The sequence below is a fragment of the Anser cygnoides genome, chromosome 4, assembly GCF_040182565.1.
Source record: "Anser cygnoides isolate HZ-2024a breed goose chromosome 4, Taihu_goose_T2T_genome, whole genome shotgun sequence".
Taxonomy (NCBI): domain Eukaryota; kingdom Metazoa; phylum Chordata; class Aves; order Anseriformes; family Anatidae; genus Anser; species Anser cygnoides.
In genome coordinates this window covers 55,320,071-55,381,018 of record NC_089876.1, presented here as the reverse complement: position 1 = coordinate 55,381,018, position 60,948 = coordinate 55,320,071, and the positions used below count along the sequence as shown (strand labels likewise).

The following is a 60,948-nucleotide window of genomic DNA, read 5'->3' as shown; positions in this document are numbered from 1 at the left end:
ATTTACAAGGTCTGTTTTCAAAAAGGGCAAAACTAGTTCACATCATCTAACTTTTATTTATTTATTTATTGGAAGCAACTACAGTGAAGAAAGTTCTAGTGCAAAATTCCAAACAAAATCTAATGTTCCAGTTTATAGAGCATAATGGATCCACATATGTTGCTCTTTGTATGTAAAATAGTCAACTTAAATTCCATATGTTTATAGAAAAGAATCGTAATTACTGTTAAAACACATTTTTACATCATAATGTCAAACAGCTGCTTTTGCCTTCATCTATAAACTCTGCCAAAAAAAATCCAATTTTTATATCAAACTCCAAAAATCTTTTACACGAAGTGGGTATTATAGCCCAAAGAAATCCTGATATGATAGGCCACCCATTTACAAAGGGTAATAAATCTTATCATACCCCACGCATCTTTGGTTTGATTATATAATGTTTATGGAAGTCTTACATCTACTTATATCTCTAAAGGGAAATTTTAATACGGCTTCAAATCATAAAAGTGTTTTGTATCTTTGTATACTGGATGGTCTCCATCTGTGCTGCTGGTCTTAAAATATGTTGGGTAAGAGTACTAAAACACTCAACACATCTCTCGCAGTCAAAATCTACAGACTGACTTGCACATTTCAGTGCTTAGGATCAAACTGACCCTCACTTTGTCAGTGTTAATGAAATCCATAATGTGTTGGTGTGCTCCAGCTAGGCATGAAAATTTGTATTAAACAAAGCAGTCAAAAAGGTGCATATTTAAAATCGCGTATTTAAGTTTTCATTAAGACTTACTTAACAGTACAGATGGTAAGATGGTATGTAAGAAAGCCTCTTGGGTACAATATGCAAGTCCCAGCTGGAGTGTTTCCAACAGGATGTAAACCATGGTCCTCAAGCTCACGCTTTAAAAAAACATATTACTTAGCACACTTTTAACAAATGTCAACACAAAAATACACTGCTCTAATGACTTCACAAAAGGACTGGGGTGGGGTGGAAGTTATTTGAACAGTTTTTAAAACCAAAAGTCAGGGAGGGAAAAAAAAAAATACACAGATGCATTAGAAGATATTTATTCAAAGGAGTATAAGCACCAGTGATCATTACAAATTCAATATATTAAAAATTTAATGCTGTACAAACATACATATTAGTTTTGATATCCGTAAGTCTACAGAGACCAGGTCTGAAGACCTGTTCTTTCAAGTTTTCTCAGAGGTGTTACTTGAGGTTTTCAACAATTCTGAGGTTTCTTCTATTCTGAAAATTAAAAAAAAAATTGTTTATATACTCATGCATACTTATTAAAATACAGTAAAAGGCAAATCAATTATTTCTTACTTTCCAATGAATCCAAAATACCAATAAGCAGCATTAAACTAAGAGGGCTGTCATCCCCCTTTTCTTCTGTAATTGGTTTGCAGACTAAAATGCCTACCAAATATCAATAAAACCTAAGTATACACAGAAAGAAGTAGCCCACTCAAAATTAGAGGAAGTTAAATCACAAAAAAAAAAAAAACTACAGTTTATTCAGGGCTGGCATTTGTATAATGTACAAATTTCTTGCTAAGAAAATCTTATACAGCAATTCCTCAAGTGTAATAAAAATATTTCTTACAAAAAAATTTCTTTACCAATCTCAGCACTAGCATGAAACACACCTTAATACAGTTAATGCAATGCTTAGCCTAAAGTTGGTTTTACCTTATTTTTTCCTTAAATAATAATAAAGCAGAGTGGAAATGTCATAATTTTCAGGAATAAAAAGTTGCTCATTCCAGAAACTTCTATCAAAAGATACTAATATTCCTATTCCTTGTCAATCAAACTCTAAACACTCTTTAATCTCCAGTTAATACTATTAACAATGCTTTGTATTACTTTTTAGAAACCAAAACAGTGACTCATTCCAAAAATACAGAACTGTAAGTGGATTTATTATCCAGTGGAGTCATAAGGAAATGCCACACCTGATGTAGAGACCTTTGAGGTTTGGAACACATATGTACGTTCTCCATAAGCCTTAGTCCAGTACAACTCCCTCCTGGGAAATGAATTCCTGCCGCCCTTTCCTATTACTTACATTTTACTTATCCGTTCCATTCTTTGTCTTGTTGTCTCCTGCAATTTAAAAGCAACAAGTTTAGTGAACTCTTCAAAGCTAACATTCCTCAGATGGACTTTCAACCTGAAAAATTCATTGAGAAAATGTAACTTTAAGCACTGTTTACATATCGAAAGGATTTTTATGAGACAGACCTAGACATAGTTTTGCATAGTTTCCTTGTTTTTCACTAGTAGTATATACAACTAAAACGAATGCTTACTTGTTCTCTTGACCCCAGAAAGGAAATCAACTAAGCACTTGCCAGTTTTACTTACCTTTGAAATGTCTGTCAGACCATGAGAATTAATGGTCATGGCTTTGGGAGATGGGTCTGTGGATAATAGTGAACTGTATCCAGACGACTGATGAAGACTCTCTGGCATCTCCTCCTTCCTTTCTGTATCTATTGAGAAAGACTCATTTTTATGTCACCTTTGCCTTTTTGCTCCCTTACTGCAAGGTCAGCTATCAAATAGCTTGATTTACAGTATGTAATAACAGAAGAGAATGCATTGTTTAGAGAGGAAAAAAAGCTACTGGTGAGGGTCCAAACTAGTTTTTTTCATTTCTTAAGACAAGGGTAGGTAGAGTATATTATATATAATGCAAGACAAATTCCAAAAAGATCATTTAGGAAAGCTACCTTTTATCCTGACTACAGTAAAATCAGCAATTAAACTTTAATTACTGGATCAAATATTAAAGAGTAATTTCAGAATGTTCACAGTATTTGCACTGTGAATCACCTGTTCAAACGTGGTTTTTAATTTGTGCAAGGTAACCTGTCTTTTAAGCAGCAAAAATATAAAGTCATCACTTATTTAGCTAAAAATAAGTTTTTTGTCTCCCTAGCTCTGCTCCCACTGGACTAGTTTTAGGTCTGTTTCTGCTGAATGGATGCTGCATGCTATCTTTTACTTTGGGAAGGCTTTGATATTCTTCAATTCAGAATAGTGTTGTCAGGGAAAATAACATTTTAGTACTTAAAACAAGTGTTTGTGTCCTTATTTTTAATCATGCAATCATCTACAGATAAAAACTCTGGAACATGTTCAGCTACGCTATTCTGTACTTGAAACGTATTATTTTAATCAATTAAAATTAAAAAGTGTTCCTTCAATACAGTAGTGATTCATGAAGAGCACTACAAGCAAAAAATGCATTCTGAGTACTGCATATCCTCAATACAAGAGTTACGACTGGCTGCACAGCCTTTAAGCCTACAGTTTTCTGGATCATATTTTGGAAAATCCAGATGAATTCTCTAAGTCTGAAAACATAAAGGTTGCCTTTTAAAGACCATCAGCCTACTTGCTGACTATGAAGTCCTCAAGTGTCAATAATATATCATTGAACATACAAAAGCAAGTAAACAAGTGGCAAGGTTTTTTGCTTTTAAGTCTCTAAAAAGGTCTATTAAGAGGCCTTCCTAATTTCCATAGAACTGGATTATTCAGATTAACAGAAGTAGGTTCCTAGTTACCCTTCCAGTTTCTATCCAATATCCCAAAAGGGGACAAAAAGGCCTAATAAATGAGAATACGAAATGCAATACTCTCCTAACTAATGGTGATAGGGATAATAGCCGCCATAGAGGAGACAGACCAAATTAATGTGATGAAACATATAGGCTAAGAAGCTACCACTGAGAAAGAAATAAGAATTACTTAGGAACTAGAGAATATTTTTAGTTTTCTTCCCACTTAATGCTGTTTCATTGACTACTTGTGTCTTCCAAAATTCAGCTGGAGACTGGAAAAAGCTTCTGCTGTGGTCTTCAAGATAAGAAAGCTCAGTGAAAAAGCTAGTGAGGATAGCCATTGTTTCAAAAGGAATGAAACTATAGAGAACGTTCAGCACAGATTATGAACAAAAAACTTCAGTTTTCCCTTTATAAGTAAAGAAAACTTAAAATGTGCAATTATTTTAAATATAATAGACCTGTGGCAGCAAATTTATTTTGTACTTGAAAATTTTATTTTTTAAAACATTGTAACTGCTTTGAAGTGCATCCAACATTATTACTTTTCACAGCTTTAACTACAGCACCTTAAATTTGCATCTGAGACTTTTGGTAGAGTGTTACTTTCAGCTTAATTAATATGCCATGCATTTGCATTAATACATTTAAAACAATTAGAGTAAATACAGCTTCTAAAGAATAAATTACAAACATGAAATTGCTAGCAGATTCATTTCTGATCTGAAGCATGCATTTAAATTAAAAGGTCTCTAAATCACAATTGACTCTCTAGTTAAAAAACCACTGTTTTAGCCAAGGTCAGCAGAAGTGCTTAGCATATGACTTAATTAAAAAAAAAAAAAACATTAATACTCACCAGGAGAAACTGGAATCGTATTAGAAGCACATTCTTGACTTACACTGCTGAACGCTGATGACAAGTCTCTCTGAAATACAAGTTTACTGCATTTTAGCCTTATATCCTGTTTTAAGATATCTTTTGACTGAACAAAGTTATACATAAGTACCAAATATGCATGCATTTGCTACACCAATCCAAGTATGTTAGCACTGCACAGATATTTTCACAGAACTGCTCTTCGGCTTAAAAAAAAAAAATCTTAAATTTCACACTCACATTGTGTTTAAGAATCCCCTATTTTATGTAGGATTTATTAATATTGCTGTTGATAAACAGGTCAAAAGCAAGTCCAAATATAGTGCATATAACTCAGCAGAATGAACAGTTACACTGTACTTTGCCTGTGCTAACAATTACATCTTGATGGTGGCTGCTGTGAAGTTTAAAGTAAGCAAACCTTCCACTTACAGTTGATAATCAGAAATGCAGCTCCTCAGTCCTAGAAATTAGTGTAAAGATGAACTGAAATTCATTCCATCTAAATGGTTAGAACTCAAAAGTCTAGTTTAAGCTAGTTTTTCAGGCTTCTAAATGAGACCGTTTTTTCAAGAAAGGTTCTCAGTTTCACTCAATCTAGCTTAGAAAAGGTTGTTCATAAACAAGGAATCAAAACTGATGTTCTACTCACAACAAATGTGTGCAATTTCCTAATTTCAAAGTTTAAAAAAAACTCAAAAACAGACTTTTTTTTAAAACCAATAACTATTATTATAATTTCAAATCTCACCCTGCAGGAAAATATATCACTTTACATAATGGACTAACTATATCAGTTAACAGGGAATTATATCCAAGTAAATGAGGAAGAATTAGTAGGTGTTGTATGGGAAGAAGCTGAAGACAACTGCAATTATAAGTCATTAAAAGAAGGCAGAGGAAAAAAAAAAAATTATCTACACTGACTGCTTCTGCCCAATTCCTTTCATTGAACAGGTTTGGCAGCTTTCAGATTTTCCCAGAGTTAAATGCACAGCTGCTGCTACTTTGGCAGCAGTGCAATACAAATCTTAGAGTGGTCCTGCTGTGTTGGCTAGATGCCAGAAGTTGCCTGAAAAATGCAAGAGTAAGAAGAAAACCGTAGATACAGAAGCAATTCAGAATTACTAAGAACAACTTGGATGGAATTTCATAAAAACAAAGGAGAAGCAATTCTCTGACCCAAAGGGTTATTTCTTGGCAGTTTTCAAAAGTCTGTTGCAAAAAAAAAAAGTTACAGTTTAAGACTTTCTTTTTTAATGTAAAAAACTGCTTCTTTTGCTTTGAAAGAAATAACAATACCACACACAAACTAAACTCAAAATTATTTCTGCAGATAATTTCTTACAGTAACATCTAGTAGAGACATACAATTATCTTACTGGAAATTTTTGAGTGGTATTAGTATTAGTATATTTTCACAGCAAGTATTCCAGACATCTGAACTACTTCAATACATATGATACCAGAGTAATAATAAACCAAATTTACAGAAATGAAGGAAAAAGCCTAGTTTGAATCACAAGCCTTCCCATTCTGCTGTCAAAAGTAGCCGTTGAAACTGGCTACTTGAAACTGTTAAGCAAAAAAAAAGTAATTGATAATGTCAGTCATTATTGTCTGAACTACACCCTTCAGAAATATCCCAGCACTTAGTCTGAACACTTATCCATTTCACGACTTTGCGTAACTAGCACACTTTCAATGAACACAGGAAAAAAATATACTAAAATGTCTTGTATACAAGTATTAGCAACATTTTCATATTGCAGGGCCAGAAATACACTCTGAGGTCCTGATTACAAGTAAGTTCAACATTCTTATAACTACAGAAAAATGAAACACTGATAAACTATTTTTCATAAGTTTTCAACTTCTGAAAAGATTCTCCTGGTATCCTTTGGATACACATGCAAATACATTTTGAAATCAAGCATGCAATGACAAAATTGATGCTACAGGTCACTGCAGCTCAAAACACATGTACATGTATGAAATTATGTAACGTACATCTTTATACAAAGGCGTTTCAACCCCATGAGAAATAAGACCGTCTCAATGTAAGAAAACACCTGATTTGCTCTGACATATACGCCAAATACAGCCACATCACAGTTACAGTACCTTTTCACATTTAAAAATACAACGAGCATCACAGGTAAGGCTGAAGGAAAGGGGAGGGAAGAGCAAAAGGGAGAAATATCAGTCAGGTTATAAATTTAAAAGATAACCATAAAATAGTAGTAGGGCTAAAAAGGGAATTAACTTTTCCCACTAACTCTTTATTTTCTGTTGTACCACTTATTTTTGACAATTTTAGGTATATAGAACGAAGACAATCTTTCGGATGTATATGATTAGAGATCAGTCTGGAGAATTAAAAGATATGAATTCAGCTGAATCAGTGGAAAAAGTACTACCTCATAGATTACTGCAACAACAATTGCAGTCTGGTATGAGATAAAATTTGATAATATGGACCAAAAAAAGCAAGCTTAAATGTGTCCCTAACATAATGAAATCCTCCACTACAGAAACGGTAAGTTTTCAAAATATAGTATAATTACAAGTCTACAAAAGCTTCCTTCTAAAAGTTCAGTAACAAATAAAAACCACGCACGGTCATTACTCATGAAAATATGCTGAGCTATACCTTCTGTTCCTGAAAGGAAACCGTTTCCAATGGAGAGCTTTGCTTCAGAGCATGAGAAAGCAACAGAACTTCACAGTTAAAGAAAAAAAATATCACCAACTCCACAAATAGCACTTGTATTCAAGATCACCCCTTTAAAAATAGCAAAGGGCATACATCAGGAGGTGAGAAAAGCATAAACAGGCTGAGAGTGTTGTGTCTGGCAACACTTCTGTTATCTGGTAATGGCTACACAGTACTAAAAAAAATATTTTGATAGTTATATCTGCCTTTTTTTTTAGAGAAGAAAAATGGAAGTTGATATACCTTTCTGGACTGCACCAGCAATTCTGTTTCAAGGAGCAAAACTCGGCTCAACAAATTATTCCAGTCCTTCTCGTCTATAGTAATCTTTCCTTTCAGTCTCTCTTCTAAAGTATGTAGCCTATCTTCAATCCAACCTAGTTTATGAAGCTTTTCCTGGCAATCAGCGAGCTGGCTCCTTAGGAACTCAATCTGAGAATTATCTTCTATGACCTGAAAATATGGATAAGAACACATTCTCTAATTTTGACATAGATATAATTCATAGTTTGATCAAATAAGCTAAGTGGAATTTTCCTCATGTTCAATAACCACATTCTTCTACATTAGAAAGTAACCTTTTAGAATTGTCATTAACAGCATTCACAGAACTAAGCTTTTATAGAAATTTAACAGAATTGTCTCTTGTAAAGACAATAGAATTTGACTTTTTTATCCCTCCCCAATCATTTGTTATATATCTACTAGTTACATTTAAGAAGAATCCAGCTATCTTTTTAAAAACCTCCCCCTTTTAGGAAAGTCCTGTAAGAAATATTAAGAATAAGAATGCACGTGGACATCTTAAATAAAAATTCTTACTTGTTCACATTTAACTTCCACAACGTCATCATCTATGCACAATTCTTCATTACCTCCCTCATCTGGAAGGGGTGGTGGATGAAGCGGTGCTGAACAAAGGGATGCTGGATGAAGGTCATCACTAACTTCACTTCCAGAGTGCCGTTCTACTTGAGGTATCTTTTGAGCATGTCAAAAAAAAAAAAAAAACAGAAAAAAAGAAAAAAACAGAAAAAAAATCTATCACTTAAACAGCCTTTAGCCTAGCTTTTTTTTTTTTTTTTTTTAAATCTAACAAACGTATCCCAGCTGGTTGCAAAACATAGAAAGCAATAGCAGTTTAATTTTTAAAAAGTAATCACATACACATGAAAGAATTGTAAAACAAATATTCACACAATTTACCATAGCTACTGAATACCTTGGTATTCCTTCAACAGTACTGAAATCATTAATGGCCTTTCTTATTGTATAAAAGGACATTAATGATGTCTAAGGTTATTAGATTTCAAAGTATGAAAGGAGGCATGAAACTCACAATACAAATACACAGTTTCAACATTAAAACTACCTCTATACCATTCAGAAAGAAAAAAAAATAACTAGGAAGCTTGGAAGTCTTTTCCTTGGCTACTGCCAAAGTAGCCCAATTAGCTACATATTCCACTTCCTTTGAATACTTTCCTCCAAGAGAGCAAAAGACAAATGTTGCCCTTCTTTCCAGCTGGAGCAAGTCTTATGATCTCTACCTGTCACAACACAAAATACTTTACCTAATATTAAGAATCCATAATTACTAGCTTTATGCAGTATCTAAACACTTGCAGATTACTACGTGTTTTAGTGAAGCTAAAATTCTTCTCTTCAAGGGAATTCTTAATACACTTGCATACATACCCAGAGTAAGAAGTATTTTGAAACCTACACTGAAACCAGCATAATGTCAAGCCAAACACAATTCAATCTCCAAAAAGGATGTATATTGTTTTTCCCAATTGAATCTTCATTTTGATTACTGTTCCTCCTTTTTTGTATAATGCAACTAACAGACAACAGTACTTGATTGGTACTATCAAGACTGAAATCAGCTACTCAGTAAAAGAGAAACAGTTTTCTCTGTAATAGCTTGTTGTGGTTTAACCCAACAGGCAGCTAAGCACCACAAAGCCATTCACTCCCTCCCTCCCAGTGGGATGGGGGAAAAGAATTGGAAAGGTAAAACTCATGGGTTGGGATAAAGACCCATGAAGAGATAATAGATAATAATAGATAATAAAAAGAGAGAAATAATAATCGTAATAAATAATTAAAACCAGTACAAAACAAGTGATGCACAATGCACCTGCTCACTGCTCGTCAACCAATTCTAGCCCCTTCCCAAGCAGCGGCAGCCCCCATCAGCCAACTTCCCCTGTATTAATCATTCAGCATAATGCCAGGAGGTATGGGACATCCCTTTGGCCACTTTGGGTCAGCTGCCCTGGCTGTGTCTCCTCCCAGTTCCTTGTGCACCCCCAGCCCCCTCACTGGCAGGGCAGCATGAGGAGCTGAAGAGTCCTTGGCTCTGTGCAAGCACTGCTCTGCAGCAACTAAAACACCAGTGTGTTATCAGCATTATTCTCATCCTAAATCCAAAACACAACATCATACCAGACACTGTGAAGAAAATTAACTCTATCTCAGCCAAAACCAGGACATAGCTACTATTTCAGTCACCCACATTTTGAAAAAGATACCTACTGTGATCAAACATTAGAACCTAAGTGAAAGCACATACTCTAGAAAGAGCCTGGGAGATTAGATTATAAATCAGATTAACATTTAGACATACAATGTGACAACTACATTCATACCTGTTTGGAATTTAGAGCACTGCCGTTGGGACCAGCAGGGACAGTACCACAATTTGACCATACTTCACACTTCAAAGGTCTAAGTTTCTTCCTTGTTTGGGATTTAACCTTCAAATTGAAAAGGGGGGTGGAGGGTGTGTCATTAACGGGCACAGCACACAAAGACATTTAAACCTCTGCAGTACAACACTGTCTAAATAAATTACATACTAAATTAACAGACAAAATGGATCTTAGAATGAATGCATAATACTTGTAACACCTATGCAAGGCTGCAACAAAGTTGGTCACAAACGTAAATGATGACTTGCAACAAAGTTCATAGAATCACAGAACGGTTTGGAATGGAAGGGACCTTAAATATCACGCAGTTCCACCCCCTGCAGGGGTGATATTCCTAAATATCACCCAGTTCCATCCCCTAGGCAGGGACACCTCCCACCAGACCAGGTTGCCCAATGCCCCATCCAATCTGACCTTGAACACTTCCAGGGATGGGGCACCCACAGCTTCTCTAGACAACCTGTTCCACTGCCTCACCACCCTCAGAGTAAATAATTTTATCCTAATATCTAATCTAAATCTACCCTCTTTCAGTTTAAAACCATTTCTCCTTGTCACACTACACTGTGTGAAAGAGTCCCTCTCCTCCTTTCTTGTAGGTCCCCTCCAGGTACTGGAAGGCCATTCTAAGGTCTCCCCAAAGCCTTCTCTTCTCCAGGCTGAAGAAGTTGAAAGACTTCAACTTCAGGAACAAAAAAAGTATGTAATTATGCCCCCAAAAGTGACAAATGAAATAAATACAAGTTCTGTTTCATATGATTTTATAACATCTTCAAACTCCTGTAAAATACGAAGACTGATTTTTTTTTAAATCAAAATGTCTTTAAATACAGCATAGAATGATAAAATTACCTCAACAATGTCCATCAAATGCGATTAATAATCACATTTAAGATGTGTACCACCAAAACACAAACACAAGTTCATATTTAAATTAAATGTTACCAGAACTTCAACATAGTGGAGGATTTTGCTTTGTTTCTAAACTCTACCTGTAAACTCTGAGTTACATAAACATTCACTATGTTGAGAAATACAGGAAATACACCACCTACTGTAAAGTTAAAATATTTGATTAATCTTTGTTTTAGTAATTCTATTTTTTTAATACTACAAAACATTGTCAGCTTCACATCTTTTGTATACCCAACAGCACTCTAAAAATCTTAGGTGGAACTTGATACTAATTTTCCCCCTACTTTGACTACCAGTAATGCTTCATCTTCAGATAAACTCATCTTCACCTTCTAATTGCAGCACCAAGGATATGTCAGAAGAAACATACCTCATAATAAAGTTATCATTTGATCAGTACCTTATTCAAGTTACTTAATTCCTTATGCTTTTTCACCACACAGTTGATAATGTCGCAAACAATCTGTATTTTTCGCTCTGCAAAGCCAAACTGAAGAAACTGCTGTTTTGTTAAAACCGGTTTATACTGAAATTGATCTCGAAGAAACTGCAACACAATAAAGTTTGCTTTCAAAATCACCATATAATTTATTGTAAAAATAGCATGCTCAGGTTCTTATCTTTCTTTCATTCTGCAATTCTGAACTAATCCTTTTTTCATTTGGTTGTTTCCATACTCTCAGCTGTTTCTTCTAGTTAAATTTTCAATATACCTCTTCCAGAAGTATTTTGTTCACATCACACTTGCAAAATTTATGTCAGTCTAAAACATGAAGTTATTATAGATGTTAATATTTAAAAAATTAAACAAAAACAACCTTTTCACAGTGAATGCACAGTAACAGCTTGCATTGATCTCAGCAAATAGAGTGAGAGGCCTAACTAAGGCTTACACAAAGACTTTGTAAAGGATTCTCTCCTATCCTCAGATGGAAAGCTAGTATGAATAAGCCATTACTAGTTAATACATCCAGACTCCATTTATAAAACATGTTTATGTCTATATTTAAGAATAGTGTAAAATTATTTTGATTCACCTTAAAGAATTTGATTCCAATTTATAAACTCTTAAGAACTAGACTTTTAATATTAATTTGGCCTATGTTTTAAAATAACTGTTTCTTTGTTGTGTCTTTATTACAATTACTGAAGTTTGCCTTTTTTTTTTTTGCTGGTTATGATTTCTTCTGAGGTCACTTCTCGCTATGTAACTTACTGTGCAACAAATGTTTCCGTATTCCTCACACCTAAAATAAGACTTAATTATGTTACTGCTTCTACGATTGCCCTAAAATTAGAATTTGGACAACAATATCCTTTCCTATTTTCAGGAAAATCTAAATAAAAACTTGCCCTAACCACTAGCTGTCTTAAATCTTAACCAAATTGCAGTTCCTATTCACAGCCAAAAACTTTTACTCTCACTAGATGTTTAGTTTTTATGAGCCCATGCACAAAATTGTGTCTCTTCTGCAAAGAATATGAAGACAGATACCTTATAAATAGCTTCAATGAAACGCAAGTCGCTCTTTGCTGTAAGCTCCACATCACACTTTACCAGAAGTTCTGCTATGTGAGTTGAGAAAGATGTAAAAGAATAGCTGATGATAGGTAAAAATGAAGTTGGATCACCCTTCACTAACCTGTTGAGATACAAAAGTATTTTACATATCAGGAGATAACAAAAGCCCTTAATTACATGATTACAAACATTTTACTCGAAAGGTGTTTTAATATTGCCAGCATGTGACACCCAAGTTATACTGTTTCTCCTTAAGTTTTTCCTCTATCTATCTTGATTCATAGCAACTTACCAGGTATCGCATTCAGCAGTCCTTACTATTACCTGTAAAACTCCTGAAACAATGATTTTGTGTGACCTCTCATATCATTCTAACATTGGCAGGTCTAAAGCGCAAGAGCATTTCTATCTCAGCATTGAACACCTTGTTTGTGATTTTCACAGGATGAAAATTCCTGAGGAAAGTTTTGCTAGCAGTTACAAAGAAATAAGGAAGACGACAGATTAATCAAAGAAAATAAAAAAACACCAGAAGAAAGAGCAGCAAGACAGTGGCAGATGTTAGAATTATCTAAGGATTGCTTAGACTAGCAAAATTGCATTACCTCTTCTTAAAGTCCCTATTTATCAAACCTCAACTTTTCATAGACATACCCTTTGTGCTTACTCATCACTGGATGCAAAGCTAATATTTATACATATCTTGTTTACACATCTTGTTGTCATCATGTATTAGCATAGTTTATTCACACTGCTACTTACATTGTATAATCTACATCTCTTGGATAATTTAACAAGCGGAGTCCTTGCTCTATTTTTCTTAAACTTCCTTTTAGGTCTCCTGTTGCCATTATTCCAAATTCTATTCTTCTTTCAGATTATGAGATAGATGTGATATAGAACACTCTTCCCCTTAAAAACAACAAAAAAAGAAAAAAAACATTAAAATTACTAAATGCAATAGAATTGTCATTGAAATTTAACAGGTATCTGCTCATCTTTTCTATAGGCCACTATTTCCAAAGTGTTACAATACAGCACAGAGCTATGGCTCAATACTAATACCACTCATCTTCCTCATTCCTTCAGTATCAGGATCAAGTAGCAATGCCTAATCCCATCAACTATCAGACCTTTAAAGATAGAGATCTGAATGCATATTAAGAATTTAGGACTGGCTAAATCAACTAAAAAGGAGTGAACAAGATTCTTTGCTGTTTCAAATCAGACAATACTTCTCTATTTAGATGATCCATTAAGAACACTTAAAATTGTTCACAGGGAAGTGTGGCAACAGGCTGCCCAGATACTTCAAGATAGGACTAAGCTAACTGGAACTATGAGCAAAAGGTCCAGTTCAACTTCTACGTTGTCACGCTCAAGCTGAGAACCTGCTTTTAATTTATTATGAGCTTTGCTTCACAGAAAAGACTCATCTAATGACACAGAACAAACTACAAAGAGATGCCTCTCTCTGCAGAACTATCCTACAAGGAAATTGAGGACTGCAAGAAGAAAAAAAGACAACAAAATAGAATCAACAATGCAGGAGATCACCAACACCCAGAACAGCTTTTTCAAAGGGATAAAGTACAGAAAATTTATACTTTTAAAGCAAGCAGTACTGACTAGTAAGTTCTCAGATGGAGGTAGGGGAGACTGAAAAAAAAAACCTGTCATGAGAGATCTAAAAAATTGGCAATGGAGAGTTGCTATTTATCCTTCAGGATAATTACCATTACCCTTCATATTTCCCCAAAAGCCTGCATAAAAGTAAAGATTTCAGCTGTAAAGCCTTAGAGCAGAAATTTATCATCTGTTTTTCTGCTAGAATCGGGCAGATGACTGCCTGGCGCTACCTTCATGGAATGTCTTTTCCCGCCAGAAAACCAGTACTTTGTGTTTTACCAGGCAAAGCAGTGAGGAGGTATTGCCAGACAGTACATGCATGAAGATATTACCTCAAGATACAGAATTCTGTGAGGTACTTTGTCTTGCTGACGGGTAGGATTCCGCCACTACAAACCTAAAGACCAAAATAGAATTATAGCATCATTAAGGTTGGAAAAGACCTTCAGGATCATCTGGTCCAACCATCCCCCTACTACCAATGTCACCCACTAAAACACATCCCTAAGCGCCAGGTCCAGCCTTCTCTTGAACCCCCCCAGGGATGGTGACTCCACCACCTCCCTGGGCAACCCATTCCAATTTCTGACTACTCTTTTCTGAGAAGAAATGTCTCCTAATTTCCAACCTAAACTTCCCCTGGTGCAATTTGAGGCCATTCCTTCTTAGTCCTATCACTAGTTATCTGTGAGAAGAGGCCGACCCCCAGCTCCCCACACCTTCCTTTCACGCAGTTGTAGAGAGCAACGAGGTCTCCCCTGAGCCTCCTCTTCTCCAGACTAAACAACCCCAGCTCCCTCTGCCACTCCTCAACCAGCCTAGGCATAGCATTGCCAGAAAGGAACTCAGCCGAGAGCTCCACCTTACAAATTCGTTACCTGATATTACAAAAAGCTGAAGCAAAAAGACACTTTAAAAGGAACTTTAAAAAAAAAAAAAAAAAAGTAAGAGCCTGCAGTCACAACGCACCGTTTATTTTTTTTTATTATTATTATTACTGTGCCTCATGGTGCTTAGCCCAGTAAGCCTGAAGAAGATGCCCCCCCGCGCGCTGTACCGTCCCCACAGCGCTGCCTTCCCGACGGGGCAGGGCCGGGACCCCCGCCCGGAGGCCAGGCCAGGCCCTGCCTCCCCGCCGTGCCCCCGGGTGTCCGCAGGGCGCCTCGCCCCGCCCGGCGCGGCCCCGGCACTCACCACCCGCCTCAGGCGCCCGCCGCAGCGCGGCCCAACGGCCGCTTCCGCTTCCAGCGCGTCCCTCCGCCGTGACGCCACTTCCAGCAACAACAGCCCCAGTCCGGCAGGAGACGCGGCGGCGGCCTCCCTGCGCGCCCGAGGGGCTGCCGGGCTCCCCCCGCCTCCTCCCTCCGCCCAGCCCCGCTCTGCCCGGCGCGGCTCCCGCCCCGGCTGGCAGCGGGCTCGTCGCGGCGGCGGTCGGGAGCCGAGCCCGCACAGGTAAGGGGGCCCCGGCGGGCTGCCCTCAGCGGGGCAGCCGGCGGCAGACGGGCGGGCGGCGCGACCAATCGGAAGCGGCGGATGAACGGGAAGGGCCAATGAGGGCGCGGGGGCGTCGCCTCCCCAGGAGTAGAGGGGACCGGGGGGGCCCCGGGGTGCCCAAGGGGCTGGCACAGGGCTCCCTGCCGGGGGGCTTTGATGGCTGCTACGCGGATCTCGCCGGAGATCTGTGCCCGGCCTCTGCGTTGGGCTTTACCCGGCCGGGTGGCAGCTACCGAGCCCCTCTGGTTTAACCTGGGCTGCGCTCAGCTCTTAGTGCCCTGTCTTCAGGTCTCCAAGAAGGCTTTGGTGAGCTAGGTAAGGGAGTGAGGCGAGTGAGACGCCGTTCGGTGGTGCCCTGGACACCGAAATCGGGCTTGGCAGACGTGGGGCAGGCGCAGCCAGGGAGGTCAGCGCCTTATAAATAAGCTTCATGTTGTTTTCCCTGCCTAGTTCGTGCGATCAAGCCATTAAGAGGTTTCCATTATTAGATAAAGTTATGTAAGTTGGAGGGTTGGAGCCCACATTTGAGCGACTTACTGAACCTGGAGGTTGAAAATGGACGTTCAAAATAATTGAAAAATATACTTCTGGGCACCATTACTCAAAGGGCCACGTAATAGCAGTGAGTCGACTCGTCGTGTGTTACGAGTGAGTTCTCACAGCGTTTATCCTGGATTACTGCAAAGCCAAAAGCAATTGCTTGATGGGGGAAAGGGGACACGATCCAGCAGACGGCATGGCAGCTGCTGGGTAGCTACACACACGTTAAAGCCCGTGAATTTCCAGCAGCCGTTTCTGAGTGGTTTGGGTTGTGTCTCTCTTCCCGTCATCCCTGAAACTTCTTCAGTTGGTACTTAACATAGAGCATCAATCAAAAGTCTGTTTACAATATTTCTGCAGTGGTATCATCTGCCTGAGTACGTGAGTATGTTATAAGAGCTCTAGTTTCTTGACAGTTTTGTTTGTTTGTTTTTGTCTCAGAGCCACTTTTTAGTGTTAAATAATTTAGAAGTGGTTGTGTTGTAAGTGATGTGTCACACTTAGCGTTGCGTAGGGTGATAAACCAGCAACAAGTGTTAGTGCTCTTGTTAGTTCGGTATTGCTCAACAGAGCGTATTCTGTGAACAGGAACTGCTAGCTGGGTATTGCAGTAAAGACAGTAAGCTAGCAACTAAAATTTGGGTATTTGATTTAGGGCTAGGTAGAAAATCTTGATCCCCTGCAACCATGACTGAGTTCTTTACAGGTGCTGCGTACAAAACAGAAAGATAATCTGATCTTGAAGAGGTTTGAAAGCAGTTACAAAATTGCTAGATCCTTACCAAGCACCCTAAAGGTTGCTTGATAACTCACAGGGCACAGCCTTTCTACAGTCTGTTTCAGATACTGCTGTTGTTCTTTCTGTCTTGTCTTTTTGGTATATTACGGTTATGGAATTTGTCACAGTATGATCCCTAATGTACCTCTGAGCCTTAAAAATTTCTTGTTGCTACTTTTTTTTTGCCTTTTATTTAAAGTATGGCTAAATCATTAGTACTTTTGAAAGACTTTTTTTATTGGTTTGCAGTTAACAAACATATATAGAAATGTAGCTTTGTTATAATGATGGAAACTGACGTCAGAGTAGATGTCAAAAATACTAGCAAAATGCATTCCTTAATTTGACTTACAAAAAACTACCTTAATGAGAAGATCTAGCAGAACTTTCCTTTCTCCTTACTTGACATACACAGTTCACATACGTTTTATTTTTTCTTATTATGTAAAATTTCATGTTTCATATTTCAGTACTGTTGTATTTTTTCTTGCTGATTTTCTTGCTCATATACAGTGCCTAGCGAAATGGGAACGTCTTCTTAATTGAATCCTCTAGTTCAGTGATAGTAACCCTTTTTGAAAGGCTGTATTTGCTCAGAAATTTTCTTTATCTGCACTTTTCATCCCCCAGGAAAGTATCCTCCTAGCTCTTGGCTGTTGTGTGGCCTACCCAAACAAACTGGTTTTGAGCTTCGTTCTTTACTGCACAAATATACTCTGCCTGCTCTTTGCAGCAATAGAAGCAGCAGCTGGAGTTGGGAGTGGCAGGAGACTTGTTGGGTTTATGCTTGTAGTCCCAAATACCAATTCTGGCACACCTATCTTTGATTCATTTAATAGCTCTTGATTTTATTGCAACTGCACTGGTGATCCTCCTGTGGGATTAACATTCCTTCTCCTTAGAGAGATTTAGCTGTTCAAAGACATAAAAAGGTGGCACTGAGCAACTGCAACTCTGGGAATATCGCTTTAAGAAAAAAAAAAGCTGCTACATCTTATTTTAATCTAGCTGGGCAATTAAAGATATAGGCAGAGTCCTTTGTCTTGTAGATGTGTTTAATTTACAGCTAGATTTTGCAAACATCAGCATGAATTACTAAGGCCTCTCCATTGCTTATGCTTTTTTTTCTGTATTTTCTGTAATTTCTCCATTTTTATCACTCACCTTATCTGTGGCCTGTTTCTTTCTGCGTATGTAGAACAGTTTCCATCCATTTCCAACTTCTAACAGTTTTAAAGCCCCATTTTTAATTCCCTCTGCTAGTAGAATATAGATAACTTTAAATGCATGTGAGATGCTATCAGACCATATGGGTTTCTTTCTCGAAAGTCAGCATCAGGATCCTGCAGATTCCTAGTATGATTACTTGGAGTGGTCTGTCATTATAGCAAAACCCAGAACATTAGATATATCACCATATACGCACTACTTGTGATGGGATTCAAACATTCCAATAACGAATTAGTGTGATATATTATACTTTAATTTTCCCTCTTAGTAAATGCAGGTTATTACTGAAATTTGAATTGTGGCTTTCATAAATCATCAGACCTGAATAACATAGAGGATCTGTTGTCTTTATTACAATCTGCAGCCAAGTTTGACAAAAATAAATAAATAAATAGATGCAGTGTACAAGTTGTGATAAGTAAATACAGAAGCCAGTGAGTTTTTGTTCTTTGTGTGAGGTGACTTTTAATCTTGTCTCTTACATTCAGTCTTTCTGGGGTACCTCTTAAGGGTTTGGGATATGAGATTGTAATGCAGACATTGAAAAGGCTGTAGAGAGGACAGCAAAGAGAAAGGAATAGACACCACCTTGTGTTCCAGTCAAGACTTCTTCCAGGCTTTCAAAGCAGTGGCCTTACATTTTGGAGAATTGTTCAACACTGTAACTGAATTTACAGTCACAATGATTTCAGAATTCAACCTCAGTGTTGCCTTAAATTTATTTCTTTATTCTTTGTCACAGTGATTTAAAAAAAAAAAAAAGAAAAAGAAAAAAGAAAAACAAAAAAGAAAAATTTAGGTAGGTCACTGTGTTTTCTACAGTTTTCAGGATTTTCAAAAATATTAACTTTTTTTGCTTTACTTTTTTTTCCTTACATTTCTATGTTATCTACCAACCATCTGATGGATCTTTTATAAACCAAAGGTTTTGAGTTCTCACAAACAAGAAAGTGAATCCTTTATATATAATCACTGAAGTAAGTTAGAAATATTGTAGCTAAAAGTCATTCCTAAGTTGTTAAGTGTTGCCTTAACATCAGCATATTTTTATGTGCTTCCCAATCCTGAGGACAATTTCATTTTTCCTTATGTCTTACAGCATTTCAGTATTTCTAAATAAGCTCTTTAAATTACATTTTAAATGAAGTGTGAAAAAAATAATTACAAATGTTCTGATGGTTGAGCCTTCTTAACTTGCATCAGACATAGATAATCAATCTTTGGTACTGTTTGCAGAAGTTTTTTTGTTAACTTTGTAACTCTTCAAGCAAGGAAACATTTGGAAAAAATATTCTAGTTTTTGTTACAATTTTTGTTTTCAGTATTTATTCAGTTGCTCCTTTGGAGACAGGTTAAACTGTCAGCATAACTTTGACAAAAGTCACTTTTTTGTTATTTAGAACAAACCTACAATTTTAATTTTCTAATCTGCCCTGAGTCTGTCTTACAAATATTTTTAAATAGCTGAGGATATTTAACTTGTATTTTTATGTCCAACAGGCTCGCAGATGGGTCAGGGACTCTGGAGAGTTGCTAGGAACCAGCAACTGCAACACCAAGGGTACAGTGGACAAGGTTATCTTACCAGAGAACATGGCAGGAGGATAGCTACTAACAGTGTTTCCAATGCAAGCCACCGGAAACAAGCCCAAGGAGGCATTGATATCTACCACCTGTTAAAGACAAGAAAATCTAAAGAGCAAGAAGGATTCATTAACTTGGAAATGCTGCCACCAGAGCTTAGTTTTACCATTTTGTCATACCTGAATGCAACTGATCTCTGTCTAGCTTCGTGCGTCTGGCAGGATCTTGCTAATGATGAGCTTCTCTGGCAAGGGTAAGCAAAAAAAAAAGTTACCTGGAAATAGTAAAAACAATTATTAAACTTAAATGTTGTCTCAGAATGCACTTTGTATTGTTCAAACCGTAGCAAAGGTTTCCTAAGTTAAAAGGAGAAACTTGAATACAATTTAAAAATGTGTTATTCTGGATTTGTAATTACTATCAAGTATTAGTAGATGTTACTATACACACAAGTGTGCTTGGTGTAAGCATATATGTATTACTGCAAACCTGTTGTTTGATTATGTCGTGGGAAAAAAAAAAGGGCTTGTCTTCCCTTTTGTATTAACACCCAGCTGAACTGTTTGTATTATTACTTCTCTGAACTTCAAATAAATATCTAGCTCAAGCAAGCAAATATATTCAGCTGAAGCTCCAGGTAGAAAGGAATGAGAACTCATGTACTTTACTTATCTTAGAGCAACCTAAACGTTTGTTTTTGGAAGACAGTGACAGAAGGAAGGGGGAAAGAAAAGGTAATTTCTGCAAATATATCATGGAACTTCTGCAGTTGAACAACAGCTGAAATGCATTTATACAACTCGCAGAGGTAATTCTGCTTGTTTATATGTCCAGGAAATAAATAATGGCATGTTCTATCAAATAAAATAGTATAAGATCAAAATTGAATTACAAACACCATCTTTGATATTTGGTGTTTTACAGCACTAGGGAAGAATTCTATGAAAGCATACCTAGCTTAGAGCAGATGGTCAGCAGAATGTGTGTCTTCTTTCACAACATAGTCTTGCCCCATAACTTAACTGACAGTAAGTAGTATTAATATAGTAAATGGGTTATTGTTCCAGGTCCTGTTTATTTTCTTTTCTTTGTGCTCTAGGTTTTTTCCTTCCATCATCTATTTATTTGCCCATCTGCATTTGAAGCAGTTTCCCTTCCTATTATGCTTTATGAACTGCAGTAATAGAATAATGCAATTATGATTTCTTAGTCACAGTTGTTCTGTTGTTGGAGACCGTTGTCTTGACAGAAAATATGAATTCTGGTGAAGGTTCTGCTAAGCTTCTAAGTTTATGCACATCTTAACATTTGAGTAGGTATGCGTTGTACTGTTTTTGATCCTTAGTTTGAAAACCATACAAAATACAAGTAAATTTCCAGTACTAAAGCGTAAGTGTACTATAGCTTCTTAATTAAACAGTTGTATGCAGTGTATGTTCTTAACATGCTGGTAGAAAGTGTATTTCCCTCAGAAATATTTCATCCTGTGACACACCTCATATATATATATAAATAAATATTTAGTGAAATCTTCACAAATATTCCTTCCAAGCATACAGTTTGGTCATGAAAACCTGTCCTTATTTAGCAAATTTATAAAAGTCTCAGTTCACATAATATCTGCAAACATCTTATTTTAATATTCCATTTGTATTGGATGTGTTTGAGTTTAGACTTCAGCAAGTCCTGTGGTTGTAGTTCTGAACTCAGTCCAAATAAGACTCAGGTTCCTGATCTGAAAACCAAGTTTCTTTCACATTCTCAGCAGTTACCTGCTGAATTCTGACTATTGTGGTCAATTATTTACAAAACAGATTCCTTAAAGCGGAACCGCAACTGAAATAAGGAATCTATAACAAACAAGTGCCTAGGAAGTGATAGTTCAAGGGAAGTTCAGATGGTGTCATCAAAGAAACTGAGATGAGGGACAGAAACTGATGAAACTGATACGGAGTCGGGGTGGGATAGAAAGAAAAGAAACTGGGACCTAATGGAAAATATAGATGAAATACACATGGAGGGGTGGGGTTGGATCATATAACCCAGACTGGTCAAGACTGGAAAAAGGACAGGTAGAAAGTAGTGAGTTGCATAATTTGATGCAGATGTGGCATCTCACTCACTGCAAAACAGGAGCACAAGAAAATAAACACAATTTTTTAATCTCTGATACTGCTGCAGGAGAACTTGTATCCGAACAGTGGGTAACAAGTGACTAGAAGTGCCAGAGGTCCCAGCTGTGTGGATGTCATTATGATGCCACCTACTGGGATGCATTTTGAGATTGCATTCAAATACACCAAAACCTGCAAAATAAAAAAAATCATCACATAATTGAAGACTTTAGCAACACACATGCAAAAGGCTTAAGAACTAAGTGCTACAATCAACCTTTTTCTTATTGTTTCAGTGTTTGGCTTTGCAGCAGTGATTACATATTGATTCTTTAAATGTATGAAATACAGAAAAGAATTTTGATAATAGACTAATTCTGTTTTCATAGGTTGTGCAAATCCACTTGGGGTCACTGTTCTATATACAATAAGAATCCACCTCTAGGATTTTCCTTTAGAAAATTGTATATGCAGCTAGATGAGGGCAGTCTCACCTTTAATGCCAACCCTGATGAGGTAAGTGAACTGTTGCTGACAGTAATAAACAGTTTAATTATGACTGTTGTTTTATAGCCATAGACATATTAGAAGCAAAGTTTTAATAGGTATTGTTCTACAATAGGACTGGTTAATACTAAGATACAGCCCTTTCTTGATCTTTTTTGCATATGGTACCTCTGCACATCATTTACATGGCTTGCCTCTTAAATGCTCTGTACAGTAGTCTGACCTATGGATGCCAGAAACTCATAACCATGTATTGGCATGGGAACAAGGGGGAAATCCTAACTGAAGAGGCAGTGAGAATCTTAAAAAGGGTAATAATACGCATACATAAACTAAAATGCTGCTTCACAGTATGGATTTGATCACACTTAGTTGACTTCATGCAAAGCAGGATGAGGTATAAAGTGACAGCAATTACTTCTGTGACAATTGCAATTTCTTGTAAAGCATTTTTAAACTTTCACTGTCAAGGAATGCATCTTGAAATATTATGGAAAAAGATTTACTCCTGAACTACTTGACAGATTGGTTTGATTTCTGTGGACACTTGTTCTGCATAAACCTAATCTTCTTTAAAGTATATAATGCCATATATTTATTTTCAAAAAATACCCCATGTCAAACTAAAAGGTTTCCATTTATTAATTCATGTAACTAACTGGAAAAGTCACTTTCTGCCTTCTCTCTGTCACCTTTCAAAGAAGAAAAGACTTTGAGAGTAGACAGCTTTTGCCTGGGAAATACATAGTTAATGCCAAAGTGACAAAGAGAGTCTTTTGTGTACAAAACCAGACTCCTCCTGCTTCATGTTTCCTAGGAAGAGTTGATATTACTGAACAAAAGGGAATATTAACTTCCTGCATATATTTATACATACACAAGGAAGTGGCAATTGAATAAATCCAAAGTAGGAAAAGAATTAAGAGTCATGAAAAGATATACTTCCAGGAGCCAATAGTTCACTCTGCTGATAAGATGCAGAAAACATGAACTTATGACCGCAGGGTGAAATAAATAAAGCAGTCATATGAATCAGTACAATAATGGGATTTTGTTTAAATTCTTGCTTTATCTCATATTCTGCTTGATAAAGAAACACACTACTTTTATTAGTCACAAATTATAGTATTCTGTAATTTCTCTCGTAGAGCTCTGCCTTGAACTTTGATACACAGTGCTGAGATGTCTTATCAGCACCTTGCTGCTTGAGTGATAAGCATTGATTTTCAGCAGTATTTTAATGAATATAGTAATAAATGTAAAGCTTTGCAAATGAAACACAATGTGTTTTCAAAGATATATGAAGTTTTAATTGGCAACAGCCTTGCCCACCCAAATTTTTATTTGCCTTTCAATTTATTTTAGGATAATTTTTCATTTCATATTTCAGTTTATAATATACTGTTATGTTCCAACCTAATTTAAAGTAATTGTGGTAGGTTTAAAGTATTTGGAGCCATCACAAAATACACTGAATAAAGGTGTTGGTATTTTTCAAGGAAATGAAGATGAGCAAATTAGAGCTACTTTATAGTATACCTAAACTAGGTATTAAATTTGTTATGCTACATTCCTTCTGGTTTCATTATAGTTATATTGTACAGTGGCGATACGAACAGTCTGTGTCAGGCCTAGTGAGAGATTAAAACCTCAGGATATCTCCTAAGGGCTTCTGTTCCTCTCTCCCTGTGGAGCACCATAGCCTGGCAGGAATCACTCAGGGCCTGAGTTTCAGGAGAATTCACAGATACCATTGCTTTTCTTGTTTACAACTGTGATATTGGCAGAATTATTATTATAAGGACAGTGTGACTGGAATATATGATGTGACATTCCACTATGACAAATTGTGTCATGGAATTTCCTGCCAAACTCTGCTTTACATTTGATAACAGACCTGGTCAAAGTACTATAAAAATAGAAATATTTACAGCCACAGGAGCAAGATTCTCCAAAGGACACCGCCCATGTCATGAAAATGGGTAACCAGGCTCCACAGCAACAGCTCCAGAGCTAGCGGTGGCTCACGGGGTAGGGAAGAGCATCTACACACTTTGTGGTAGGATTCTCTGGTTAGCCATTGTTATGTGCATGGTGTTGTGATATCTGCTGTAATTTAATGTATTGGTTGTGTGCATGAGCTTGCATAATTCATAGCAGGTGCTCACATCCTGCTGAAAGGATGTGCGTAATCACATTACACAATCTGAAAACCTTCCAATGCATGTTTGGTTTCTGTTCTTTTGTTTGTTGTTTGGTTTTTCATCATAATGGCAGCATCACTGTAGCCAAGATTTTGGAACTTTTTTTTGTTTTCTTTTGGGAGAAGGGGTGACTTAGTGTTAGTATTAAGACTTGAATATGAGTATTCTGTTGTTTAATCTGCCTACATGGTCTCTGCTGTATTTTATTCTAAAGAGTGTATGACATATGCAAAACGTTTCTCATGCAGTGCTCATTCCATATCATGTATGCTTATGACTCAGAGCTTGTAAGCAACCAGAAGTTATTTCCCACTTTTTTGTATAGTGTTTCTGACTCCCTGCAAAATATACTGTCAAGTTTATTACACGGGGCTATGCTATGGATTTAAGATTGGAAATGAAGGTGGAAACATACTTTGGTCAGGAAAGAAGATCTAATTTTTGTTTCGTTCTTGATGATAGCAGTTCTTACAGATTCTGCTTAAAGCATTTATTTGTATGGATTTATTGGAATCTGGCCAGTACTAAAGCTCTCAGCCTTCATAGAGGTCAGGATATCCTTTATGTAGCATAATAACAGCAAAGTACAGTAAACAGAGACAGTGTTTACACTGTACTTGGCTTTCCAGTTTTATGGAAGTTGGTTCATTCATTACCAACTGCCCTTAGTTTTTACTAGGGAGGTGAGTTTTCTGTTCTTGGTTATAAACGAATTTTTAGTGACGTGCATAAAGCTACCTTACCTGGCTTTTAATTATAGGTAGCCTATAGATAATAGAATATTTACTGTGCTGTATATTTCTAGCCAAATTTTTGGAACACTTATCCCATTTCATAGTGATCTACTAAGCAAGCCAAGGATGAGATCCATTGATTTATTTCTCCTAAGAATATTAAAAGTATGTGCATGTGGCAGGGGCAAGAAGTTCTATGTGATTTCAACTTCCATTCTAACTATGTGAAAAGGTGGAATGGATGAGAGAGTTGAAACCATTTTGAAAACTGTCCTTTTAAGTCAAAGAACTTCAGTCATATAAATTACCAGTTATGGAAGCTGTGTAACATGAAAAATATTTCTACAATTAAAAGATTGCATCACAAGTGTGTATCACTGAGACTGTATTTTAAAGACATACCATGAAAGAGGCTGTTGAAGTGGATGTTTTATATTGTGTCCACATTTGTCACCAAATAAGTAAAACACTGTATGACTTGATAACTTAGGAAAAGAACCTTATAGATACCTATTGGAAAATATAAAATCAGTACTTGTGTTCTGTTCTGGAAGAATCACCACGAAATGTATTAAGATACTGTATTTATGTAGAAAAGAAATGTAAATAATAATACTGTACATTTCTAATTATCATTTACTAATCATGTTAGTGTTACGTGGAAGTCCCAAATAGAAATTGGGGATAGAAAAGGCCAGGGCCCTTTATTTATATACAAAATAAAAGCAGAGTCACTGCCCCCCAGAAAATCATCTGTATAATCAAGCAAGTAGTTAAACTTGAATTCCCATATTTCCTAAGCATTTATTTAAGAATGTTTAAATTTGGTGATCAAAATCCTCCTTTTTTTAAAAAAAATATAGCACAGTCTAGAAAGAAATCTGCATCTCATGTTGATATTTACATAATCCTACCAAAGCCTGAAAAAGTCAACAGAAAATGCTAATGTTGATATGCTACTAGCAATTTCCTTAGTCACCTTTTAAAACTACATCAGCTGAACAAATAGAGTAGTGTACAAATGTTTGTCAGATTTCAAATATTAAGTGAAATTTGTCTCTATTGATAAATGTATTTGTCATATACTTAGCTGTAGTATTTTTAAATGTCCATTAGGTAAAAAGCATTGTGATCTCCTACTTCTGATTTGGCAGACAATCCCATTTAAATCTTAAAAACAGAGAACGTGTATGTGTAGGAGGAGAGGAAATGTGATTTCAAAGAGTTCTGTGTCACCAACGTAGAGTACGGTTGGTTTGCTTTGTATGTGTAACTAAACGGAAAGGTCCAAGGCAACTACAAATGTTTTAATGTTAACTACTTTACTGAAAAACTCTGGGAGTACTATTAGAAGAGAATAAAATCAATGCAGAAATTAAACCAATTTTGTAAAAGAAAACTTTTTGATTTTTAGCTGTCTTGTATGGATATAAATGAATGGAAAGACTCTTGGGAACTAGAGAAAGTAAGCCAGAGGTGTCAGTGCTGTAACAGAATAGATTGGTAATATAAGCATTTTGTGGCTGGAAAAAAGGAAAAAAAAAAGAGCAATTATAGAAAATAAGTTATGGAAATACAAGGAATTGCTTTTCTTGTTACTGTTGGGCTATAGCTGTGATTGCTGTTTCCACATACAATCAAAGTACTCTTTCATCCATGAAGATTTTATCCAGAGCTGGCTTCTTGGCCATGGAAGGCAAGGTGTCTTTAAGGAATCTTTCCTAACTCTATAATGCTGAGAATATCATAGGGACAAACAGGTTCCTCGCAGAAGTTAGAGAACTGCTGGCAATCTAGGCTGTTGTGCTGTTCACCTAATTACTGTTCCTCCAAACCAGCTCATCCTGTTCTATTTCCTAAGTGTTAAAAAGACCTCTTCAGACCTGGTGGATAGTGGCCCAGATCTGCCTAGCTGAATTCAGTCAAATGTTGCCTAGGAGAATCACCAGATGACTGAAAAATAATCTTAGCATAGATTTTACTAGCATGTAGGACTACTTAGTTCAGCTAGTATACCTGCCACAAGCAACCATTTTAGCTTCCTAAAGGGATTTATTTGAAATGTGGATTCTGAGAGGAATTCAAGGCAGCGTTTACAGTGTTACAGAAAGCAGATTTGATGACATGCCTTAAATCTTGAAAATAAATTTAATTTGCTGTGAGCGAAAATTTAAGAACTTTGAAGAGAAATCAGGTTTCTATTGCTGCGAAGTATTTGTGGTTGCTTAGGAAGAAATAAACAGCAACTAAAGATGATGGCTTGTGTTGAAGTGTATTTTATTTATACCCTGTTTATTTGTGAAAGAGATGAGGAAAATAAATAAAGAGACTGCATTCACATAGAGAGAGATTGTCAAGTGTTGTGTGGTGGGGAGAGAGAGGGAATTAAGAGACAGGATAAAAATGTTTTGCAAAGACTCATTAGAGTATCAGATAAGGATCCTACACTGAGTTGTAATCTAGTGCACAAAAGAAATGACTTACGGCATTTACTGACACAGAAAAATCAATCCCATTTGTCTTGTTTTCATGTTGTTTCATCTATGAAGTGCCAGGTATTTTCTGGATATGTTGCAGAAGTGTTCGTTAAATAGCTGCAGCATAAATGCTTTTAAAAGTAGAGCGTTACTGAAACTTCTTTGACAGGGTCCAGTTTATATTGCCGTAAACACGCACTTCTTAGTGAAGCAAATGCTAAAGTGTCATTAAGTCAGGATATAAGTAAAGGAGGCATAGTTAAGCCAAAAGTGTAAAGAATAGTGAAGCCCTGGAGTCCCGCTGTTAGTTACATATACACCGTCAAAATACTAGAGAAATTAATAAGAGGTTCATATTCATTTTGGTCTCCCATTTTTACATTCCCATTTACCTCTAATTCAAGAAAGTACTTAACCATACATTGCCCATCCTTATTTCAAACAGACTTAAATATAATCTAATTTGGACTTAAATGCAGATGTATAATGCAGTACATTTCATTACTGTTGCAAATAATTCTTAAAATCAGGCACTAAAACTACTGGTTTATTTTGTTCTTAACTGTAAAAAAACTTTATATTTGTATTTGTTTTAGAAAACACTCTTTTAAAAATAAAGAATGCTTCTCCGCTGCTATTTTTTGTAAATATATAAGCTAAAATTATGGACTGGTTAAAAAAAAAAGGTTGGATAATGCTACAGGTGTTTATTGGCTTTTCACTTGTCATGGATATCTTAAGTATCTGACTGTATCTCAGGGCGTATATTCTAATTTATTTTTTACTTGATATACGTGAGATTTTGTTTTACTGATCCACTTCATAAAACATCTCTCCAAACCTATGCTCAGTACTTTATTTCTTTTTTAAGCAAAATTGCACAGCACTGGGAAGTTAGTTTATAGACTGAACAGGTTTCCCCTACGTGTTTATAGATGTAATGTATACAATGTAAACTAAAAGGGCAGACTTACAAAAAATAGTGGTCTCATTTCAGAAGATTTCAGAAGTGTTTTAAAGGTGATATAGGTAGTGGCACTACCTTGGTGTATACTGCCTACACAGAGATGCACTCCCCTACACATTTTACATTATTTCAACATTATGGTTTAATAGATACTGTAATTAAGGAATGTAAATTCTGTTTAACCAATTCTCAGAACTGCTCCCACTCCCTGGCAAATGAAATGAAGCTAGTTGGTTAGATTTTTGTTGTTGGAAAATTTGAACATTTTAAAAATCCATCAATGTGGTTTTGATCGAAGGGAAAATAGTTTTCATGCTTTGGGATATTGCAGTGAACATAAAGAATTCAGGATATCGTTGAAATATTTTTTATGAAATATTTTTATTTTTAAATGAAATTTGGCATGTGTATTCTATAAGAAATGTGTGCTTGGCAAAGTGGAAAATTCTGGAAATTATAATATGAATATTAAATATACACAGTAGTTCTATCTTTCTTAAGGTATTTATATATTGATGCAGTGTTCTTATTTATGTGTATGCACATTTATATATGTTTATATTTACCTCTGCTTTGAAATCAGTGTGCTTGTGTTTATTTGCATTATTACACATTTAAACAAATGCATTTAATGCATCTATTTGAATGTGATGCGTCATATACATGTGAGAACATTAATGTTTTAGTCAAAGATTTAAAAGACAAAACACATTATGGCTAAGATTTTCTTCTCTACAAAAGTTATGAAATTAAATGTTATGGTCCCTGTAGCATTTTAAATACAATTTTTAACAGTATTAAAACCAAAATATTAGTCTACACTGTAAATGAGATACTACAGAATTATGGGATTCATAATTTTAAATGTCCTGCTGTCAGTATATGTAAAATCTCAACCATAACAACATATTAAGTTCCTTTTAGATTGTATTGTGCATGTTGAAATGTTATTGAGAGGAAGAGGAATAATTCTGCTTAAAAAAAAATATACACATATATATATATATAAAATTGTATTATGTTCCTACATTGCTAAGGACAGTGCTTGTTCCTAAACATAATATGAAGATTAAACATATTTATATGTACATATCTTTTATCTCAGGGAGTCAACTACTTTATGTCCAAAGGCATACTAGACGATTCGCCAAAGGAAATAGCTAAGTTTATCTTTTGCACAAGAACATTAAATTGGAAGAAGCTGCGAATCTATCTTGATGAAAGGTAACTTGAATTTCTTGTGAGGAGAAAACTGCTATTCTCAGTGTACAGCACCATTCAACAATAAATATTTTGCTTATATTAATATAATTTTATTGCTTTAAAACTACATGAAAACACAGCTAGGTAATGCTGTTGCTAAATCTGAACAGTTTCTTGGTTCTAGAATTTGTGACTATAACACCTTATAAGAACCCTTGAAAATATTACTTATAACCAATGTATCAATCTCACACAGTGTGCTATTTCTCCATTTTTGCAGTTCTTCATATAAATTGTGTGTAAGCTGTAGCGTGCATTCAAACTGCACACAATAGTTTGTGCTGTATGATGTTCAGGACTTGTAGATATTTTGTTGCTTTTTTTGATTTGGTCTTTCTTTTTGGTGTTAAGCATGAAAAACAGTCCTTTTAAGAAGTGGTAGTAGCTTTTTAATTAATGATGGATTATCTAACCACTATTTGACTGTGGTAGGGAACTCTACCCCCTACTGTAGCATGCTTTTCCACCTCCGCAGTGCTTTCTTTTGCCCATCAGGGTACCTTCAGGTTGGGGTGATGCAGTATCAGGAAAGAGGGGCACCAACTACCAGTTCAAACGAAAGTTGTAAGAGGAGGAAAATAACAACTGGACTTATACAGGAAGAGCAGAGGGACAGCAGCATTTACAGCAGGAATCCTCTCCTGCTTCTCATCCTATTCAGCCTGTACTACTAAAGAACTCCTTTTATTAGGAGTCATTTTTTAGTATCATCACCACTGACAGTCTTGTGCTATAAAACTTCAGATTATGAAGTTTTGGTATAATAGAAGAAATACAAAACCATTTATCAGATGAGATTGCAAGTTAATTTTAGCAACACCTACTGCCATTCATCTTCCATTCATGGAGTGTAATCAGGCACTGAAAGTTAAACTGGGTTTCTAGGTATCCCTCTTAGTATTGAACTGTTTAATAGAAAGGACCAATGTAACAGAATATTCTTTGTTTCACTCAAATTTATTTCCAAATTTGCTTCAGATGTCTTCTTCATGTCTGTTTGTTTAGAATAGTCTGAATGATTTCGTTGTTTCTGTGCGCAGTTGAAAACACCTCAGAGCATTGCACTCTGATGGACTTAGACTTTAAAGGGGCTTTGAGAGCAAATTTTATCTAACTTAAGCTGGGTTTTAACAAGATACTGCTATAACAGCTTCTACTTAAGCAACAAAATATGCATGATACACAGAAATGTATTCCCTTTACTGTCTCTTTAAATGACTGTCGGATAGCTTAAAGGAATTGAAGCCTTTATGTGTAGTATAAGTGACTATGCATATAAAGAAACGTAAACTGCTAATTAATGTATATTTTTATGATATTTGGTTACTATTGTAAGTGCCTGAAGAACATTTATATTACTATCTTTGTATCGTTAGTGATAATTTTGTCTTTCAACAAAAATAAAGCTAATAAACTATTCTAAAGCTCAAACTACTCTAAACCTTCCGTATCGATTTTTAAACCTACATTTTCATATGTAAATAGGTAAAAGAAACTTCTCTAATCATGTGGGATTTTATTCTACCAGGCGAGATGTTTTGGATGACCTTGTGACGCTGCACAACTTCAGAAATCAATTCTTACCAAATGCACTGAGAGAGTTCTTCAGACATATTCATGCCCCTGAGGAGCGTGGGGAGTACCTTGAGACTCTTATAACAAAGTTCTCTCACAGATTCTGTGCTTGTAACCCTGATTTGATGAGAGAGCTTGGCCTTAGCCCTGGTAAGCAAAAAGAGCTTTGATTCAGTGAATCACTCTGTATTTCTGTGCATATTTGGTTGATGTTACTGCTCACAATAAATACACAACCAGTACCTAAAATATTTGTCGAAGTACAAACATGGCTTGGGAAGATCTTTCACCTATGTTGAATATTCAGGCATCATCCTGTTTGGGCTGAAAAAAAAAAACAACATAATACATAAGCATTTCTAATCGGTTGCTGGGGAGCCAGTTTTCAGCAATGGGACTGCTTTTAAAGATATTTAAAGATAAGCTTTAGCTGGATGTTGACCTTAGTTTATAAAAACTTCAAGAATCCATTTAAATGAATGTATAGAGACACATCAGTGACTTTTAGATATTGTAGAAATATTAAGAGATTTGTAATTGTTCATCTGGCAATGTGCTGATGTTATTACTTTGAAAATTGATATACTAAATTTTGTGTTGGTGGGATATCCCTTTGTATTTTTATGTACCTATATGTACAGTTATAGGCCCAGATGCTGAAGACTTGGTAAGATTCTTGGACAGGAAATAATATTTGTAATGATCACTGTTTCCTTTTATATTTTTTTCTTGTCTAGATGCAGTTTATGTACTGTGTTACTCTTTGATTCTACTTTCCATTGATCTAACCAGCCCTCATGTGAAGAACAAAATGTCAAAGAGAGAATTCATCCGAAATACACGACGAGCTGCACAGAATATTAGTGAAGATTTTGTAGGGCACCTTTATGACAACATCTACCTTATTGGCCATGTGGCTGCCTAAAAGCACAATTTGCTAGCACTTAAGATTTGTAATTTTCAAAAACTACATCAGTTCAAGAAATTGATTATTTTGTAGAGATGGGGGTTATTTTAGTGCTGGTCATTCTAACCTCTGTATGCAATCAAAGTTCGTGTGTGTAAGTGTGTGTATGTGCAAACTACCTTTTCTAACTATTTACTGTGGGAATGGAAGGATTTGGAGATTTGTTTTTCATAATTTTTTTAGTTTTGCACAAAACAATGCCATTAGTCTGACACAGCTATTTACAAATGTTAAAACTGACATTACAGTCTAAGCTGACAAAGTGGTGGATTTGTGCATTAGATCTGCTTGAAACTTTAATAAGTTCATTCTTTTTAAAATGCCATGTAATGTGTACATATTTAACTAAAGAGGTTTATAATCATAATTATTTTATTGTAAAATATTTTAACTAAAATTTCTCCTTTTATCTCTTAAGAGTGTACTTCTTTCTTTTGCATTAAGCTTTTTCTTTTACAGTGCTAATTACCTCAGATACATATGTTAGAGAAACATTGATTTGAATACTATAAGAAATTTTATTCTAGAAGATGACAGAATACTTGTAAAATATCTAAGTTGATATTTAATGCTATATGACTAACTTGAATAATAGCAATGTGCTATTCACTCAAATTTAACGAAGATTACAACCTCTGTTTTAGATGAACCCTGATGTCAGTTAGGCACAGCCTAGGGAGAATGTGTGTTTTACACATAGCTAACCTATATTGTAGGCACATTGGTGATGTAGGACAACTACATTCAGCTATTCAGCACTGTAAGCAAAGGAAAATTTCAACAGGGAAAGTGGTAGAGAGCAGCTAAACATGTTGCTTCTTTCAACCACCTCCCTCAGTTTAGATGTGTCAATGATGGAAATGCCTAGGCAAATTTATACCAGATGACTCATTGTTAAAGCTGTTAAAAACAGTGACTGTGCACGCTTAGAGTGGTTACTGTGCAAGTCTGGAGCTGTTGCAGACTGTTTGGCCAACTGAGATACTGAAGTATTCTTTCTGAGTCTCTTATGTAGCTAGCTTTTTAAATACTTCTAGATTTATGAAAATACTTGAGAAATGGTTTCAAGTCAGGTCGTATCTTACATTCTCTGAAGCGTGTAGAATATTAGTGCATTTGAAGTGAAAATGAAGGAAGTTAATGAGGATTTTTGCCTGGTTTTAACCCGTAGTGCAGTGCTTTTCTTAAACTGACATCATATGTAGTTGAAAAAGAGTCATTCCTTAATCTTTTCCTGATTGTTTGTTTACATAATCCTCAGCTATCTCTAGCATCTGGTTTCGTTGTGGTAACTAATAGATTTATCATTTTTACCTACCACACCATGAGATGAGGTAGAAAGATCATCTTAGTTCTGTTTTAGAGATTGCTGTGGATTTTTTTATTATTTTTTTTAAATGTAGGAAGCTTATGGCAGAGACAGGAATTGAATGCAGGTCATACTCCTCATAGGCATGCACTTTGCCCACACTGCTGCTTTATCTTTGGCACTGAGTGGTTATTACATTCGTCTTAGATGTGAGAAAAGCAATGACTGACAATATACTTACTTCAATCTACATAAGGGCTACATAAATAACAGGGGAAAAAACGTAGCTACCGTTGCTTCTTCAAGTATTTAGCATAAGCAAGATTTTGTTCATAGCTCTGGTTCACATGCAAAAATGCACTCAGAAAGAGTTGTATTTTTTATTAAATTACCTTTAATCAAGTTTAAATGTCATTTGTGTTCGTGTAGCGTACACTGCCAGCAGTATTACAGCAATCTTCCAGTGAAGTTTTACAGTATCATTCCCCTCTCTCAGGGTCCCTCATTGCTTCACCCTGTGTCCTTTCATGTATTTCACAAGGCCCAAGGGTGCGTTCCTTAATCATTTATTAATCTCAAACATGAAATGTTAAAAACATTATATTAAACATTGCCTTAGGCAAACGTCTGTCCCTGTTCAAAAAAAAAAAAAAAAAAAAAACAGGAAAATTGTAATGTAATCTGTAAAACCAACAATAAGGACAAGTCTCTGTGTGCTCCTTGAGGTGCTCTTACATGAAGACTGCAGATTACAGATTTCTAGAAAACACTCCTCAGACATTACGCACATAAAGAGAAGAATTCAGTGAATTTTGAAGTTACAACTAATCTTATCTGGAAGAGTTTTCTTCTGGGACCACAAATGCAGCTCAAGGTCTCATTCTCTTCTCACTGGCACCTATGTTGACATGAGAGATAGTGTTTTAGATTTTGCACTGATATGAGAGTACAATTCGTTAATCTGCATTTCTCTTACTTTCCAGTTACCCTCGGTTCCCATCATCAGGCAGATACAGAACAAAGCCTCCAGGCAGGCAGAATATGTTATGTCTGGGATAGTTGAGTACATCTATTAACAAGGTTTAGAAAGCTTCAAAGACCAGGGTGATAAATTAGAAACAGGACAATATGCTTAAAGTCCAGGGGAAAAAAAAAAAAAAAAAAAAAAAAAAACTACTCATGTACAAATAACAGCATCTGATCTTCTGAGTATGATTTTGAACAGCATTAGTTGATTAGCACCCAACTCATGCTGTACCTTATGTTACCAATTCAGAGTGGAACAGAAAACCTCAATGTGCAATGTGCCACATGTGAATTCCCGTAGAGGTAACCAATAAACAAAAAATGACAATAGACATCTCATCTGTGGTTTTTTTTTTTTTTTTTGAGGTTTGTGTCTTTCTCCAGAGTGGCAGATAAGTAATTTTTATTTATTTATTTTAAAAATCTAGAATTTTCTTGAAGTTAGGCAATTTTCTGCCATGTTTTACAAGGAAAAAAAAAATCTTAAGCAGGTGTAAAACCATTCTTACAAAGAGAAAAGATAAAGTTTGAATTTCCTTAGTCCTCTAAAAACAAAGGTTTGGGCAGTGTCTTCTTCAGTATACACTATTGCTTTCTCCATGTACATTTGAAAAGAAAATAGTGATAGGTACTAACTACACTGCCCCAGGTGTTACTAAGCACTGTACTATTGGTTTGCTGTGAAAGTAGCTACTTGATCAAGCACTTCAGAATACGTAGAGGATCTCAAAACTAATTACGCGAATGTGATCATACTATTAACCACAAAATGATTCCCCAGCTAGTAGGAGGTTCCACCACTGCATGCCCTTTGAAATTTGGCCATACAACTTACGGATTTGTACCAAGAGAAACACTCTGTGACTGCTTGTTAGGAAGCTGTGGAAGAACTCTCTCCTGACAGTGGAATTGGGAAAGTCAAACTGGAAGGTGGTATGTAAGTGATGTTGCCTGCACACTTAACTGCGTAGTAGATACACTAAAGGAAGAAAAGAGCCTGTGGCATAGCAAATGCTCCAGTCCTATAAAACTAAAGCTGTGTTCTGAATGTCCATTTCTGAAAATTAGCTGACTTTAGAATACACTTCAGATGTGATGGAAAGACAACTGTTCTTTATTTGTGTATGTCCACTTGAAATATCACATAATACAAGTTTTTAGGGCTGGATTAATTTCTGAGTCTCTCATTGCATTTGTTTAAAGTATATGATGTATATTACATATTCATGTAGCTTAGTTATAGTCTGTGTCTGACATTTTACATTTTCATGTGTTTCTAACTTGAATAGCTTTCACTCACATGGTAAATAACAGATTTATACAGCTTTGGCTTCTCAAAATAAAACAATCTTCAACAAACAAAAGTCCAAACACTTGTAAGCGAGACAAGTTTGTCAATTTTGAAGTAGACAAGAAATTTTCATTAAATAAAAATAAATTCTAATTATTCTCTTCAACCTCTCCCTTCCATTCCCTACAATGGAAAACAAATATTATAAAACAGCTTCAAAATAAAGATTTAGGAAAGTGAACTGTTTACCTGGGCAAATAAATGTGACTATTTCCTGTGCAATATACCAAAATTTAGTAATGTTCATTGCATAAACAAATTTATAGACTGGAATTGCTCTTTTTTGAAGTGGTAATAACTTAGTTCTCTATTTAAGATTGTAGTGCCATATGATTTTTTTACAGTTCTATTTTTAAAAGTATTAAATTACTTTAAAGTAGTTAAGCAAAGATTGAGGTATACTAACTTTCTCATGTTAGAAAGTCAAAACAACAATATTAAGTATTTAGAAAAGTTGGATTTACTTGCCTTGAACTGGATTGCAAATGAGTATTTAAGAGAAAGATTTTTCTTTCTTTTCACATATTTCATGTAAATATCAAAAGTAATAAACCTTACAGTAGATGACTTGTTCTCTGCCATTGTAAAATCTATCACTAATCTCAAAAGCACTATTAAAATAGACAAAGGACAGACTTAGAGGATTTCCTGTGTCTCCCATAGGCACATTACGGTTTCAGTTTGGCTTAAAGGGAAATATGCAAACTGTTATAACCTACATATAATAGTGATTTTAGTAAGATAAAATTTTATGTGATCTTCTAATCAGATCTAATCAGATGTTAAAAGTTAAGATTTACCATACAATGGGTGTAATTACATCATAACCAAATAGCTAGGATTAGCTACAGAAATGAATTTTTATCTAAAAAGCTTCAGAGATCACACAGTTCCTTCATCACTTCAGTGCTTTTGTTAAGTGATGTTAATGAATTTGCAATTTTTTCTTTCTTATTTATCTAAACAAGCTTTGAGAAGATATAAACTATTTGCACAGAACACTTCCATTCCCTATGTGCAATTTTATTCCATTAAAAAGCAACTTTTTTTTTCTATATTTGCTTTATGATTTAGAAAAGCAAAAAATCTACAGTTCACTGAAAAAAAAAAAAAGGGGGTTTAAATATGAGAGATGTTCCTGCATAGCACCTATTATAGAAAACAAGAACAAAAAGCACTTTTCAGATTTCTGGCCATTAAACAAACTCATTATTTTTCAGCTTAAAAATAATACCTATTTGGTATTTAGTACATGACAGAAATCAAGAATATTTATCTGAAAGCAACATGGTCAGGATATCGGTTCTTCTCAGAGAGGGTATTCATTTGTAAAAGTTAGCTTTCTTCTTGGCAGAGTTGGAAAGGAATGTTGGATTTAATTTAAAATGATTAATGAGATTTTGTCAGACTCCCTGCCTTTACCACCACTGCAGTTTGTCAGCACAACAACCTGGGAAACCCGGACGCCACTCTGTCGCCCAAAACAGCTTTCCAGGAAAAAATAAACCTGAGTAACTAGTGCCAGGTACATGTCAATGGTATTGTCTTTCAGCTGTTGACAGTTTAACTCTGAGTCAGGACATTTACACATTCTGAGGAAGTGAACCTCATTCGTTATTTCAATGTCTGGGTTTGACAGTGGATACCAGCATAAACATAAGTTTTCCGAGGAGGCATAGCCTTTATTATTAACCTTCTGGAAAATCTTCTAATCCATGCAGCTGAGAAATTATTTAAAGGGGGGGGGGGGGGGGGGGGGGGGGGGGGGGGTGGAATCAAGGCTTTTTTAGATAAGGGTTTGGGTTTTTTGTTTTGCTTTGTTTTGTTTTTGGGGAGAAAGACCAAATATGCAACCTATCTCATTTTTGGCAGGGTTAAATTCTGAGGATCTCATTTTCTAAGCCCTGCTCATGGGAAGAGGCTGCCAATTTGCAAAGAATGCGCTCTTGGACTTGAGGCAGATGCGTTTGTTAATAGCCAAAACTAAGATATGCTAATATCCAAAAACTAATAAGCTCACAATATTTTTGATACATAACCATTGCATAAGAAAATGAGCGTATCTTTTGAAATGTAAGGCAGATATTGAAAATGATTTACAATGCGTCTCCTTCACTATACCTGTGGAAATTTATTCTGTTGGACTACAGCTGGAGCATTGTGTTCTTCTTAAACATCCTATATAGAAAAACTGAAAAGAAGACTTTAATTTCAAAAGCAGGCTTTCCCTTTCCAAAAAAACATTATCTGTCTATGCTGTGCAAGCCTTTCTGCAGTCATGTAACCTAGTGCCAACAACATGACTTTTCATTCAGTCCTGTGGACCTCTCCACAGATATGTTCTATGCACTGACTCATCAGCCTTCACAGAGGTTTACATGGTAAAAAAGATTTAATATTACTCTGCTGCACCAGAGGGAACATATTCCTTATGGCATGATGCCTCAGGTATTCTTTACATGACTTTCATCTCAACATTTTCCTAAGTGTTAGAAAAAGTGTTTTCACAACTACTCTTTCCCTGTCTTCACATTAAGAATTCAGAATAATTACTGCAGTTACATGTAACACAATCAAATTGAAATATATTTTTATAACTGGAGAACTTTTAAATGGTCTCATTTACTTGCCTTCTGCAGCATTAATCACCTGCATGACAAAATAAGCAAAGGAATCGCTGAACTGCTTTAGATGTGTTAAGTGTGTCTCTCTTTGCATACTTCTTAATGACAGTCAAGATCCTGCATTTTTTCACATTTAATATAACTTCCTATTTCTATATCCCACTTAGTAATATATATCAATAAATTTATTTACTATTGTTGCATGCTGTCTAAAGTGTGGCAGTACCATTTCTTATTTGTACTTAGTTTTGTCTTAGGTTTTTTTGGTGTTTTTTTTTTCCTTTTTTCTTTTTTCTTTTTCTTTGCACAGCAGCAAAATTTATAGTAAACAAACAAACAAAAATCTATCACACTAAAAATATGATAACAAATGTTTGAATCTTTTTCCTACATATAAGGTTTACATATGTGATAAAATGCAGAAGTCACGTGGTTAGTAATTGACTTTTGTTAAAACTTCATTTTCAGCTTTTTAATATAAATTTGTTTTAATATATTATTTCCTTTTCTTGGTACTAAGGCAGCCCGTGTTGCCATATAGTTTTATGTCAATAAATTTGTTCTCATCCTTATTCCAAAGTCATCCACAGATCAATCCTACAAATGCTGATTTACAACCTCTAGATTACTTTAGAAGTTGTCCGCTGCATGAAGTGTGCAGAATTTTACATAGAATATGAGATACTTTAGTGCTAAGCAGGCCACCAAAAAAATGCACTTAGAGAGGCTTATCTACATTATTCTTTCAATGCATTTAACAAGATACACCCTATTACGATCCTGACCCCCCCCCCCCCGTCAAAAAAAGCAAGCGAGGAGAAAAACAGAATGTCAGTAGAGTTTGGAAAAAGTAAAAGCTTAGGAGTATCTCTAACCTCACCTTCTGGCAGACCTATGGTCTTAGCTTAGCAGTAAGTGACCCCATGATATCAACTACTACATAGCAGCATTCTCAGATATTTTTGGACAACCATCCTTTACTATCCATAAAAAGAAACAAAACTGGAGGCTTTATGCATACTACAAGTAGTACTAATAAGACCGTTACTTAATACAAGTAATGCTTTGGTCAAAAACCATTTAACCTTGGAGAAAAGAGATATAGCCAAATTCAATATCCATGATTGTCCTGGTTCCAGTTAGGACAGAGTTAATTTTTCCTCATAGTAGCTGGTAGGGTGCTATGTTTTGGATTAGGATGAGAAGAGCGCTGATAACATGCTGATGTTTTAATTGTTGCAGAGCAGTGTTTACACCAGGCCAGGGACTTTTCGGCTTCTCGCTCTGTCCTGCCAGCGAGCAGGCTGGGGGTGCAGCAGGAGCTGGGAGGGGACAGACCCAGGACAGCTGACCCAAACTGGCCAAAGGGGTATTCCATACCATCTGACGTCATGCTAAACAATATATAGGGGTGGCTGGCCGGGGTGGGGGGCCGGCTGCTCGGGGATAGGCTGGGCATCGGTCAGCGGGTGGTGAGCAATTGCATTGTGCATCACTTGTTTTCTTACACATTATTATTATTAATACTATTATCATTATCACTATTATTATTATTATTGTTATTATTATATTCCTGTCTTAATAAACTGTCTTTATCTCAACTCACCGGCTTCACTTTCCCGTTTCTCTCCCCCATCCCAGAGAGGGAGGGGGGAGGGTAAGCGAACGGCTGTGTGGTGTTTAGCTGCCAGCCGGGTTAAACCACAACAATGATGCACATGAAGCCTGTAAAATAAACAGAAGAGCCCCATCTGTACTGGCAACAGCAAAACATTGGTCCAAATGAAAAGGTGTCTCAGTAAACTATTCTAGGGTACAGGTGTACCACATAATCTAGCAAAGGAGAATTTGTCTGTTCATAGACTGATAAATAATAATCTATCCAGGAGAACGTGGCTGACAAATCCACCCACATTTACGATCTATATGGTTGCTCTGGCTGGCACTTACAGTCTTTGGTGGGCCAGTAGCATTGGCTTTGGAAGTAAGAATCACAAAGTTATGGTGAAAGGTTAAAGAAAGTGAAGTTCGTTGGTTTGTTGACAAATTTGTGCTGTTTCTTCATTTGAAAAAAAAAAAAAAGTGGATAATTGTTCTAGCAGAATGCACACACAAAAATAAATCAAACTTGTCCATCAAAATTTGTTTTTAATTTTCCTAGCTTTCTGAAGGGAGCTTAGGTATGTGCCTCCTGAAGGAAGAATCCTCTATGTCACCAGACAAACTCTTCACATGGTTTGCATTTCTGGTATCTCATAACTGTTGTTTTTCTCTCAGATTAGAACACAAGAATTAACTCAAAGATCTCAGTTTATTTATAGTATTATTAACAATGATTTATCCGGGGGGAATCTTTGGTAGTGAAAAATAATGTGTTTTCACAATCTTTCCATAACATTAAAATATCATTTATATGTTTGCCAATAGTTTTTGTGAATAAAGATGGTGAACTTCACATGAACCCAAATTAATCCACTGCTAATTGAGAGCAAAAGAAAGTCTCCTTACAATTATCACCTGAGAAGATTAACGTGGAATCAGTGCTACAGTGCTTACATAAAACACCACTTGCATTAAAGTTATTAAATATTTCTTAATTACTTCATGTACTATTTTAATTGCAAATTTTCACTTAAGACTTCTGTCCACCACAGATCAAGACATGTTTCTGTCAAAGGACTCCATAATCCATTGCTACAGAAAACCATGCATCAAGTTCACAAGAGTAAAGCTTTGATAGATGAAGCACTCACTTATACGATGACAAGTGGAAATGGTTATATAAAAAAGGAAATGTCCTTTAAGCAAAAGAGTAATCCAATCCATTTTAAACATAGTACTTAACAGGGAGAATGGAGGGTGTCTTAGATGTAAGCAGATGAAAAATCCAATCCCTGTTCTGCGGACAGACCCATTTTTAAATATGTGCTTTTAAGTCTCAGAGAAGCCGATGAAACTAAATTTCCCTACTATTTATGTCTCTAACTTCCAGCCAACTTGCAAGGGCAGCATCAAAAACCACTCCACTGACATCAGTAATGTTTGTTTTAGGCTCCTTATATGATTTGTTTTTAACAACAACAACCACAGAGTGAAAGTGAGTTTAATATCAAGTTTATTCTTGATTGGAAAATGTGCACAACAAATGCTGTAGCTGTAACAGAAGAAAAATATGCCTGACAATGGCTCCACAGAGGGAATAGAGTCACAAGATCATTCTTGAGCAAGACCAATGTGGTGGTCCCCAATTTTACAAGCTTGTTTAGTAGCTTTCACCACTGGGGAAAAGCTGCCTGTGATGCTCTGCTGAAACTCAGCTCCTGCTCCCTGAGCATCATCCCCCTACCAGGCCAAAGCAGCCCAGGACTTTCCCTGGTGCTCACTATCCAGAGGAGAGAGGCATAGGTCAGGATCATGGCAACATAAGAACTTCACCCTGCCATTTCTGCAGCACCAGCCACCTCTGTTTCAGTGAAACTCCTAGTTTCCCCCAACCTTGGTGTCTGCCTTTATGTCCTGGAAGTTGATTTTCTCCTACCTTGATAGGTAACTATTCTCTCTGCATTGCTGGGATACTTCAGATCTGCTGGGCACCTCATGCCAAGGATGCTGTGTTCACACATGTCCTCCTGCAAGCAAAAGGCTCAGTGTCACAAAGAGGGGGCTGTGCAGAGCTCTTACTATCAAAAGATTGTTAAAAATACACAGTGCATTTGCAGGGACCTATCTCTGGATGTAAATATGTTTCAAATTAAAGAAAGACTAGAAATGACTGCAACATAAAGAATGCTCTGCTGACTAGAAAATCTGGTAAACTCATGTCTCTTCCAGATATATCTATTGCATCGTATTTTTAGACGACCAGTTTTCATGTTTTTTTCAGCCACATATTCTCCAAGTTGAGCCCTTGAATGTAAGCATAATAGGATTTTTTACAAGTCTTCAACTTTGGACATTCATTTTTTTCTTTTTATTTCTAACATTTCCCTTGCTGGTATTAGAACATATGGTATAACTTAACTTCCTCAACAATATCTGCTACTTTTTCACCTTGATTTCCCAGCTTTAGATCTTCCAGATAGAGTTTCCCTTAGAAAAGGGTTGTAGAAAAATAATGTGTAAATACTACAACGCTGACGGGGGGTTCGTGTATATATATTTATGTCTTGTATATACTCTAGGCTCCTGGTCTGCTTGCTTGCCAGCATGATTGATTGACTGTGTACTGAGAGCTGTTTATAAAAACAGGCAGGTACTGTATTTGAACATGTGCACGAACACCCGAAGCAAACCAAAGCGATCCCGCTACGAGCTACATTCCTGCGGGCTCCGATGCAGAGTCTCTGGCCGCCGACAGCACTGCTAGAACTAATCCCGTGTACTAATCCCCTTCCTCCTGCTCCTCCCTGGGCACCAGAGAGGTGCAGCGGGCGGCACTGGCGCATTGCCGCCGAACGCCTGGGGATGGAGAGGGCGACCCGAGCAAATTCAGGATCCGGGCAGGCTGGGGGGGTCCGGGGGCAGCAAGGAGCGAGCTCGGGGCTCGTTTTTCCTTCCCTGTTTTAGGAGGGTCCCCTATCGCCACGGGGGTGACAACGGGGGGGGGGGAGGGGGGGGCAAGGAGCGAGAGCGGGGCTTGATTTTCCTTCTCTTTTGCAGGAGGGTCCCCTGTCGCCACGGGGTGACAATAGGGTCACCTTAGAGAGTGTCAAAAAAAAATAATAATTATATATATATATATTGGGGGGGGGGGGGGTGGGAGGGGGTGGTTTAAGAGCAAACTATTTATTTTAAAACTCCTGGCCGGGCCGAGCCCCGCCCCGCCGGGCTCCACCTGCCTGGGCGGGGGGCCGGGAGGATTCCCCCCACCGCCACCCCGGGGCTTCTCCATGTGGATCCCATTAGCATCATTTGCTCCTAGTAGAAGGGGGATTAAAGCGATTAGAATGAAAATAATTAAATGATCTTTCAATTTACCCGGTCGTGCTGGTTGCAAGTGGAAAGGAAGAAGGGACTCTGCTTATGGTAACCGCGGTAGGGCTTGGGATATTATTATTTCATTATTATTATTATGGAGGGGGTTATTTTTAAAGGGAAGGAGGAAAGGAAAAATAATAATTAAAAAACAACCACCAAAGAAAAGAAACTTCACAACTGTCAACTGTTTTCCAAACTCCAGATTAATGCTGGCCAGACCTCTGTCGTAACGTGACCCTACTGCTTTTTCAAACGTGTTTTCCGATCTGTAATCGTTTGTTATGTCTCAGCGTTGAATAATGAAAGCAAAATAAAAACCAAAAATGTTCTGATGCTCTGGGTTTTTTATGTCATTTTGGAGCAGGGAAGGTGGAGATTTTTTGTCTTTTCCTGCGGCAGTGACAAGTGAAATCCCTATGTTTTATCATTTGGAATAAAGCCATAATCCTGACAAAAGTCTTTAAACATTCAGAAATAGCAGATGGTTTTTAATCTGGGGGAGGGATAACCGTTTCTCCGGTTTCTCCTCTTTTTCAAGGAGAGTGCTCTGAACAAGTGACAAAATTGCTCATCCATAAGCTCCCGCTACCTCTGCATACCCGCATCTGAACGCACCCTTACCTCGATTTTCAGTGATTTCAGCTGCAGCGAGACCATTCAGGACTGAGAACCGAGGAAAGGCAGCAAGGCACGGGCTAAAATCGGTCGCGAGCGCCTTCCTCTTTTTTCTGCTTTCCTCTTTAAAGCCACGTTAACATCGAGGAGATCCTCAGGACACAGGGGCCCAGCTGGGAACCCAAAAGGCCGGTGCCGGAGGAGGAGGAAGATGAGCCGGGGACACTCAGATCCCGCAGCTACCTAAAAGCACGGCGCCAGGGCGGGTAATTCCTTTGCCTAATTAAAATCCCCACGGAAGAACCTCAGGACCTGTAGGGGAAATGGCATTTCTGCTCTCCCTGCGTGTGCGAAACCCTCCCGGCACCGGTACGGGTGCTCTGCTCTCAGCCGCTCTGACCACAGGCGTCTGTCCGCGGGCAGCGCTTTGCTTTCGTTTGGTTCTTATGAAGCTGAAAAATTTCCCTGTTGGTGCTGTTATTTTAAAAAAGAGTAGATCTTTCAGGGTAAAATTTAAGTATAAATTTTTGATTTTTTGATTCTTTGATTCGACTGGGAGGGAAAATCCCGTTTGTTGTCAGAAGTTAATTTTCAGCTACTAGAGAAGTTACTGACTTTAAATATTTTCCTTTCCTCTATAAAAGTTGTTGGCCTGCTTTCATAGCTACTAAAGAGCTTATCCGGCAAATCGAAGCCTAAACCCCGGCGTTCATTTGGCAGTAACTCGTTTAGTAAATACTTGTTATTACCGAGCCCTGCTTTTTGCCCAGCGGGTCTCGTCCACAAGCCAGGCAGTGTCACTTCTGCCCCCTGAGGTGGTCCTTTAACGCCAAGCCTGCGGGTGGGAGTCGCTTCTCGATTACCAATAAAACCTTTACTGCAGCTCGCCCAGAAGTGTCTTTGGAGAACACCCTCCTTTTACGCGTGCGGTGCCCCAGCGTTATTTTTTCTAATGCCTCCTTTCCTGATCTCATTACCGGCCGCTCCCGTTTTGCTCTTTATGGACAATAAAAGCTCCTACTCGGGGCGTGGGGAGCGCGGAAGGGTGCGGAGCAGGTGGCCGAGCGTTATCTCTTAGGCATTTATATTTTCCCCAGTCTCTCTTACAGGAAAATAGCCACCCCGGCTCCCTTCCCACCTCCCCGAGCCCCTCATGCTAAGGATGGGCAGCAGCCCCTCGGGCGGCCCGGGCCGGAGCCGGGGGGCGAGGAGGAGTCGAGCAGCAAGGAGGCAGCGCCTCGGGTCCCCTCTGGTCGCCTACGGTCCCCTTTGGTCCCCTCTAAGGCCGGGGGCAGCCTTCTGCTCAGCGTGGGACCCGAGGGCAGGTCCGTGAGCGCCGAGGGGAAGCAAACAAAAAAGCGAGAGTGGCCAAACCTTGTTTACCTTTCGTGGCCGGGAGGGTAAATGCCATCCCTCTGCCTTCCTGCGGCACCGGCTCGCCTCGCAGATCCCTGGCTCCTCCGGTAGGCGCTCCCTCTGCCACCTAGGATGACACGCGGCTGCGTGGAGCACCGAGCAGCTGCCCCCCGCGCACACACACACACACGCACGCACACAAACACACACCACCACACGCACACCCACGCTCTTCCCCATCCTTGTCCCCCACCCGCAGCCGTGGGTGGCGCTGGGGCATCCTCCCCAGGCTGCTGGGTGCCCTTACCGCGTCTCAGCCCCTTGACCTCGGGGAAATCCTTGCTCTCCAGCAATACCCGTCTTTTTTTTTTCTTATTTTCTTTTTGCTTTGTTTTGTCTTTCCTGAGGGGTGTGCTCGTCCTGCCCCCCGACGTGCGGCAAAAAAGCTGCCCACCCACCCACCCGGGGCTCCTCGGGAGCCGAGGGGCGGCGGGGGTACCCCGAGAACCGCGGCCGGCCCCAGCCCTGACCAACGGGGGACTTGGGGGGGTCGTACTCGGCCGGGGCCCCCCTGTGCCAAGGGGTGCCCCGACGGCTCCTTAAAAGCCGCCGGCTTGTTTTAGGAGCCAGGCAGGACGGAGTCCTCCCTGACACGGGCATTTGATTTAAAACTGCCTCCCGAGAAATACAAATAAATAACTTCTCGGGGAGAAAAGAAACCCAACCCCGAGGCTGACAGGAGCTACAAACACTAAATATGTGTACGGAGAGCACAAAAGTAAATAAAAGAGCAAAAAAAAAAGTAAAAAAAAGAGCAAAAGTAAATAAATCTCGGTTACCTAATTGAAAGGCAGAAGCAAGCCCTTTGTGTACACAGGGCTTCAGGGAGAGGAAAACCAGAGCACCGGGGCCACGAGAGGAGCGGCGGGGCGCGGCGCCCGCCCTTTGCCGTCGGGGAGGCTCCGCCGCCGCCGGGAGATTTACCTTCGCCGCTAGCGCCAGGGCAGCCTTCCTCCCCACCCCGCCAAAAAAAAAAAAAAAATGGTATGGGGAGGGAAATGTAATAAGAGGAGTCCAGTATCAGGGAGAACTCTTCCCCGGGAGCAGGGTCGGCTGCTTGCGGGGATGAAGAGGGATGCTGCGGCGGCACGGGAGGCGGGAGCCAGCACCTCGCCTCCTAACACATGGCCGAGGAACGTGCTGTGGAGCGAAAAAGGCGCAGAGAAAAGGGGATGAGTAGAAATACCACCTATTTCGGCTGCAAGCGGCCCCCGCTGTTCCAGGAGCCCGGCCTCTTAGCTGGGAAGAAAGAGCGGCAGACGCACTTTGATAGGGATTTCTGGTTTGTGTTTTAAACCCAGTGCCTTGGCAAGGGTGCTCGTATCCACGTTTCTCTGCACGGAAGCCAAAGCATCGAGTCGAGTTCCCGAAATCAGTTACCCCGTAACTATTTGGGGAAAATTCCGAAGCCGCCCAATTCGGAACCAGCGCGACACCGTACTGAAAACGAACCCAAAGAGCGGGCCAGTTGGTGCCTCTCGCATGCCCCCGCAAATTCTTCTCCTTGCATTTGTAACGATGCCCCACGTGGCCATACCCCGACCTCTTGCCGGGCACGGGGCAGTTTGGGGCACCGCGCCCCGCTGGTGGCCGCCCCTTGCTCGTCGGCTGCAGAGGGCGCGTGGTTCCGAAGGACGCTCCCGACACACGGTGTGAGACAGCAAACCAGTCTTACGCCTCTCAGTCCTATTTACACTCACAGTAATTAATAACAGCTGCAATTAACAGCTGCCATTTCGCCTCAGAGAGTATTCTCCTCTCCCCCCGGCCTGCAGTGCCAGTGACACGAAACAAGGCGAAGAGCCGCACTTGGAGGAGGAGCAACTCGCAAGCATTTCTTTGCTGAGTGCGACCTTGCACCTGTCCCCCTCCAGGGTATCAAGGGCAGCTCCTCTTCACTAGTCCCAGACCAGTTTGCAACACTTCGGCCTCGCCACCGCCAGCCTCTCGCTGGGCACTGATTCCAGCACCACTTCCATTAAAGCCAGCGGGCTGGTGACTCCCCAGCCAGGGCAACCAGCTCTGATCAGCTGTATCAACTAAGAAAAAAATCAGTCTGTTAACAGACCTGTCCTAAGACTGAATTAATGTGCACATACCCGTATTTCTAACCACAAATATGAATATGTACTCTGATACCTCTCCTGTTAATATCCTTATATTGTGGATGCAAGCTGGAATGTCTTTAGAATTGCTGTATAATATTTGCGATATGTAGGTGCCTATCTGGGTTTACCAGGAACAAAGAGGTTGGAAAGTGCCTCTTTAGTGTCATTAACACATTCTAGTGTAGTGCATACACCTAAGCATATAGTACAATTGCAGAAGAGCTATCACCTTCCTCTAATGTTATATTTTCTTAATGTCTCTATTTTCCAAATGCTGGAAATGATGTTTTGAATATGCTGGTTTGATACAGAAATGGAAAACTGTTCAGAAATGTAAAACCCATTAATTTTTGAATTTTACCATTTGCAAGGAGAGGAAGAGAAAATATTCCAGGTGCACAGTTCAAAAAATTTGGAAAGAAAACAAAATCTTCTTACTGATGTTCTCAGATACCCACTTTTGAAAAGACAGTGTACAAGTTCACTTTGAAGAGCTAATTATGGAAATGTTAATGGATTATCTTCTGGACCGGTAACTATGCACTTTCTAAATGGAGATTTTGCTCCAGGAGATGCCCTGGGTAGCTGCCGGCCCTTGCAGCTGAGCACCTTGGCCACTGTTAGGTAGCAGCTTTCACCCGGGGTCTACATCCTGCAGTTTGGAGTTTAAAGGGTGAGGTAAACATCTATAAATCCGGATGTCTTAGCGAGAAATCCTGCATTATTCTGTCGTATGAGAGGGTAAGAAAGGTGAAGAGAGCCTTTTCTGGCTCTGCCTACATCATGGGTAGTTTCCACACTCATCCTAGCACCAAGTGAGAGAGTGGCCAAAGCCCTGGCTGGAGGGGAGGAGAGCTAGTTCTTTAGGCAACTGAAAGTGGCAGGGTCAGCAATTTGCTGGCAGGAGAAATGTAATGCCTCTGGAATAAGTCAAGACAGAAAGGACTACTTGTAGGCAATTAAAGAGTTGGTCTGTCTATCCGACATACTTAGTTTCCTTTCCTGTTTTCTTAGAGGCCAGTCCCACGGACCTAGAATCCCCCCAAGTGGTCTCTGGTGTCACTTACTGCCTTGTGCAGGGCAATGGGGATCCTGGGCACAGGATCCTACAAGGACAGGGGTGCTTTTTACTGCCTCTCCTGAGGCATTTGTCAGAGGAAGCTGCTGCAATGATCTGATCTGCTCCCTCACCTAGGGTCGGATGTGTCCTCTGGAGTCTGCTCTACTGGAACACACAGAGAGAGATGGGTGGAAATTTTAGAATAAGCGTGAAAGCCACTTTCTTGGCTGGACGTTCATGTACCAGATTCCAGCATTCCTGCTTTTACAGATTACGGAATATGTTTGGAGGGTGCTGACATGAGATGGTTGGTGAGCTGGTACCAAAAGCAGAAAATAGGTAGCCTGGGCTCATGAAGAGCAGTCCTGGTACTAGACCACGAGGGATGGTGCCATGATGTGAGCTGGCTTGTACCACCAGTATAGCTCTAGAAGCAAGCAGTGCATCTCCATTCACCTGAGCTATCCATCCTGCCAAACAGCTCGTGAGCACTGTAGTGGAAGTAGTACATCTTAATATTCTGGCAGTGCTTATTGGTTTGGCTGTCTTGCAAATTTTGGCTAGACTGTTTTTGGGAGTCACTATGTGCCTGTCAAGAACAGAATGAAAAGCAGTAACAAACACACAAAATTGCACAGTTGTATGTTGAACTTTAATTTATTTATTTTCCTTCCTGAAGAGAAACTCAGTGTATACAAATTAAGGAACATATCTTTGGTGATGAGATGGCATTTGGACAAAACAGGGCACAGCTGAAATGGAGTCACTTTAAAGAACATAGTTTCTTTTTTTTTTTTTCACGTTATATATATATTTTTAATTTTTATTTTTTAAGAAAGCACCATGAATTCCATCTTACTGCCAAGAACTAGATACTTTACTGCTACAAATTCATAAACAATATTAAAGGCATGCTGTATTTGAAAGAGCATCATGTTTCAGTTCTATTTGCCTTAAAAACAAATTATGTAAGATACATAAGCACTCTCAAAAAATGGTCTATGTGTCAAATCTCAACCTTGAATTAGACTTGCTGTTAAGGGCTTTCTATCCTGCTACAGAATCCAAAACTCAGCCATAGTTCAAAGTATTCAACCATTTTAGCAAACCTAAATTTGGCTATTCTTTTCCCTGGGATAGATAGCATTTGACCCTAACTACTATAAGGCACTGGCATGGAAGTGAGGACAAGAAAGAAAAACTACAGAACTTTTCTCCTCCTACAGTGAAGTATGAGAGTGGGTTATGTTGTTAGAGATGCTCCAGAACACATGCAGTGGGTAAATCACTTTTCTCATCTTCCTAAAGTCAGAAAACATTGGTTTGATACAACACTTAGTGCCTAGATACTCAGGGGTTGGTTATGAGGATAGTTAGATAAGAATTTTCAGACCCACTAAATATTGTGTGACTTGTTTAGGGGTGCTGAAACCTGTCCTTGGGACAAAAACTAAAAGCCACCACTATGGATTAAACACAATAACAGCTTTAGGATTTATGAGTCACTGTTTTGGACTTAGTCATCTAATTGTACTTCCAATTTCTGTCCATACTACTTCAACTCCATGCCTGTGTACTTTTAATTTCAAAGTTTCCTGTGTATTGTGAACTTGTCTCTGCAGAATCATAATTAAACCATGAGTTTAGAAAGTATAAATTTCTCTGCAGAAATCTCCTGAAGTTCCTCATCGAATGGATGACCCCTAAAAATACCTTCTGGTGATCACTGGATCAGGTTCCTTACCAACAGCCATCATATCTACTTTAAATGAAAATAGTGGCACAGTTGTGTTGTGGTTGCTCAGCTTATCCTGATGCCAAGGAAATGGGAGGCTGAGACTCATTGTTATTTAAAATCTGTAGGGGCTCAGTCACACATTTTATTATTATAAATAAATATATTATTATAAATAAATAAACTATAAATTTATTATTATGTTATTTTTTGTTTGCTTGTTTGTTTGGGGAGGAGGGGGAACCACATTTACTGTTTGAAAGAAATTTAAGAAATCAAGTCAAAAGATGCATAGAGTTGCATTTACATGTATATTAGAATATTCCATGGAGTATTTTGTCTTGTAGATCATAAAAAATTGGGCAATTCTGTCCATCCCTAAGCAAGTCAAGTGAAAAGGGAACTAAAGTGAAGTGGGGCTAAAGGTGTGCCCCTGCCTTCTATGTTTCTGCTGGCCATTGGATGTTATTTTGTCACCTAACTGCATACCTGTGCTGGACCACAAGCGTGGGATGCTGATATACATCATCACTCTGAGTCCAAAGGGCAGGCAGCAGCCGTTCTCAGCTGAACCAAGGCCCAGGCAAAGAGCTGCTCATTATGAGGCATTATCTCACTGAGAAAACCAGAGGCAGCTATTGCGTTGAAAAAAGCAGAGTGTGACAAAGCTGGGCTGCATACGCCAGAGGATGGAGGCAGCCTGTGAGTGGTGTGGAGCTGTGCAAAGGCTCAGGAAGCACTGACAGCAGCTGGAGAAACAATTGCAGCCCTACTTTCTGAAAGGAAAGGCCAAGTGCCAGATGGCAGCCAACCAGAAGGGCCTGGTTCTAAACAAAAGTCCTGGAAAAAAAAAAAAAAGCCCAAATCTAAAGAGGGGAACTAGTCTTCTGGGGCAACACGGATTTCATTGTGAGGTATTCAAAAAATAATATAAAATCTATTGTCTGTTGTTTTTCCAAAGAGCAACATTTTCTCTGATACCTGTAAGAAAAATTTTACAAATGTTACTTTGCTTGTTTGTAATTTTGAAAGGAAAAAAAAAAAGTTTTGTTCAAGGGGAGTTTGATGTGTTGTTTAGCCTGCTCTGTCATTTTTCTTGTCTCTCTTCATAATCCCTATGCAACCCAGAAACGGCCAGTAAAAAAAGAGAGAACCTCTGCTTGTTTAATTACTTCCTGAAAATTTGACAACTACTACTTCAGTCTCATTGGATAATCTACTTTTAAATTGCCTAGTCTTTCAAAGACAGCATAATTATTTGAGTACACTTACTTCCCTAGCTATACATCATGCCTATCAAAATTAAATGCTTCCAACATACCATTGCAGCGTTTTAACATTTCACTTCTGTAATACATTTAACAGTAAATTGATCCTATACTTCCTTTTTAAGAAATTTTCATACCTTGAGCAGTGAAGCACAGTTAGAAATTGGATCTTTATTCTCTGACTGGGGAATAAAGTCATTTAAAGAATGACAGAGACTCATAAAATGCAAAATGTGGTGGTGATGTTCATGATATTTAAACATTCTTTCCTTTATTTCTGTTTAAAAAGAGACTATTTCATTAATATAACTCATTTCTGAACAAAATGTTTAAACCGACAATCTCATGAATTTACTGTTTTGTTGTACATATACCCAGTAAAATGTATGTATTTCTGAAGGAATTTTGTGAACATTTTCTTTCAAAATGATAAAATTTTTTATAAAAACTGAATATAAAATTAAGTATTGTGCTTATTTAGCAAATTATTCCACTCATATTTTAACTGGCAAAAAATGTCTAATTTTAGAAATATTATTTTTCTATGATCTGTATGATTATTTCTACTTATTTATCACCAGAAAAACAAAAAGTACTCTTAACAACATGTACTGATTAATCAACAAAATCTGTATTAATCGTGTGCTCCGGGTGCAGCCACTGCAACAGGAGTGTATATTTTTCAGAGCTGGAAGACTCTTCCCCCAGTACTAGGATTTCTTCTGTGAAAAAAAAGGAAGTGAAAAGCAGTCCTGAATCCAAACCCCTCTCAGGTTTGCTGAGCACTTTTGAGCATTCCTTTCTCAGGATATGCTGAATTTGAGTGTTTGTTTTTTGTTTGTTGTGTTTTCTTGTTTGAATTTGTTTGGTTTAGTTGTTTTTATTTTGTTTTGTTTTGTTTTTTCCTTGTAAAAAGACACATCAATAAGCCAAATTTTCAAAAGAAAGAGGAATTTTGTTTGCAGGAATGCATGCAGAATGTGGCCGTGGATCCCGTTGGTATATGCACCACACGTGTGTGTGTGCATGCAAGCCAGAAGACTGTCTACAGCACATGTGCAGGTCAATCCAGCATGAGCAAAACCAAAAGCAAATGAGGTAAAGAAATGGCACATAAAAAAAAAAAAAAAAAGAGAAAAAGAAAGAAGCCCCCCTTGGTTCTAAATCATCACAAAGACTGCAATATCCTGTTATCTATTGTAGTAACATCATATACAAAATAAAGAAACAAATGTTGCCCTTCTGTGAAGGGAGATAATAAAAGAACGATTCATTAAAAAGAAAAAACAGAGGAGATAAGAAATATGTTGTTTTGAGAGTTATGCTCAAGAAAAGCACAGACTGACATAACTTCTAAGCAACATGAATTTCTTCATATTGTCTGTTACTGTTGTCTTATGAAGGCAAACAGTATAGACATGAGATGAAAGACAAGTAAAAGCTATTGGATGTCTGTTTCCTGCAAACCTGTTTCTAAAACACACCATTGACCTAGTGTAAGAGTAATTTTGTATGCTGATGTTCGTTTATTTTTTCCTGCCACAGACCTAAAAAGACAGAAATAAGAGACTAAAAAGCACCAACGTAATATATTTTTTGGGAGCTGGTAACAAATGCATTTTACCCTAAAGATAGAATGCTGCTTACCAAGAATTGGTGTTGATTTGAAACATCCATACTGAATGCCTCTTTAATTCTGTTGGTTACCTAATGGTTATTAAATAGATATTAGGAAAGCAAATGTGTCAAGTCATAACATTAAATTATGAGTAAATAGCTTCCTCAATTCAGGCACAACATTTTTTAATTTCATGTCAAAGAATTAAAGAGTTACTTACCTGCTTTTAAAATTCAAGTCCATGACTTTATTGATATACCAAATCAAGTTTTGTTCTCCCTCATATCCTAAATGCACTTAAAAGTTCAGGAAATATTCAAAATGGCAAATCATATTAGAACTTATGAGACTTTTGCAGAAATAACAGTTAAAATAATAAATAGCACGCATAAATAAATCCTCAGCCCTTCCTCTCCTAATCAAGGATCAAGGATCAAGGCAAAAAGATGTGACGAGAACAAATTTAGAAACAACCCGTAAAACCCACAAGAATGAACTTCAGTCCAGGAATATTTGCAAGATCTGGAAGAAGTGTGAGTAATCAACTATACATATGTTAAGAAAGTGTACATGTTAAGGCTGCTGAACAAAGGAATTAAATGCTGACAGTTGGAATCTCAGGGTCTCATTTAGCTGCTGAATGAACCCTGGCCAGCAATTCCCACTAACACTGGTGTTATGCTCTTCCACAACTTGCAGTACTTATCTAGCTGCCCACGTAAGGTGTTTGCTTAGGCTGGAGGCATATTAAAGGAAGAGAATAACTTTCCATAACCTGACATCTGCATCCATGCTTTTAGCATACTTGGTCTGCTAACATGCATAGGTGGTGCAGTTTTTTATGTGGGTAGCATAATAAATAGTAGCAGTTTTTACTTTTACAGAGTATTAAATGGCACACACAGTTGCTCTCCATTTCTCAGCTTTTTATTTTCTCAGTGGCTTAAACAGAGTATGTATGTAGATTAATTTATTATGAAAAGAACCAGTCAGAATTTATTTGTGGTAAATTAATTTTGATTAATGATATGAAAAATATAAAGATCTCAAATTTCTGTAAAGAACTAAATATAAATGTTTCTGTTCAGAAGAGTAGTCCATAACAGTTTTCTCTGAGTATCTCATGCTTGCTTAATATTTAAGGTCAGAATAGTCACAGTAGAATTAAATCACTGTTCTGAACCGAGCCATGCTCACAGAGCGATTTATCAAAACGGATTAGATCTTAAAAATCAATCATTCCAAATGAAAGAATTCCAGGTGACATCCCACCTGGAGTTAATATCTAATTAAGTATAACAAACTCAAAGGGGGAAAAACATTTCTTCAGTAACTCACGCACATGTATCTGATATTTCCAAGTTTTCTTAAATTCTACACAAACTCTTGCAATACCTGCCAAACAAGTTCTATAATTTTGTTTCAGTCCCGGTTATCAAATTCATGTTAACCTGAATGCCCATATAAGATAATTAACCACTCCTAAAAATTTGATCTATTTTTAAAAACTTACCCTTAAATCAGTTTCCAAATAGAAATTTGACCTGGAGTTTTATAACTGTATTTTAAACTTCATTGATGGTAAGTGTGAATTTCAAGTTCTTAAAAATACCTGAAAAAGAATTTATTCTCATAGTGGTTTACAATATTAATAGCAGTGACAGTAATAATAAAATCTGCATTTAGTTTCTTATTCCTGTTTTTGTATGTTTTTGAAACATTTGCATTTTATTTCCTACTCTCAGCATTCCTCTAACGGGTCTTTGCAGAGCTGCTCCGTGACAGCCATCATACAAATAATTTTCTGGGTTTGAAATTTGTCTGGGTTACATGCATTTTCCTTAGGGCAAGACCCAGGGGAAATCCTCACGGCAGTGAAATCTGTTTCACAATTGATTATGATGGAGCCAGCATTTTGTAGAGCAAGTACATTTGTAAGAGCTAGAGTTTTTCTGTATAGGTAGAGTGCTATGAAAAGAGAAACAAGTCAAAAGTTAAATATCTTTATAAGTAAATATATTCAGTTTTTGTTTTGTTTTTTAAATGGTGATTTTGTGACAATTTGCAGTAAAAAAGCCCATTGGGCCAGAGATTCCTTCTCTCCTTGAGGGATTTCTTTTTACTTATTTATTTTTTGACTTTGAGGAAGGGTAAGAATTATTTCTTTAAACTGGCTGAAAATTAAAATTAACACTGTACATTCCAATTATTATCAATTCATCAAGGAATTAAAAGAGTTGGTATCTTATTTTAATTAAAATATTTTTATCAGATAACCTAAGCCTCTAAAGCCATATATTTGATTTTAATTAAAAAAAATTCTGGTTGTGATCATTGTTCAGAATTAATATACCAAATAAAATATGGGAAGAAAGGAGGTAAAGGGAGGTTATATAGTGTTACCTGATAAAAGGAGACAGTAATATTTAAAATGAGGTAAGTGTTACACCGATTTATGATGTATTTTATCTTCTGGAGAAACCCTAGTTTATCGTAGTGTCGTTCAGTTTGAAACGTCAGCTGTATATCTTTCTGCTTTCGAATGTAACTCTAGGTTGAAAGGAAAAGGTTTGCAGTGATGTGATGTACAAGCAGATCAAAAGCTTGGCATTTTTTCTGGGATAATTCACTTTTATATTGAAACATTTTTGTTGTCATAAATGCATAAATATTATACATATCCTATAAATATCTTGAAAGAATATTAATTAATAACACTTAACTTGCCTCTCATCTTCAGAGTGCTGTACAAACATCTACTAATCAGAAAGGATGAAAATGTTCTTTTTGTTTTAGTCCTGACTCAAATTTTCATGTAAACATCCCCAACCCTAACCCACTAGCACCAGAATTTCAATTTTTTTCTTGGTTTTGAAAACAAAACAAAATATCTTCATTTGTAGCCTGCTTTTCTTTGTATCCATACTATATTTGTGTCAATAATTTTGCCAGTATAAAAGGGATTTAGTTTGTAAGAAAATAGAAATGCTCATGTGGTGGCCGTATAAACACAAATTTAGTGCTCAGGTAACACAATACTGGTAATGGATTTATTCTCAGCATATACTCCCGTAAGTTGTAAATCAGATTTTGCCTCCATTGTGTATGTGTTTAAAAGCTGCAAAATCTTCCAAATTGTTCTTGTGCTGAAAATAATAATTATAAAAAAAAATCCAAAAATTATAAAATCCCCCAAACCCAATAGCAAAACAACAAGGCAAAGTAAATCAGTGTCTAAATCGCCCACGTAATCTAATCACTCAAAAGCAACCCACCAGCCAAGGTTCAAACTAACCTGTATGTCACAGCTGGAGTAGGCAATGCGGAAAGCAGAGGTGGCACTTTGCTTCAGTGACATATGATGCAAGAGAGGAAAACAATCTGCCTTTTAAAGATGGTACTGAATGTCGTTTCTTTGTGTGTGTATGTTTTTTTTTGTTTGTTTTTTTTTTTGTTTTCCTTCCCTAAAATTATAAGATATCCAGGATCCAAGAGTTTCTGCGGCTGAAAGAGGAAAGATGGCATTAATCTGCAGGTCAGCAGGATTTCATTTCTTTCAAGGTAGCAGCTCCTACCTCCTGCTGATTTCCAAATACCAAAGAAGCAACGACATGTCACTTCTCAGTGATTGCCCTCTAAATATGCTGTTGGCTTTCAGCTCTGAGAATTATGCCAGTGGACCATTTACCAAGTAACACTACAACCATGTAAGGCTGATCTCTGTGCTTGAAGGCGTTTATCCACCCCATTTCTGCATGCACACTCATATATCCCATACAGAATGCATTTCTAATGTTCATTTCTTAGTTCTAGTGGTATTAACTAAAGGAAGAAAAGTTACGGTCTTCATTCGTACTCTCAGTTGTTTTGCTCTGTATGAACTAAAGCCAGCTGCCCCGAGCACCGCTGTTTATTTCCATTTACAGCAATTTGTAGGATAATATATAGTTTTAGTATAAGGTTTATAGTTGCTTGACACTATTGTCAGCATGCTTTATTAAAGAAGTGCAAGCCCTGAAGTCCCATGCCCTTCCACTTTTTATCTTTAAAAACTCTTACTTCAGGTTACAGTAGATTTATTCATCATGTTGTTCATTTCTGTATCTCTTCACATGTTCCCAGAGTAAATGGGATAATAATTATTGTAATCTATAAAGCTTTAACATATTTGCCTCAAGAGAGTTCAGTGTCTGGGCCATAGTGTTAACATCTCAGATGTAAGTACCAGAAGAGAAATTACAACTAAACCAGAAGGATAAATTTTTGTTATTAGTACTATTGTTGATTTTTGGTTTTGGTTTTGCGTGATTTTTTTTTTTTTTAAGCCTGACTTGTTCCACTTAAGTAAAAGAAGAAACTTGCATAAAACTTCCAGGGACCTCAGCTCACAGTTTAAGCTCATTATGACAGATAAGGAATTAATGGCTGTTGAGAACTCAATATGTGTCCTGGGGATTTAAATGAACACAGTTCAGGCATGTATGACAGCAGGATCTCATTTATGCATATGCGATCACTTACAGTCTCGTCACATCATCCTGGTGGATCCATTGGGCCCATTCCACATTGGATGAATGCAAATGGAGAGTTTCCCATTGACTTGGGCTGCTTTGGGTTTGGCCCACTGAAGAAAGCAGTTCTTGAAGTCATTTTCAGACCTTGTCTTGGCCAGACTCATTGGGAGTTTGGATCAAATTTAGAAGTGCCACTTGGGGCTTTAATTTTTGTCTGTTAGTCTTCCAATGAATGGCTTGCAGATAATAATCTGCATCATTTATGCACTTACCCAGACAGATGTATATGCATGGATGCACACAAAGACGTAGACCACAAAGTCTTCTTTAGGAAATTAAGTGTATGCCTATGCCATGATAAAAGAAGAAAAAAAAAAAACAAAAACACTCAAGCCTTCTCAGGATAAGAAAAACTATTGGAAGACCTAAAACAGAGCTTTGATCCCATTCATTACTGAACTGACAAAGAAACAGAAGCATACAGGTATCTCTTGACTCTTCCTTCAACTGTTCCTTACTAGAAAAGTATCTGTTTGGCTGCTGTTTGCTAAGTTTCTATCAAACTGTGAAATACATAGAATTTTGCAACCTTTAATGTTCATGGAGCACTGGCAACAAGTTGATGTTTATTAAAAATATTAAGAAAAGAAAAAAGAAAAAAAAATAAGTACTTATACAGGAGCCCAATTAAACTCTTTCCTGTTTTTCTCTCTCTGAGAGAATCTTAGCATTTTCCTGAAACACTGTGCTACCTTGATAATGAAAGAAAACAAACACATAATCAGCGTCTAACTTTTTCATTCGTCACTGCTTTACAAGCTCTGACTTCAGAGTTTTATACATCAGTATGTGGAGGGGAAGTTTTCAGACAAAACCATGCTTTTGCTCACAGCAGTAGAGTGCAAGACAAACATGCAGGCCAAATTGCTCCTTCCTAATTGGTCAGGGTCTACAAATTACAAGGCACTGTAACATGCACAGAACTGTCAAAAGACACTGGGTCACCAGGGACCAGAAGAATTTGCCCCTGCACAATTCTAAAAGAAGAGTTTTGATCTCAGTCTATTGCATGATTTCTCCTGTTAAGCATTTTGCCATTGGTTCTCACATTGGCTTTTAGTATTCATTCATTCATACCACCCACAAACCAAACAAAACACAACCCCCAGGCATTTAGCCCTATAGTAGCTGTTGTCAGCCCCAACAGTTTATCACCTCTGTTTTACAAATGGTGAACTTGGTGCACGGAGGGACCCCCCATTTACCACAGTCAAACGAGTAGAAACCTAAAAATAAAACTGCTTCTCAAGTCTCCTATAACTAGCTGCCAAGACCCTAGGTACATATCCATATTTTTCCAGCCACATACTGTGTCCTCAGAAATTGAGTGCAGAAAAACACCTTCCTTATTCAAATTCATTTTGATTCCAAGAAAGAGAAACTTTGACTTGTTTGCTGTGCTTCACTTGACATACTGCCTCCAGGGCAATGTTCAAAATGACCTTGCATAACAGTTTACATTCATAATCCATCATTGTAGAGAGAAATCAAAACAACAGAAGCTTTCCCATTCCGTACTGACATGCTATTGTTCCATGCAGAGTCCTTGAGAAAGGATTGGGGATGTGTGCAGATTCAAACTATGAAAAACTCCAAACACCCAATGCTGGCAACAGGCATTTGTAAATTAGTTGCAAGAATCGAGTGGCTTAAAGTGAACCAAATAACATTTCTTTGAAGCTCAAAGGCCTTTTTAATGCCTGATAATGAGGTCACAAATCCTGCTGAAATATCTCAAGGATCACTTTTAGAACAGATTAAATACTAATATATGCAGATGTTATCCCCTTTTGCAAGTAAAAGAAACATTTTTTTCAGTAAAGACTGCCTTTAATACAAATTTCTTTCCCCTTCCAACTACTTTCTATGCCTATCAGTATAATATTCCAGGATCTTGCAAAACAATTTTATTACTTACCAGAACAGGAGAAATCTCACCCCCTCTTAACTTGAAGCTGATAATGAAAACCTCCCTCATTCTACTTGTCAGTCAAAAACCAAATGAAACCAAACCAAACCAAAACATTCTTGCTCACCTCACAGAGTGGGTGAATAAATAAATATGACACAGCAGGTTTAGTGATAAGAAGTCAACGACTTGATAAAAACCTTGAATTCTGAACTATTCTTATTATCACCAGATCTCAAACAGTTTTGCTAAACAGCTCCAGTTCTTTGCTGAGAGAAACAAGGATGGAAGCTTTACAATAGCCTTCAGTGCTTCTTGATAAATAGCAAAAAAGCTCAGTGGAAATGTTCAACTTCTTTATGATTAAAAAACAAACCTTTAATGTAGTTTTTGTTTACTGTGTCATAAGTGCAGCGTTGGAAGTTGTTGCCAAAGAATCATTGGAACAGGCATCACTAAAGCAGTGTCAGCCAGCCAGCTCTTTGAAAATGATTCAGTTCCTCTAGTCTTATGACTAAAATAATATCCAGTGGCTCCAGCTCGAAGCCTGGTTAATACATCTGTCCAGAACACATAATTACTCGGTCATAACATTCCCCCGGCCACCAGCCAACAAACCAATCAGCATTTCTTCCTAACTCACTAGAATTTTTGCTGCGTCAAACTGTTTGATCTCTAGGTAGTAAAAATGCAAAAAATTGAAGGACACTGCACTGGAAGGTTTTAATTTAACATAGTTTCTCATGGAAATTAAATCTGAAAAGAAACATGTTTTTGTTGACTTTGTTAAAGTTGAGATTTTCATTCTGCTTTGGGAATTATATTAACATATATATATTGCAGCCTTCTTGTTATCTCTTCACCAGCTAAGATTCTGAAATATGATCTCAGTTTCATTAATTGCTTTCACAAGGAAACTCGTGTTTATGAGAAAGTGAAGTGACATCAACAAAT

General features: G+C 37.6%; 2 protein-coding genes and 1 long non-coding RNA gene across 8 annotated transcripts; 1 reads left to right on the top strand and 2 right to left on the bottom strand.

Moving 5' to 3' along the window:
- Positions 1 to 1,058: 1,058 nt before the first annotated feature.
- Positions 1,059 to 15,302, bottom strand: CEP44 (centrosomal protein 44). Of its 3 annotated transcripts, none has more exons than XM_048054056.2 (12): positions 15,165 to 15,302; positions 14,303 to 14,367; positions 13,104 to 13,253; positions 12,315 to 12,462; positions 11,220 to 11,366; positions 9,842 to 9,949; positions 8,010 to 8,168; positions 7,431 to 7,640; positions 4,451 to 4,520; positions 2,387 to 2,514; positions 2,088 to 2,125; positions 1,059 to 1,261 (listed from the first exon to the last, which is right to left on the bottom strand). In XM_048054056.2, exons 3-12 carry the CDS (start codon positions 13,190 to 13,192, stop codon positions 1,204 to 1,206), a joined length of 1,155 nt encoding a protein of 384 aa, XP_047910013.1. In that variant the 5' UTR covers positions 13,193 to 13,253; positions 14,303 to 14,367; positions 15,165 to 15,302; the 3' UTR covers positions 1,059 to 1,203. The 3 variants fall into 3 exon arrangements, with proteins under 3 accessions (XP_047910013.1, XP_013045798.1, XP_047910014.1); XM_013190344.3 differs by lacking the exon at positions 15,165 to 15,302 and adding an exon at positions 14,940 to 15,123; XM_048054057.2 differs by lacking the exon at positions 14,303 to 14,367 and having other exon boundaries at positions 15,165 to 15,301.
- On the top strand, positions 15,288 to 35,071 carry FBXO8 (F-box protein 8). 3 transcript variants are annotated; one of them, XM_048054058.2, is made up of 6 exons: positions 15,288 to 15,422; positions 19,513 to 19,849; positions 22,100 to 22,226; positions 29,705 to 29,823; positions 31,391 to 31,587; positions 32,175 to 35,071. In XM_048054058.2, the coding sequence occupies exons 2-6, from the start codon at positions 19,521 to 19,523 to the stop codon at positions 32,360 to 32,362; spliced, it is 960 nt and encodes a 319-aa protein (XP_047910015.1). In that variant the 5' UTR covers positions 15,288 to 15,422; positions 19,513 to 19,520; the 3' UTR covers positions 32,363 to 35,071. The 3 variants fall into 3 exon arrangements, with proteins under 3 accessions (XP_047910015.1, XP_013045790.1, XP_066852268.1); XM_013190336.3 differs by lacking the exon at positions 15,288 to 15,422 and adding an exon at positions 15,577 to 15,779; XM_066996167.1 differs by lacking the exon at positions 15,288 to 15,422 and adding an exon at positions 15,878 to 16,381.
- LOC136790726 (uncharacterized) lies at positions 34,476 to 46,673 on the bottom strand. 2 transcript variants are annotated; one of them, XR_010831185.1, is made up of 5 exons: positions 46,502 to 46,673; positions 45,690 to 45,789; positions 42,253 to 42,343; positions 40,321 to 40,439; positions 34,476 to 34,611 (listed from the first exon to the last, which is right to left on the bottom strand). It is a non-coding gene; the product is annotated as an uncharacterized lncRNA (long non-coding RNA). The 2 variants fall into 2 exon arrangements; XR_010831184.1 differs by lacking the exon at positions 46,502 to 46,673 and having other exon boundaries at positions 45,690 to 46,069.
- Positions 46,674 to 60,948: the final 14,275 nt, after the last annotated feature.

Excerpts from the sequence above, each read along its gene's own strand:
- CEP44 (XM_048054056.2), bottom strand. The coding sequence starts at position 13,192 with ATGGCAACAGGAGACCTAAAAGGAAGTTTAAGAAAAATAGAGCAAGGA. Across the intron at positions 9,950-11,219 it reads AATTAAGTAACTTGAATAAG|GTTAAATCCCAAACAAGGAA; the intron begins GTACTGATCAAA and ends TTCAATTTGAAG. Across the intron at positions 1,262-2,087 it reads ATGGAACGGATAAGTAAAAT|AATAGAAGAAACCTCAGAAT; the intron begins GTAAGTAATAGG and ends TTTAATTTTCAG.
- FBXO8 (XM_048054058.2), top strand. The coding sequence starts at position 19,521 with ATGGGTCAGGGACTCTGGAGAGTTGCTAGGAACCAGCAACTGCAACAC. Across the intron at positions 29,824-31,390 it reads CGAATCTATCTTGATGAAAG|GCGAGATGTTTTGGATGACC; the intron begins GTAACTTGAATT and ends TTATTCTACCAG. Across the intron at positions 31,588-32,174 it reads AGAGCTTGGCCTTAGCCCTG|ATGCAGTTTATGTACTGTGT; the intron begins GTAAGCAAAAAG and ends TTTCTTGTCTAG.